A 58,200-nucleotide genomic window follows, 5' to 3' on the forward strand; every position below is an offset into this window, starting at 1 on the left:
GGCTCTGGTGAGGACTGGGCTTTGGTTGAGCTAAGAAGCTAGAGAGGGTTTGAAGTGGAGGAGCGATGTGGTTGACTTGCACTGTCAAAGGATCACTCTGGCTGCAGTGTTGAGTAGTCAGAGGGCCAAAGTAGAAGCAAGGGAGCAGCTGGGGAATACTGGCAAGGGATGAATGAGGCAGGTGGATATATATGCTTTGGGGTAAGAGGTATTGATGGTGGGCTGGGTGGGTCATGGCACCAACTGTCAAAATGGGGGATCCCTCTGTGAAAATGTAACTCAGCGCTGAAGAGTCATGTCTTCAGTTATTTGGGTGTCTCAAGCCACACACACGCACATATACACACACAGATATATACACACACATAAACATATAGACACACACACACACACAGCAGTAACAGCAGAGTCTCTCGCTATAAAGCCTAAATATACATTGATAATAGAAAATCTCCACTCAGGACATTTACTCAAATTGAAGCAAAAACAGAGACTAATATTTAGATGGCCACGATTTGCTCTTGAGGCAAATGATTCAATCAACTCAATCTTCAGAGCAATAGCTGAAACTATAATCAGTCCTGATAGCTAGCATGGCATGTTCAGTTTGGTTTCAACGCCTCTAGCACCTGCCATAACCTGTCCTCCAATCTCTAGTATTCTTATCCCTCCCTACCCTCTTGTCAATCAAAAAAGACCTTCAGAGAAGGAAGAGGCAAAAATTCTGTCTACAGTGTAAATGACTGACAAGACAAAGTATTGCTCATACTGGGAACATTTGCACTTTGGATGTAATAAATGTCTTAAGCCACAGGAACAAAGTCTGGTGTTCTTCTGCCCTTGTGATTATATTCTATCAACAGCCACCTGTCTCACAAAAGTTGTCCTAATCTTTCATTCACCATAGTTGGAAGATACTTGACATGACTATTTAAGCACAAGAGCATTTGGTCAAAGGGATATTTTTTTCCAAAAGTATACTTTTTATATATTACTTTAAAACCCATTAAGCTTCTGTTTTAAAATTCTGAAGTTAAAAACTTAATGCATCTTCATTGCATCCTTGAACCTCATCCCATCCTCATCCCCCATTCTTTCCTTCAGTCCATTTATGATCCATTGTATCAGACTTGCCAGGTCAAAATGGCCCTTGAGTCAAACATTCTGTTTTACTTCAAGTTGGTTGACTGCTTGCAAGTGTGAGGCTCTTCTGGCTCACTCCACAGTGATGACTGATGAGAACTTGGGACTGCCAATGGGACGCTCCCTGCCCTTGACCACCCTGCCTACCAGTAGCCGTGTCTTGAGGCTTGGGTGCTTGCTGTGTCAACTGATGAGTTGTTTTTACCTTGGAGAGGGTCTACAAATAGGTTTCAAGAGTCTGTGAACCCCTGAAATCATATAATCTAGATTTGGTGAGTACATAAATACAAAGGGAAGCAAAGCAATCCAATGGCCACCAAATGTGAGAAATTAGGAGACAGATGGGCCCATGGGCTGAACAGCTGGTGTTTGTCAAGTGGAGTAAAACTGAAGCTTTGTTCTCATCCAGATGCTCCAAGGACAAAGCTAGTGGCAGGAACTCAGCTCTGCTGAAGTCAAGAGATAAGGTGCCCACTCCTGAGGTCAAGGGAAACTTCCCTGTCTGCACATGTGCAGGAAGGCTCCTTGGGGATCCAAAAGGGAGGGTTGCCAAGGCATAATAAGTGTAGACATACCCTCACAGGCCTCAATGGTGGGATCCATCTTAGCAAAAAGTTGAACATGCATCTTGAGGAGGGCCCCTAGGAACAGTTGGGAGTGAAAAAAGAAATAAGAAAACTGGCTGAAGGTAAATGAAGCCCCAGAAGAGCTGTCCTACATAAGTGATTTAAGTCACCTTTTTATTACCCACCTCCTTATTAGAGAGGACACCCAGACCCTTTCTCTCAGGGTATGTATTTCTGCTTTGCTTCTGTCTTAAACAAACAGACTGCTTCTCTGTGTGCGGCCCCACATGTTATGCTGGCTCTCTAATAGTAAACTTTGTACCTGTTTTTACAGTGTTCGCCTCCTTGAAACATTCTTGCTTTCAGTGGAGGTAAGGGTCCTGGGAACTTTGCTTCTAGACTCTAGCACCTGCTGGTCTAGTAGCTAGGATTCCTGATTTTCACCCAAGCTACCCAGATTCATACTGTTCATGGGGTTCTCAAAGCAAGAATACTGAAGTGGTTTGCCATTCCCTTCATCCAGGATGAGATGGTTGGATGACATCACTGACTCGATGGACATGAGTTTGAGCAAGCTCCGGGAGCTCGTGAAGGGCAGGGAAGCCTGGTGTGCCACAGTCCATGGGGTCACAAAGAGTCGGGCACGACTGAGTGACTGAACTAACTGACTGACCCAGCTTCAATTCCTGGGCAGGGAACTAAGATCTTTCTTCAGGACCATTCAGCGCTGTCTCTCTCAGATCAGAATCACCAGTTTAGATGGGTATTCAGATATTTCAGGTAAAAAACAAAAACAGTTAACTTTTGAATATGCCACCTAATATCTGCCCCCACTAGATACACCGTGTTCGGGCCTCACTCTTCTGTAACGTTTTTTTCGTCGCTATGGGCAACCGGATCATGTAGCCCAAATATTAAGTGAATTTCTTAACACAAATGATGCACTTTGGAGGTAACCTTTGAGGACTAAACAGAGAAGGACTAAGCTGGATTAATTCTGGGCAGAGTGAAGCACATGTTTCGTGAAGCCATTCCTGCCTTCTAGAAGGTGACCCTTTTATTCTCGCTCCATTTTACACCAAGATTCCAAGAACCAGGTCTAAAAGGAGAATGTGGATTCTGGCTTCCATGTCTCAGGTGACTTTGGGTTTGGGAGAAGACCCAGAGTGAACCATGGGAAGTGCAGGAAGTGGGAACTACTCCTGCTTACCTGCCCAACTAAGATGTCCTACTACGGTTAAGACTGAAAGCGCTCAGCAGCCACACGTTTCAGACTGAGGTAACTCCCCCGCCACCTTAAAGGTCAGGACAGCCACTGTGCTGACAGAGGCCTCCTCCCCCTGGCAGTCTACCCCGCAGCTCTTGAGTCATCACGTCTGGATGACTAGGCTGACAAAAACGAGGTTTCAGGGGCCGAGTCGAATTGGTGGGAAGCAGGGAGGTAGGGCAGAGTGGTGGAGCAGGAAAAGCACTGCCCTTGGAGTCCAAGGATCTAGGTTCCAGCCCCTGCCCTGTGAACTTGGGTGGGCCTGCCACCTCGTTGATGTGTCTGGCTGTCGGATTCAATTAGATAATGCAAGACACAGTGCATGAACTTCCCAAGAAGTGGAAGGTGCTCAGGGAGATGGATTGTGCAGGACTCTCACCGAGGCAGAAGTCTTGGCCCTAGGCCAGGCTATGATCCTCCTGGTTCCTCACAGGAAAGTGTCTTCATAGCTTGTCTTGTGGAAACCAGGTTGGTCCCCTGATCTATAGAGATTTGCATCCCTAACCATTCGTATTCTACAGATGTTTCCACAGAGCTATGCTGAAGCCCAATGAGGCACCAGCTTGCATCTAGAGGTCACTTCTGAATATCCCGGGAACACAGAAATGGTTGACTGCCAGAGGTAGAATGCAAACTGTCTGGGTCTCTCCTAAGCTGGGAAGTGGGGATGGATCCAGGAAAGGGAAGGAAGGGGTTTGTCGCCACAGTTCTCCATCTTGTCACTAGGTGGCAGCACCAACACAGGACTGCTGTCCCCATCCCGTAGCCTGGGACTTGAGAAATTCCATCATGGGCACTCAAGCTAGTAAACAGCTCCAGCTTTGGAGGCAACAAGGGCAAGTTGTAGTCCCATATCTGCCCTTAGCTATGTGACCTTGAGCAAACCATTTAACCTCTTTTGAGTTTGTTTCTTTACCTGTAAAACGGGGATAATAATAGTCCCTGCTGCTGCTGCTAAGTCACTTCAATCTTGTCCGACTGTGTGTGACGCCATAGACGTAAGCCCACCAGGCTCCCCGTCCCTGGGATTCTCCAGGCAAGAACACTGGAGTGGGTTGCCATTTCCTTCTCCAATGTGTGAAAGTGAAAACTGAAAGTGAAGTCACTCAATCGTGTCCGACTCTTAGCGACCCCATGGATTGCAGCCTACCAGGCTCCTCCATCCATGGGATTTTCTAGGCAATAGTACTGGAGTGGCTTGCCATTGCCTTCTCCAATAATAGTCCCTACAATAAGGTTTGATAAGTGGCAGACACTGGTGTCCCTGCCCTCGGTGAGAAGATTAAACAGCATAGTTCCCTTATTCTTTTATCACTCTTATTTTGTGCCTTTCCCCCCTCTTTCAAGAGCACCCCTGATGCTTATTTCAAATGAGCATGTAGATAAACATTGGACTGGGGGGAGGCAGGGGAAGGTCCGGTGTGACTTTCCTAGAACAGACTCAGCTTTTCCCCTTCCTTCCCTCTACCCCTTCTCTTCATTATCTTTCTTCTACCCTGGGATTTTTATATTTTACTTACAAATGTATGGTAACCACTTGCTTTGGGCGACTGTAAAGCCCTGGGCTAGGTGGGACAGGTAGGGGTGGGGTGTGCAAAGGAAGCAGAGAGGACTTTTTTTTTTTTTACTACTTCTCAAAGCATGCAGGATCTTAGTTCCCTGACTGGGGATCAAACCCATGTCCCCCTGCCATGGGAGCATGGAGTCCTAACCACTGGATCGCCAGGGAAGTCCTGGATAGGAGCAGAATCATATACACTGAAGACAGAGTCCTGCTTCAGAAGTGTTCCCAGTCCTGTAGGCGCTGAACCAATCACTAGGTGGTGGACACCCAGCGCAGCTGAACTAATTATTAAAATATTTACATCGTTGCAAGTCAGTAATCCCTGCCCTAGTGCCGTTCCCTGCTGCAGTGCAGAGAAGGCTCCACTCTGCTCCAGCACCAACGTCCATGCTGATTGGCCAGTGCCTGGCCTGAATTTTGAATATTGCCCCTGAGCAGGTTGGTTGGACTCCACCCAGAATGAACTAGGGAGGATGGAGAATGCAGCCTGGAGGCTGAGCTGCCAAGTCCCATCCCAGTGATAGTTTTAAAATCAGAGCCTGGGGTTCTCGCCAGAGGCAGTGATGGGTCTGAATTCAGGTCAGGCACACCAGAGGCTGGGGCAATGCTGGCTGAATGCCCATTTCTCATGGAGCACGGGGCAACCCAGAACCCTCTCAGCAAACAGTCTATTCCTATTGGTGCCTGAGAATTAGGATCCAGCACTCACTGCCTTCCTGTATGAGTCATTGTTCCTGAGTTTACAGTTCCTTAATAGAAGCTGCTGTTAGCTGATTTAGGGACTGGGATGATAAAGAATTCACCTGCAATTCAGGAGCTGCTGCTGCTGCTAAGTCACTTCAGTCGTGTCCAACTCTGTGTGACCCCATAGACGGAAGCCCACCAGGCTCCCCCGTCCCTGGGATTCTCCGGGCAAGAACACTGGAGTGGGTTGCCATTTCCTTCTCCAATGTGTGAAAGTGGGAAGTGAAAAGTGAAAGTGAAGTCGCTCAGTCGTGTCCGACCCTTAGCGACCCCACGGACTGCAGCCTACCAGGCTCCTCCATCCATGCGATTTTCTAGGCAATAGTACTGGAGTGGCTTGCCATTGCCTTCTCCGCAATTCAGGAGACCCGGGTTTAATTCCTGGCTGGGAAAGACTCCCTAGAGGAGGGTATGGCTACCCACTCCTGTATTCTTGCCTGGAGAATCCCATAGACAGGGGAGCCTGGTGGGCTACGGTCCATAGGGTCACAAATGAGTCGGGCACAACTGAAGCACCTTAGCATGCATGCACTAACTGATTTTTAGGTGAAAGTAAATTTGTTGAAAGGAGATTGTGTGGCTTATAAAATCCAAAGGAAGGCTGAAGAAAAGACTCAGAATAAGGCACAATTCAGGTCAGTTCTCCAGCACAGAATTCTCTAGTCAGGGTTCACAGTGGGAGTGGAGGGCTAACCACTGACTATCTTTTGAGTCTTCCTTTGCTCTACTCAAAAATCATTCCCAGGACACAGTCTGATTGGCCTAGCCTAGGTCACACCATTGCACCTTGGCCAAATAAGCCAAGGCGCCTGATTGATAGCTCTACACATGGGAAAGAAGCAATGCTTTAAAAGGAAATTAGGGTAATTTACCAACGGAAGGTCCCATCGCTTCATGGGAAATAGATGGAAAAACAGTGGAAACAGTGTCAGACTTTATTTTTTGGGGCTCCAAAATCACTGCGGATGCTGATTGCAGCCATGAAATTAAAAGACGCTTGCTCCTTGGAAGGAAAGTTATGACCAACCTTGATAGTATATTAAAAAGCAGAGACATTACTTTGCCAACCAAGGTCCGCCTAATCAAGGCAATGGTTTTTCCCATGGTCGTGTATGGATGTGAGAGTTGGACTGTGAAGAAAGCTGATCGCCGAAGAATCGATGCTTTTGAACTGTGGTGTTGGAGAAGACTCTTGAGAGTCCCTTATACTGCAAGGAGATCCAACCAGTCCATTCTAAAGGAGATCAATCCTGGATGTTCATTGGAGGGACTGATGCTGAAGCTGAAACTGCGATACTTTGGCCACCTCATGCAGCGAGTTGACTCACTGGAAAAGACTCTGATGCTGGGAAAGGTTGGGGGCGTGAGGAGAAGGGGACGACAGAGAATGAGATGGCTGGATGGCATCACCGACTCTGTGGACATGAGTTTGAGTGTACTCCGGGAGTTGGTGATGGACAGGGAGGCCTGGCGTGCTGTGATTCATGGGGTCGCGGAGAGTCGGACACGACTGAGCAACTGAACTGAACTGAACCAACGGAAGGAGGCATGGATTCTGGGTGGTGAAAAATGACCCTGCTAATCACCTGCATCTCAATTCTGTGTCACAGTTCAAGTGACACCCTATCTTCAGCTCCCAGGGGTTAGATCCAGGCAGAACTAGATTCCCATACTAATGGTATTTTAAACTTCCTAGAGGCCACCAGATCAAGCCAGTGAGCCTGGGTTCCTCAGGATTTCAGGTTCCTACAGCCTTGTTCTTCCTGCCCCCCTGGGGATAAACTATAGGTCAGCATCTGAGGGGACCATAAGGAACTTTTGCCTGAAGTAGACAAACCTTAAGACTGCCAGAACTGTATCCTTCCTTCCCTCCTGCATTTTTCCCTTCCTTCATTTATCAAACAAATAATAAGGGTCTCCTGTGCTGGGTATGAGGGATACAGAAGAAACTGAGACAGAGACAGTCTCTGCTTTTGCTTACGGGCTCTGAGTGGCTTATGTAGACAGCCATTTGACGGTTCACCATTAGTCACCACTGGTGGCTTTGTCCATGATACAGTCTTGTCTTTATCATTGTCTCTTGGGAGACACCGACATGGCTATCATGTTTGAGGCTCCAATGGAAGATGCTGCCTAGGGATGTGTCCTCTCTCTTTCTGGCAGAGGACTGGTTTATAGAGAGGGTGTGTGTGTGTGTCTGTCTGTGTGTGTCTGTGTAGGGGTGAGGGCATGGAGAGCCAGCCTAGCAGGGAGGCAGGCCGACTTCCACGGTATATGATCGTGGACTTTGAGGAGCAAAACGGAAACTGGGGAGGGTGGACAGGGGCCAAGGTCCTTTCAGAGAGTCCTGCTCAGGATGCCAGCTTGCTTTTGCTTTGATCTTGGTCCTTGGCTCTGTCTGACAGATGACATCTAAATACGAGACTAGAGGCTAGACGCCGGTGTGACTCAAGAGACACAGCTAACCTATGTCTCCTGTGGCCCCGTCTGGGGCTCCTGTCCCCAGTTTCTACTGACTCTATCGGAGTGAGTCCCTTCTCTTCATTCCTTTTCTTTAAAGATCTGACTTGTGCTCACTCTCCAAATGTTGGTTGAATGGAATTTTGTTGCTTGTATTCTATTGTCAGAATAAGAATTGTCTTGGATTCAGTTCGGTCACTCAGTCGTGTCCAACTCTTCGCGACCACATGGACTGCAGCACACCAGGACTTCCTGTCCATCACCAACTCCCGGAGCTTGCTCAAACTCATGTCCATCTAGTCGGTGACGCCATCCAACAATCTCATCCTCTGTCGTCCCCTTCTCCTCCTGCCCTCAATGTCTTGGATTATATACTCCTAAAAGGCAAAGACATTACTTTGCCAAAGGTCTGTCTAGTCAAGGCCATGGTTTTTCCCATGGTCATGTATGGATGTGAGAATTGGACTGTGAAGAAAGCTGATCACCGAAGAATTGATGCTTTTGAACTGTGGTGCTGGAGAAGACTCTTGAGAGTCCCTTGGACTGCAAGGAGATCCAACCAGTCCATTCTAAAGGAGATCAACCCTGGGTGTTCATTGGAAGGACTGATGCTACAGCTGAAACTACAATACTTTGGCCACCTCATGCAACGAGTTGACTCACTGGTAAAGACTCTGATGCTGGGAGGGATTGGGGGTGGGAGGAGACGGGGACGACTGAGAATGAGATGGCTGGATGGCATCACCGACTCGATGGACATGAGTTTGAGTGAACTCTGGGAGTTGGTGATGGACAGGGAGGCCTGACGTGCTGTGATTCATGGGGTCGCAAAGAGTCAGACACGACTGAGCGACTGAACTGAACTGAAAAGGCAGGCACTGTGTGAGCAGAGGGGTCGAGGATGTAAGGTGTCCAGGGTCCCAACAAAGATTTGAGTCTTCACCTTAATAGTCATCTGGAATAACTTTTACCCTCTAATCATGCCCTGTGCCAGCGGGCAGTTGATAAGCAATTGATGTGAATAATGCCGGCTTCCCTCAGAGAAGATGCAACAACGGGGATGGGCAGGACCTGCTGATGATGAGACAACCTAATTTCACTGTTCCCACAGCACAGCTATGAACAGCCGATCTCCAAAGCTGATCTCTGACTGCACATAGCAAGATGGTTCAGAAAGTTTAGCATCACTATCTTAAAATGCCTCGAGATGGGGAAATGAGATATGTTGCTTTTCACTTTTTCAGACTTGGATGCGTCTCTAGAGAAAGCAGAAAGGGAAAATTTCAGAGATGCTACTGGGCTTCTATACTTTAGTATTTATACTATATATATATATATATATATACACATACATATATATATATATTCAGTTTTGGCTGCATAGAAGTTTTATTCATCTCTCTCTTACCCCTTTATTCTTGTGTTCAATGCATATTAAAAAGCAACAACATAGAAATCAGAGCAAATATTTATTAATACATAACATGTACATAACTTTCCTGGTGGCTCAGACGGTAAAGCGTCTGACTGCAATGCAGGAGACCCGGGTTCGATCCCTGGGTTGGGAAGATCCCTTGGAGAAGGAAACGGCAACCCACTCCAGTACTCTTGCCTGGAAAATCCCATGGACAGAAGAACCTGGTGGGCTACAGTCCATTTGGTCGCAAAGAGTTGGACACAACTGAGCGACTTCACAACATGTACATTAATGAGTCGTGTTTCTTAATCGACTGTAGTTTTTAGCGTATTTCTTTAGATCATTTCACTTTTTATGAAACTATATTAATTAGTAAAGGAATATGCATATCATCATAAAAAATGGAAAACCACTAAACTTATTGAAATAAATGTACACTGACTAAATACATTTTACTTGAGTATCATCTAAAATCATCCTGCTTTCTAGGCAGGCACTGTGGCGATTGCGTGGAACTTTGCAAAACGGATAGAATTTTAAAAAGCTAATGTGCCATAATAAAGTGAGGCATCTATGCCATTCCGATCAGACCCACCTCATGCTACGTAAATCAGAAATGGCAGGGAATCTTATCAAAAATGAGGATTCCTGGGTCCCACTTCCAGACTTACTGAAGAGACAATAGCTAGATGAGCAGAGGCTTGATGAAAGGAAAGTTTGACATGTGGTCAAGGACATGAACAAGGACATGGCCAGTCCAGTGGCCTGGCCAGTTCACAGGGTTTCCTTCCAAGAGACGAGAGGTAGACAAGAGTGCCAGGGCAGGTTAGTAGGCCGTCCTAGAAAAAACGAGGGTTCTGCAGTTAGGTAAAAGGGGAGAATGACCTTCAGAGGTCAATCATCAGTCTCTGCCGCTGTTCCTAACCTTGGTGTTTCATCAGGAATCCTCCAGAAGAAGCCAGACAAACCTCCTAAGCATCAGTGAAATTTGTCTCTATAAATTTCTCCTTTCAAGAGGGGGCTCTTTAGCTCTGCCTGTTGGTAGATCCTTTAAACCAGAATCAACTTCTTATTCCATTTTCCTGGAAGTAGATTAACTCAAATCACATATCAAGCAGTTGAGAAACATTTTCAGGAGGAAGGGACTTCTCTGGCAGTCCATTGGCTAAGACTTAGCTTTCTAAAGCAGAGGGTGAGGGTTCAATCCCTGATCAGGGGGCTAAGATCCCAGAAGCCTCGCAGCCAAAAAAACAAAACACAAAACAGAAGCAATATAGTAACAAATTCAATAAAGTGTTTTTAAAAATAGTCCACATCAAAAAATATTAAAAAAAAAAAAGATTTTCAAGAGGAATATGTCTCTATTCCTTTCCAGCCCCCAGCCCTCTGGTACACACAATAGTAGCCAGTCATCCACACGGTGAGGATTCCATTACATACACACTGGCCACCAAGTCTAAAATGCACCACTGGGCATCGTTCCCTCAGGCCAGGAAACTTGGGTACCTCTTAAAATGCCAGTCCCCTGTGACAGAGGTAAAGATTTCGTCTGTCCCACCTTAGTGTTGGTCTTAGTTTATGTAGCCGTCGTTTTCCGCCTCGGAATTCCTGGGCCGCTTGGGAGCACCGACTCCCGTGAGGGAGAAGGAGGCCAGGGCAGCGCAGAGAGCCGGCCTGTCTGTCCCAGAGAGCAACGGTGTGCCCAGCCGGCTGGCGAAGCTGCAGCTGCAGCCGGGACGTTGGAGGTGTGAACAAACACTGCTGGGAAGTTTGGGTCCAGCAGGTGGCAACCCCGTGACCTCTGAGCTGACTTGATCTCCCTCTCTCTCCCCACCCACGCTTCTCAGCCCGAAGACCAAAATTCTGGCTTTCCTGTAATTTGTTTTGACACTGTCTCAGGGAAGAACGCCTCAAGTAAGAGACCAACCCTGAGGACAACAGCAGCCCTCCGTCAAGCTGACAGAGAACGACGTGCCCGTTTCTCGCTGCACAGGGCATTCACCTCACCGGGGCATTCCACGGAGACATGGCTAACCCAGGTCAGAATGACGCACTGGCAGGCCTCTGCAGGGCCACCCTCAGACCCGGGCAAAAGAGGTCCCTGCTCTGGGCTCCCCACATTATGGGAACTCCCCTCCTCCTGCTATACCCCTTCTCATGGGGCCCTGAGTCCTGAGGACCAAAGGCATGTGCCTACCCAGAGTCCTCTGTCCCTTGAGACCACGCTCCATATTCCCAGCACGTGGGAAGCCCCTGTCAGTGTCCCTAGCTGTCTTCCAGCAGCTGTAACCTTCTTCCCCGGATAACTCTTCACCAGAGTAGATCAGACCCTGGTAGGTGACCCCCCGGCCCTGAGGGAGTGGCCCAGGGATGGCTTCTGTGGAGGAGGGGTGTGGGTGGGCTGATCTTGTAGGCCGGTTACATCCACCGACATCCGCATGAGGCCTCTGTGGAGCAGCCGGAGGAGAGACGAGAACAGGTTGCAGTCTCAGGGCTGTTTCTCCCTGTGCTGCCTTGTGCTAATACAAAGTCCTGAAGCATCGAAGGACTTTATACTCAAACCCCACCTTCCAGGTTGTGAGGAAGATCTATTTGTCAAGGCAAGAGAAAAGAGCATATTTTGTCTAACACAGTTAACATATTTTATAAGTTTGATACGAGTAAATATTTAGCCATGGGGTACCTGGCCTCTGTTTGTACTCTTGGTACAAGCCCTGCAAATCTGAGAGGCAAACCTCCTCCACATATACATTTTGTTTGGTCTGCAGGGGGTTTTAAAAACTGGAGGAATGCATGTAGAAATTCTGATTTGGGGCTTTTCTTGGAAAATTGGAAGCTCTGGCCACACTGGTCCTGAATTCAGGGCAGCGTGGAATGGAACCGAGGGGCAGCTGTTTGCTTTCAGCAGGTAAGCGCTCATTGTTCAGTTTGCCACGTTCCCAGCCACTCCCAATTGTCCTGCGTCCAGTGAGTTTCATGTATGTACAGTGCCTCCCTGGGCCCTGGCGGGATTTTTGTGTGACTGGTCCACCCACCTGAGGGACTGTCTCTGTCATGGGTAGTAGGCTGAGACAGAGCCCGGATGGTGGGACATCCGAAGTCAGGGCACTGGAAGTTGAGACCTCTCTGTAGCTGCCCCTCCAATTTCCCTGTGTGGCAATGAAGTCAGTTTTGGCACTCACCCTAGCCTTCTGCGGTCTCTGTCAGACTGATCAGAAAGGAGAAGTGGAACCTCCCAGGCTCATTAGAAAGTAGCGAATGAAAGGGGAAGAGAAGTCCTTGCCAAGAGACAGGAGCGGCACACGTGAGCCCTGCATTTCTGGTTATGGCTCTGAGTGTCATTCGGAAGGTGCCCAGCACTGGTCATGTGCCTTCTGCGGGGGGTTTCTGGGGGGAAATCACAGAGCTAGAGCAGGGGTGGGGACAAGATCTCTGATTGGAGGGAGGCCCAAGAGAGGTCTGGTCCAGGAAGGGCTAGCTGGAAAGTTCTGCTTCCTGAGACTGAGAGAGAAAATCAAATTCTTGTCAACACAGGCCATATCTCAAGAGGCCACTGGTGGCTTTGCTTTGCCTGTTAACACAGGTGTAGGAAGGAGCTTCCCAGAGCATCAGCACCAGAAACCAGGCCCTGAAGGAAATGGAGGAGAGCTCCCTCTTGCCATAATCCCTCATCCAGGCTACACCAAGTTCGTGCACTGGGTGCACATTTACCAAGTTCTGTTGGGACACCAAAGGTTAAAACGCAGGATTCTGCAAGCAATGCTGATCCTTGGGAGGGGTCTTCCAGCCTGCCTCCAACAAGCTCTGAGACCCATTCCCACACGCTGGGCCCCCATGGGGAATTGACTTCAGGGATGAGAGCTCGATGGTGGCAATGCGCCTTCAGAGGCCCTTGGCCTGCACACCTCCCATAGTTAGGCCATAGGGAGGTCAGGTGGCCATGTGCTAGGACGCAGCCTTTCCAGGCCTCTGCAGAGTTTAGTAGTCACACTAGTCCAGCACTGGCATAATCCCAGGGGGTAGGAGAGTCTTGGGCAGGGGAGGTCCCTGAAACCTTGCCTCAAGTCAACCAGAGCCGTCAGTGGGCAGGCTTAGGAGATGCTGGCACAGGGGAGCAAGTTTGTTCCTCCTCTTCCCCCATGCTTGCCACATGCCAAGATGGCCACCAGTAGGGGGGCCGCAGGTAGTGGCTCTGAAGTGCCATGGGGTGAGCTTCAGAGGCTGCCAAGGGGCTGCATCCAACACCTTCCATGCCAGTCCCTAGCACTTTGGGCCCCAGCTGGCTAATCAGGGGCCATGTTTGTGTGGAGGGGACAGGTCCTGCCATGGCTCTTGGGCAGTGGTGTGGGTAAGGCCAGAGAGTGCTTGGCCTGGGGATTTCTGAGGAGCAGGTGGACGTCTAAGCAGGGAAACCAGAGCACACTGGTTTCAACTCTGCCCAGAATTGTGAGTTGGAAGCCCTGAAGATAATCCTGTTATCTGAGCCACATAACAGGACTGATGCTGAAGCTCCAATACTTTGGCTAACTGATGCAAAGAACCGACTCATTGGAAAAGACCCTGATGATAGGAAAGATTGAAGGTGAGAGGAGAAGGGGATGACAGAGGATGAGATGGTTGGATGGCACCACGGACTTGATGGACATGAGTCTGAGTGAGCTCTGGGAATTGGTGATGGACAGGGAAACCTGGCGTGCTGCAGTCCATGGGGCTGCAAAGAGTTGGACACGACTGAGTGACTGAACTGATCTGAGCCACTGCTGCCCTCAAACTGTGGAGCCTTGTGGAGATGGCAAAGCTGTGTGTGCTCTATCCCAGCTTCCCGGGGAGTTGGAGTCCTCAGCAGGACACTAGTGCCTGTGTCTCTGAACCACGGGTTCCCCACCAGAGAGGAAAGCCTCACCTTCATGTGAGGGGCTCCCTGAGCTACCAGTGCTCCTGGCGTGGGGCCAGGCATGCAGCAGCCTCCAGGCATGGCCATCCGGATGGGGCTGAGTCAGCGCAATCCTGTGAGAGGTGAGTACCAGCCTGAATGATCATCCCGCTCCACCACACCAGCCCTTCTCTCCTGCAGAGAATGACCCTAGAACCGTCCAGAGCTGACAATCTAGAAAGCATCACGCAAGGAGGCATGGAAAGTGGGAGGTCACATCCAGGCGATCTGGGAGGGAAATGATGGAGATGCCTAGAGGGAGAATTGAAGATGCTTTGAGAAAACCCAGCTTCCCAAGTAGACGAACAAGCCGTGGGAAAGAGCCATATGAGCAGTCTCTAGACCTTTAAGGGTTCCTGAGTCCAAGGACCAAAAAAATGACCCCAACCCCACAGAACTTTAGGTTTCAAGCCCTTGCCAGATTGGTTTCTTTTAAGACATTTATTTAGAAAAATAACCCTGCCCTACCCTCCTCCCTCTGGGTCACCGAACTTGGGCGTCATGCTTGACCTAGCTCTGGGTCGGGCCTCCCACCCATTTTAAGGTCCAGGCCATCCAGCCCCCGGCGGCGGGAGGCCACGCTGCGGGCGGCTGCACACACTTCCAGCTGCCGCGCGTTCCCGTCCCCGGGCTCTCGATCCTGGGGTCCGGTCTCGGCCTCTGGGTGGCGAGAGGGCGCTGGCGGAGGAGGGCTGCCTGGCTACAGTCTGTGCGCCCCGCCCCTCCCGAGGCCCCGGGAGTAGCTGGAGACGGAGGCTCTGCGCTCTGCTCGCCCTCCCTGGGGGAGCTCAGGGCTGGAAGCGCGGGGAGCTGACGTGAGGCTGGTGGAAGGCGTGGGCGCTGTACACCACCTCGGGGGGCGAGGGCGCGCCGGGGGCCAACACGGAGCACAGGGGCTCATGGCTGCTCAGCACCGACGTGAAGTACTTCATCTCTTCCGTGAGCTGCTTGATCTCCTTCCGCAGCGCCGCGTTCTGCTTCTCCAAGTCTTCACTCTCCTGTGAGCGGAAAGGATGGACACTGCAGGTTACTATCAGGGCGCAGGGGAAGATTGGGGGGGACGTGGAAGAGGCAGTGGGAGTTCCGCATTAGATTTACACTAGCACGGCCAGGCAGGGCATCGGTGACTTTTTCTGCACATGTGAGTGTGTGCACACGTGTCTGTGGATTTGTACGTGTCATGTGTGTGGATGCGTGCGGTGCTGTGCTTTAGTCCTGCGCTGTGCTCAGTCGCCCCCGACTCTTGGCGACCCATGGACTGCAGCCCGCCAGGTTCCTCTGTCCATGGAGATTCTCCAGGCGAGAATACTGGAGTGGGTTACCATGTCCTGCTCCAGGGGCTCTTCCCAACCCAGGGATCGAACCCAGGTCTCCCGCGTTGCAGGCAGATTCTTGACCATCTGAGCCGCCAGGTAAGCCCGTGCATCTGCATAAACACATGTATATTTGCACATGTATATGCACAGCTGTTTAGATCAAACCATGTGAAATTGCTGATATTTATTTTGACCTCGGAAAATGGCAGTTGCCTCCGGTCCCAACTAAGAGAGATATGTGTGTGTGTGAAGGCATGTGCGAACTGCAGGTACACGCATAGGTCTCCGTAAGTGTGAGAGTTGAGAGTGGCAAGTGCATGTCCAGGCCAGTGCATGACCAGCCAGAGCTGGAAAAATGGAAGAGCCTGTGAGACTGACTTATACTAATTTCACTCTTTTCTGCTGTTACACTGGTGTGTTTGCCCAACCTTCCCAGCATTTGCATTTAGTCTTATGAACGGAGTCCTTGGTTAACTGTCTACTTCACCCAGATTCTAGAACATTTGGGGTCTTCTAAATGATAAATGGTCAAACTCCAGCAGAGTTCTCTCTCCCAGCAGCTTGTACTGTAGAACTCTGGGTGTGGCCCAGCACCTGTACTTTCTTTTTTTCCAGAAACACCTTTACCCCTTGCTTCAGGGAACCATTGGATCCATGCTAATCAGAAACCTCAGGACATCCCTGGTGGTCCAGTGGTTAAGAATCTACCTTCCAATACAGGGGATGTGAGTTCAATCCCTGGTTGGAAAACTAAGATGCTGCAGAATCCCTAAGTCTGCATGCCACAACTAGAGAAGCCTCTGCACTGCAACTAGAGAGCAGCCCACATGTGCCAAAACAAAGACTCAGCGCAGCCAGAGAGATTTTAAAAAGAAAGACAGACTCTGGGTAAAGAGCACTGATTACCAATCACTTCATTAATTCATCAACAATTACACCCTGGTAATTAGCATTTACTGGAAAACAATCCCACCTTCAGAAAACCAGGGGAATTGCATTTCCAATGTGATTTTAATGTTCACACTCCTTGACTCAGACAGACCGTCTTTGCTAATCATTGGTACCCACAGAGGAAGAAAAAATGGCACTAAAGATGCAAATAAATTACATTTCTGTTCAAAAAGTGACCTAATATTTGGATTCCAGGTCCTATTTTTCTTGTTCTGTTTCACTTAGGTTAGTGTTTTCCAAGCTTGCCGTGACATTAGAACTAATCTGAGGGCCTGATAAAAATATAGTTCCAGGCACTTCCTGAAATCTAGAGGTTTGAACTCAGTGAGTTTGGGATCTGGGATTTGAATTCTGGGAATCTGAATTTTTAACAAATGCCCCAGATTATTCTAATCACCAGACAAGTTTAAAAACAATAGCTAGTAATGTTAAATGTGATAATAAATGTGTTCTAACTATCCAAGCACTTATTAAGTGCCTGGCACGGAGTATGAACTCAAGGGCTTGTTGACTGGCCGCCTGATGACATCAACCGATGGATCAGAAGTTGACTCAGAATTACAGTAGGCAGTGAGCAGATGTGTGATAACTTGACATTTAAAATTTGCTTTAAAAAACCAGCTTCAGGTTAATGAGAGAGTTAGTTACACTGCTGACTGCCCTAACCCCAGCAAATGGGAGTTCTTTTGAAGTGGTAAGGAGAACGTGGCCTTATCCATCAAGGCAGCTTCCGGCGGTTTGTACAGGACAGACGCTAGCATGCTCAACCTCAGCCCAGCATTTCCTGTGTGTGGCCCGGGGCTAGAAAATGTGTCCAGGTCGATACAAAGGAAAACCCCATCTCTAAAACAGGGTGGGGAGTTGGGATACCAAGAGCCATGATGGTGGAGACAGGGGCACTGGCTGCTGCTTCTGCAAGGTGTGACCAGCTCATTCATCTCACCAGTTGGTTATTTCCGGGCACAATCCAGAGAGAGGGCATCCCCTCTCTTTACCAAAAGGTAAGATAAAGCAACACACGAGACTGGGGGGGTGTTGGCAAGACGGGAACTGGGGGCCGGGAGTCCTGGCCCCTTCCTCTAGCCCTTTTCCTCGCCCCCTCTGAGAGTTTCCACTGGTGACAACATTTACTGTAAGTTCTGTGCTCCGAAGAGCCTGGGCAAACCCCGAGGCAGAAGGGAGGGGCGGGGTAGGCGGGCCACAGGGACCAACCGCTCTGACCTTCTCTCCGCCCAGAGGCCGGCCGGCTTTCGGGAAGTGACAGCGGGCTCTTCCTCCCTAAGCCAGCCCTGCTGAGCTCCAGCTTTGTCCTCTCCCTCTCCCTGCCCCCTGGGAGATCCCGGAGCTCTAGGGGAGTGTTCACAACCACCATGGCCTCTAACTAGAAAACAACCAGCTGCGACAAGAAACTTGTCTTTACCTTGGGAAGCAAGACTGCTTCCTGCCAGGGCCCCAGAGAAACCTGCACTGCCAGCCCAGGGGCCCTGCAGCCAGCCAGAAGCTTCGCAGAGGAAGAGCCTGACTTCCCTCGCAGAAGCAAGCGGCCGATCTAGGGCTCTCATCCCCACCTGCCCGTGCCCGGTCCACGGCACTCTGACCCTCCCTGGGGCCCGGCATGCCCTGCAAAGGGTTCACACAGGGACACCTGGCTTCAGGACACCTGGGAGCAGCTCTCCACCCATAAGTACCATGATCACAGCCCCCCTAATTTCCCCCTGAATTCCCAATAGGGCCTGGAAACCGAGGAACTCAGCAAGGGAAAAAGAAAGTAACATTTAGAAAGTAAATTTTAGCTTCTAACGTGTGTCTTCTCCTAAGGTGTGTGCGGGTGGCGCTGCCCTTGGGCTTCCACATAACCTGCTTTTTACTTTTTGGAATTCATTTGGATCCTTTAGGCTCCTTGCAGTAACCCTCTGAGGTGGCTATGTGAGGCCAGCCCTTATCATTGTCTCCATTTTACAGATGAGGTCAACTTAGACCCTGGGAGAAACCTGTTGCACAAATCCCCACTCCCATCCCTAAAGGACTACAGGCTGGTGGCAGCAGCTGCTGAAACAAAGAGCTATAGATTCACCTAGAGACACTTATTTTCTAACCAGCCCTTCCCCCACCCCACCCCCGACTCCCCACACCCATAAATTTGTTCTCTAAGCCTGTGAATCTGTTTCTGTTTTGTAAATAATTTCATTCGTATCATCGATGTGTGCACACTGCTATATTTAAAACAGATAACCAACAAGGCCCTACCATGTAGCACAAGGGACTCTGCTCAGTGTTATGAGGCAGCCTGGACGGGAGGGGAGTTTGGGGAAGAATGCATACATGTATACGGATAACTGAGTCCCTTTGCTGTCCACCTGAAACTATCAACTAAACATTATTTATCAGCTCTGCTGCTGCTGCTGCTGCTGCTAAGTCACTTCAGTCGTGTCCGACTCTGTGTGACCCCATAGACGGCAGCCGACCAGGCTTCGCCGTCCCTGGGATTCTCCAGGCAAGAACACTGGAGTGGGTTGCCATTTCCTTCTCCAATGTGTGAAAGTGAAAAGTGAAAGTGAAGTCACCCAGTCGTGTCCGACCCTTAGCGACCCCACGGACTGCAGCCTACCAGGCTCCTCCATCCATGGGATTTTCTAGGCAATAGTACTGGAGTGGCTTGCCATTGCCTTCTCTGATTTATCAGCTCTAGTCCAATACAAAATAAAAAGTAAAAAAAATAAAAATAAAAAGACACATTTTCTCGGAGGTCCAGAAAGTTTGAGTGGGTGACTGATCCAAAGCCCCAGAACCAGGTAGATACAGAGCAGGGCTGGGCTCTCGGCTTCTCCATCTTCAGTCCTGTGCTCCTTTCAGCCTGCCCAGTGCCTCTCTTGAGAGACTTGACGACTCAGGGTCTCCGGCGTCACTAAGATCATTAGCCTTCTAAGAGAAAGCTGGGTCTTGGTTTGGTGATCCTTCAAGACAACACAGTCTTACTGTGTCTTACCCTGAGTCAGTCATACTCTTCCAAACACAGAGCTAATCATCACCTCCTGCTCTGAGCTGGGATGGAGTCTAATGTGCAGCTACTCTGTGAGAGGGTTGACTTGGGCCAGACCATCCCCAGACCACAGCATGGTCTGGAATACATGGCAACGGGGGTGGGGCGGTGGGCTCCATCAGGTAACAGTGGACAGGGGTCTTGGTCCTGGCTCTGGCTGGGTGACCCTCGGTGACATCCTTTTCCTCTCTGAGCTGCAGTTGCCTCACTTTAAACCAGGAAGACTCGACCAACACAGTGATTCTCAACCTTGGTCACACACTAGAATCAGTGGGATCCCTGGAAAGTTTTACTGATGCCTGATTCTGATTTAATCAGGCTGGGGTACACCTGGGCATTGAGTTGTTAAGGGCTCCCCAGGGGAGTCTAACGTGCAGTGAATGTTGAAAACCACAGGATTAGAAGTCCAAGCCCTCTCTAACTCTCAAATATTTCAGGTTTTAAATTGACTACCTGTGTGTATTAGCCAACTAGAACCTCTAACTGTTGGGAAAGCATAGTTGTGTGTTGGAAGCAGAGGTATGTAGACTCAATGTATATGAGATAGATAGTAGAAACCAAAAATTTAGAAGAGTAATCCAGTTTGAATTAATAATGACTAACATTTCTTGGGCGATACCATGTGCCAGGTACATTACAGTTACCATTACATTTAATCTTTGCAACAGCCCTATGTGGTCGATAATATTACTAGCCACATTGTACAGAAGAGGAAAATCTAAGGTAGAGAGAAGTTAAGTAGCTCGTTCAAGATCACACAGCTTGTCAGTTGTAGCACCGGCACTTGAACCGAGACTGTCTGCCTTCAGAGCCTGTGCCCACCATCCTCTCTTGCCTTTGAAGTCTGTTTAAATCTTATGATATCTGGTACTTATCTCCTGTGAGGCCTCAGCCTGGTTGACTTTCCTATTTCATCTTCCCTCTCTTCCCGCCTCATGCAAATTGAGATGCTAATGTTCACAATTCACCCTCACCTGTGAGGTTACTTGATGCCGCCCTTACCATGAACCACAAGCAGTTTGGGGGTGGCTAAGGAGGAGGCTTCTCGGGGGTGTGGGAACATTCTGGGAAATTCCCTAGTGGAGGGGCCAAGCAGGGGGTCACTGTAGAGCGCTTGAATGATGGGGAATCCCCAGGCAGGTCCCTTCCCCACAAGGAAGCCAGTTGGGACCAAGGCTGAGGACAAACTCTAACCCAAGGCTCTAGCGGGGACTCTCCAGGGCTCCTTTGCAGGGCTTGGAGGGTCTTCCTGCCAGTTCTGGTTTAGTGCCTTGACCTTCTCCTTGAGTTTTCTAATCACACTTTCCAGAAGGGTGAAAATAGTCCCTGTTTTTCTCCTCAGCAAAACCTGCAGTTATTGGTAGGGTGACCTTTCAGCTCCCACCCACACTTTTAATACGAGAGTGGTGTGTGAAGCTCACACCCAGCTCTTGGTTCAATCCCCAGCAGTCTGCAACCCCCGCCCCCCGCCCTCCCCAGGCAGGATAGGGTGGAGCCCACCATTCCCCGAGAAGTCTGTGAACCGAGAGGTAGGACACGTCCCAAGCCATAGTGGGATCTATGCTATGTCTCCCACCAATCCTGGGAAAATAGCCCCACTCCTGTTCCTCACCTGAGGAGGAGAGAAGAATCACTAAACCACAGGACTTTACACTGAATTCTGGAGAAATCTATAGTTTTGAGCCTTAAAGCTGAAGCTCCAGGACTGTCAGCACCTGGTCATCCACTGATATTTAACCACATCTGCCATGCCCCTCAGGGCCCTGCCTGGGGTCCTCTCTTCTGTTCCTTGGCTTTCAGGACCATGACTTCATTGACCTCATATATGAGAAACACTATAAGATGGCTCACTCAACGTCTATCCCAAAATCCTAACTTCTGCTTTCCTCTAGAGAGGCTAAGAAAAGAATTCCTCAATTACCCAGCTTCCCCTGCAGCTAGAGAGGACCATGTGACAGATTCTGACCAATGAGACATAAGCAGAAATACAGGGAGGGAGAGGATGAAGCTGTGCTTCCCTGGGGATAAAAGGGAAAGCCTCACCGGACAAAGGCTACCCTCTCTGGACACAGATTGATGCCTGGAGATTCAGCAGCCATCTTGCAGCCTTGAGGATGAAAACCCCATCCTGAGAATGGCTGCCCAAGAGAGAGAAGGAGCTTGGTTCTTTGATGACATTCTTGTACTATCCCTGGTCTGTCTACTTCTGAGCTTCTTATTTGAGAAAAACCTAAAATACAAATGGTGACTTGTTGATGCCTCTGTTGGATAGTTTTTCTGTAACTCCTGACTGATACCTCAAGTTAGAAAGGATATCGTCCAGTTTTGGTTAAACAAACTAATAATTTCCATCAACATCAAGGTCTGCACTGTTTTCTTTGGTTTTGTTTTAAGCTCCAGGTCTCTGGGACAGAATGTCTGGGTATATAACCGCAAAACTACTCCAGATTCACTCCACACATTCTACTGCATGCATCGGACAGGCTTCTGAATGTTACCACTCCCCGATTCTCAGCCTGAGCTGCACACTGCAGTTTCCTGGAAAGCTTTATTTTTTTTTTAAATCTTGATTCCTGGATTTTACCACTGAGAGGTTCCAATTTAATTGTTCCAGACTGGGTTCAGGTATCAAGATTAAAAAAGTACTTGCCAGGTGAGCTTAATGAACAACCAGCTTGAGAAGTATGTTCATAGCAGATTCCTCTTGAAAATAATAAAACAATATAAATATATACAGTTTGATTTTGTTATATTTATGATATCATATTTATATATTTATATTTTGTTTTATTAAATGCATTTATGTATAACAGTATAAATAATATAAAGAACTTTAAAGAAGGAAGAGGACATTTCTAAGTAAAAATTTTTTCTAAAAGTAAATGGCTATTTAAGGCCAAGAGTCATAGTTGGTGAAAATTTCAAGTGGCCAAGAACAGTTCACTTTTATAGAAAGGCAAGAGGTAGAGGACTTATCGGAATCTCATTAATGATAACTTTATCAAATTATTTGTCCTGTGGATTATTAAGCTCTGTGAGGACAGGAGCCATCCTTGTCTTCACTGTTTCATCCTCAATGAAGGACAAAACACTGTCTGGAGAGAAAGACAGTGTTTTGTCCTGGGACTGTGCCTGGCACACGATAAAGTGATCAGTAAAATTAAGTTTCTTGACTGCCAACTTGGAGTCTGTAATAATTTACCAAAATCTGAGACCTGCATTTGAAGAGTCTGCTAAATTTGTGAAATCCATGAAATTTCCCAGGGAGTGTTTAACCAAGCATTTAAGTACTTTTATTGCTTCTACTTTTAACTCTAGAAGAGTTACAAATGAGTGTTTGGTGGTGATTTAGTCGCTAAGTTATTTCTGACTCTTGTGACCCCATGGACTGTAGCCCACCAGGCTCCTCTGTCCATGGGGTACTCCAGGCAAGAATGCTGGAGTGGGTTGCCGTTTCCTTCTTCAGGGAATCTTCCCGACCAAGGGATCAAACTCGGGTATCCTGCATTGCAGACAGATTCTTTACCAACTGAGCCATCAGGGAAGCCCACAAATGAGTATAAGAGATTCATTTTTTTTTTTTTAAGGCCTGCTTAGCAACACTTTTGTTCCCCAGACTGAAGCTGTGGAGTGGAGGCAGCTGAATTACAGCACTGTCAGAACCCTGCATGCAATTTCCCTGGCTTTAACTTGACCTGTCCCAACCAAACGAAGCACCTGACCAACTGTCGTGAAAAACCCAGCCAGGGAAACAGTGTTCTTAAAGTTTGTATAAACAACTGGAAAGAAGGGCATACATTTTCATATAAGATAATGTTTCTGATATCTTCATGTGATTGATTTATAGGAAAATGCTGGCCTCTCTGCATTAAACAAAATCTTCTCTCCAATGCAAAACTGACAAATGCCCTATTGCTTTCTTTTGACATTTGCTCTCGCATTATTTCACAAACAGCCCAGTGAGGTGTAATTGTTTTACATTTTGTAGATCAGAATTTAGGTTCAGATATATCTGCCCTCTCCCTGTCCCCACTGAATTTGAATTTATTTTGCTGAGGCCCCCACCCCCACCCCATCTGGTTCCTGCTCCCTGGGGCACAATGGCCTTTTTTCCTGAGTTCCTCTTCTTGAGCTCACAGTCCTGGGCCCCACAAGGCATCTTTCTGACCCTTGACAGGCCCCACAGAGTTTGGCCCGAAGGCTCTGCAGATAGCACCCTCTCCCGGGATCTTCCCAGGCTCCTTCCCATGACTCATATTTGATTTCAGATGTCAGAGCCTCAAAAGAACCTTCCTTGATCACCATTCCTAGTCCTGTCCTCAAGTCACTGTTAACATTGCACCGTTTCGTTTCCTTTGAAGCCCTCTTAACTTCGTGTGATTAGTGAAATAGTAAATAACAATTGGTCAGTTGATTTTCCATTGTGACTTCTGATTGAATGTAAGGTCCCTGAAATCAGGGACTTAGTCTGTCTTGTCCCTGCTGAACTCTCAGCACCTAGGGAAAAAAATGCCCATAGGAGGCATTTCATATATAGTTGTACAGCAGAAAGAATCATTTCTGTCGACATGAGCTCCAGTACAAGGAATATGGCCTTTGATTTGTCATTTTCTAGACTACCGCACCCTCTTAGCAATAGGCATATTTTTGTGCCAGCTGAGTAACTAGAAAATATTTTAGTAACAGGCTCATCTCGTGCAGGAAACTGCCTTCTAGCACCAGGAATCTAGCTCTGAACTTAATCCTTACTCGTGAATTTCCTAAGAGCCTTAGGTCATTCTCCTTGGTTCCCCTCAATCTAGTGTGACCAGATGTTTACTGGGACAGTCCCAGTTCATAGTATCGTCCTCGTGTAATTTTTCACTAGTGCCTGTTTTCACTCTCAAAAATGTCCCTGTTTGGAGGATAAATTATAAGATCTCCTACCAAAGCCTTTCTCCTAAATTCTAACTCAGGGATACCCTCACTGTTCTCATCCTCAGTTTCCACCAGAATTTACTCAGGGTCTATTTGATCATTTTCTTATGTTTTTGAATAAAAAACATACACTATAAATACATTAAAGATATTTTTTTAAAAGTATACCCACCCATGATTCTAGTCTTCTAAACACAACCCTTTTCATCTGTACATGTTGCCATCTTGTGCTTTTTAACAAATAATAGCAACCAAAGTGTCCAGCATTAGAAAGTCATGTAAGGCAAACAGCTGATCATCTGTTTGTCAAAACAACCATTAAAATAATAATTATGGTGATTTTTGTAAGTGTGACAAAATTATGACAGAAAAGAAAATATAAATTTGAATATATACTTAGAGTACACTTACAAAATCACCTTAATTATTATTTTAATGGCGACCTCAACAAACAGATGATCCACAGTTTACCTTACGTGGCTTTCTTTTTTTTCTTCTTCAACTGTTACCTTAGAAACTTTATTTGGGACAAAGAAAATAAAAGACAAACAAACTTTCCATTAAATCTGTCCAGTGTTAATGTAAGTCATATTCATTTAATACCATCAACATAGCATTTAAATAGTCTTTTATTCCAAAACCCCTACTCTTTTTATTTGAATTTTTATACTTCATGGGGAAAAGTGGGCATGGTTGTGCCCACCTTATAGATGGAGAAATGTAGGCAAAATTTTGGTGATTTATTTCAAAGCTAGCAGTCACTGACAAAATTAAGAAAATGAAAGCTGTTGTAATGCTTTTATGAAGTTCTATAAGTTATACCAAAAATACTCTATTGAGATATTTACCCCAAGATACGTATTAAGAACCAGTGGTTTAAGGCCAGGTAAGCAATTCCATGACATTTAAAATAGCCATAAAAGTAAGTCAAATAGAATAAATGCTCAAATTTGAAAACTAGGTTCCTATGGTTTTAATGACAGCTACAAATTATATTTAGTTTGATCTTTACTTTTACCTTTGTTTACAAACTTTGTTTCATTATATTTATTTGTTGTTGTTCGGTCACTCGGTCATCTCTGACTCTGCAGTTCCATGGACTGTAGCCTGCCAGGCTCCTCTGTCCATGGACTTCTCCAGGCAAGAATACGGGAGCGGGTTGCCATTTCCTACTCCACTTATGTGGCTTTCTAACGCTGAACATTTTGCTTGCTGTTATAAATAATGGTGTAGTGAACATCTTCCAGCCCTTGGTTAGTATTTTTATAAAAGGTTGTGTAAGATACACAGTGTCATTGGCTGTGAATGTATATGTTAATTATTACAACAACCTTGTTGGGATTTAGGTGTTGTAATTTTAGCTGTTTTTTGTTTTTTTTTGGCCTTGCTGCGTGGCACTGGGAATCTTAGTTCCCCAATCAGGGATCAAACCCATGCCCCCTGCAGTGAAAGTTCAGAGTCTTAACCACTAGACTACCAAGAAAGTCCCAAGTGTTGTAATTTTAAACAATTTATTTTGCTAACAAGCTTTTGGAAAGTTTCTTAATTTCATTTTAATGTTACAAGTTATTGATTACTAAGAAGAAATAAATTTCTTTATATGTATTCCCTAGTAGAGCATTCTCAACCAAGGATAATTTTGACCCCCCAGGGAACATTTGGGAAGATTTAGAAATATTTCTGGTTTTCATAACCAGAGGGGTGAGGTGGTGCTACTGGCATGTAGTAGGTAGATTTTAGATTTTACAAAGCTGGAGACCAACCCCCTCCCACACACACAACAAAGAACTGTCCAACTCAAAATGTCAATATTGCCGAGGCTGGGAAACCCATGGTGTGTATTGTTTTCACAATCAGAATAGAAAATTGGGTTATGTTCATTTCAGTAGGAAAAAATGTTACGTAAGCTTTTTGTTCATAGCCTTTGCCCACTTACCTATTGGCATCTTGAGGTTTTTCTTAAAAAGGCTGTTCTTTCTATACCGTAAGTATTAAATCTGAATTTATTTAATTTGACAGAAATATTCCCCTAATATGTCGTTGTCCTTTTGATTTCGGATTAGACCTTTAAGATCTTTTTTAAAATAAAGGAACTTTGACTTCCCTTGCGGTTGAGTGGCTAAGACTCTGAGCTCCCAATGCAGGAGACCCGTGCCCAGTCCCTGGTCAAGGAACTAGATCCCTAAGATCCAGCACAGCCAAATAAATAAAATAAATTTTAAATTTAGCCCCTTTCAACCTGGGACTCTCTGCCTTTCTGGTCTCTTACTATGTGCTTGGGTTCTGTTGCTGAACAGTGTCTGGACTTCACGTGTCCTGGTTAATGGCCTACTTCTTAACTCACCCTTTGCAAAAGGACGTGTGAAGGCAACACCATCTGCAGAGTAGAGTCCTGCTCAGCAAAGTGGCACAAAGATGAAAGCAAGTGGTGGGAAGGCAAGAGGTTCGTTTCTTGGGTGTCCTTGAGGAAGACAGCAGTGTCCTCACCAGTAATACATACAGCAGGGTGACCTGGAGCATCTCTGAGTTTCCTTTTAATTCTGCGATCCCATCAAGAAGGGGGCATGACCATAGTTATGGTTATTCCCTCTGCGAACTCCCGTATGGACCCATGGCAGGGTCCCCTACAGGTAGTCTGCAGTCTGAAGGGGACTTTGTCCTGTGGAACCAATCTATGGAATCCCCCTAGGACTCGGGGGGCCTGACTGACTCCTACAGAGGAAACTGAGAAAACCCCAGAGCAGCTTGGGGTTTGGTGAGACTCCCTCATCCTTTCCAAGAGAAAGTAGTCTGATAGCCGATGAAAACAGCTTCATGAAGACTTTAGCTGAGTAGGTGCCGCCAATTTCTGACCTCGACATGTAATTGCATTCAAACAGAAATTCCTTATAGTGCCGCATATACCTGCTGACCATAACCACACTGACCCCTCATTAGCAGGACAAGCAGTTAGGGGTGGTGAATTCCTTGGTGTGTTTTTCCTTCTCAAATGAGAATCGTCAAATTTTTATTCTGATTTTTTAAATGGTACACGTTTATTATAATAAAAAGAATTACAGAAAAGTGCCAGGAGTAAGGTGACTTATTCAAATCTCAACCACATAGAAGTAGCCACGATTAGCATTTTGAAGACTATTCTTCCAGACACCTCTTTATGCATGCAAACATGCCCCCAAACCACAAATTTTACATCAAGAGGATTATACTCTGCATATTCTTTGTCACCTGCTTTGTCACTCAATGCCATGTCATTAACATCTTTCTATGTTGATAAATACGAATCCACTTAGTCATTTTTAGTGCTAGAATTCTAGTGTATGAATGTGTCATAATATACTTATCTCCAAAGCTGGGCATATGTCCCATTTTAGAGTATTGATAACGTGTATACTGTTCACAAATAATGATGAATTGGTCATCTTTGTGCATCATTGTTTCTTCAAACTCCTGTAGGTGGAATCGCTGCACCAAAGAGCAGGATGTTAATATTTATTGCTTCACAGCTTTCTTTAAAAATGGTTTCAATGGCTTTAATCTAGTGCTTACTTTCTCAGCTAGGCCTAATGATGGAGGAGGAAAAGTGTCAACTTTGGAGGATGCTGCTTAAAGAACAAAAGAAAAAAATTCAGGAAGGGGTTCAAGGAGGATCGGTCTTCACAACAGTCCAAAGGAAGAGGCTGTGTTGCCTAGTGGTTAGGAAGATGGGTTCTGAAGTCAGACAGAACTAGTTACAAAATGTGTGACCTTGGACAAGTTACTTAACCTAATACAGAAATGACAAAATAAGGTTTTTGTGCAGATTAAACGAGATAATGGCAGGTAGAACACATAACGCACAGCGCCTGGTATATAGTTGTGTGTTCAATTAATATGTTTTTAATAAACAGAAGTTCAGAGCAGTAGAGGCACAAGAGAAATGTCTTTTCCATGGATAGTTCACTGATTTTACACTGAACTTCTTTAGGCTGGAACTAGCAAGAACATTCTTTTGGTGGTTTTCATTTTGCTTTATTTTTTTTACCTATGACTTCTCTATACCAATAAAACTTACGGTATAATCTCCTAGAGGGAGGAAAAAAAACTGATAGAATGAAAAAGAACCATAAACAGCCTTCTTGCCCAGACCTTACCAGAAGACCAAGAACAACACTCTCCTAAGGAGGCCTGGGAAGTGAGCATCTTCGCTGAGCTTTGCTTCTTCCATTACTTAATTTTCCTCCAGTTATACAAACTTTATTCCTCACAGCATCAGCTTAATTTCAGACATAATTTATCCTCCTGATGTTTGCTATATATATTAAAGATCTACCCTGAACCTATAAATCTTTCTCTCTCTTTTGTAAACTAGTATGAGATCTTTCACACTAGAGGCAGCCCCAGGCAAACACCCATCCCTCCTCCAATCTAAGTATCTGAAGTTCCAGCTTCCAGATCTGACCCTGTAAATCTGCTTCTCTTCCAGTTCCATCCTCAAGGCCAGATCTGACTTGTCAACATCATAGCTCTGGACTAATATTACTGCCTTTCCATCACCTCCTCTACTTTTAGCCTTTTCATGAACACAGCTTCTCAATTGATCTCAATTCTCTTTCCCACTGACCTGGGACACAGACTCAAAATCCTTCCTTCTACAAGGCACCAGAGTATCCTACAATTACCAAGATAACCACACAAATGAAACTGATTCGCTGTCCCATACAGTGGCTTGTTTAGTGCTGGAGACCTTAAGATTACTCGTTAGAAATTCCAATTGACTGTTGTCCCAAAGGACTGAGATATTTATGCACGATGTTCAAGGGATAAAACATCACAGTGGAAGACAATTCAATGTTTGAGATCATATTAAAAAATAAATCATTCTAATGCACATGTAATAACGATCTATATTGGGAATTTAATATCTATATTATACAAATAAAAGCACGTAATAAAAACATCCAAACTATATAAAAAGGTACAAAAATGCAAAGTATCTCTCTTCTGCTTTAGACCTTTTATCCTACTTTCAGAAATATGATTCATTAGTAATTTTGGGGGAAAACTTACTTGAAGATTTTTAAGCTTATACACATATGCACATACATCTTTTTATTTTTGTTAAAAATATGCATGGAAGAAAACTATACTCCAGACTCATACTTATTCACTGAAGAGTATAGAAGCTTGATAATCTTTTCAGAGTAGCACATTCAGATTTAACTTGTTATTTTAATACCTTCGTGGTATTCCACTGAATAAGCCAACTCTAGTTTATTGAATGAGTCTCTTACTGATGACCATTTAGCTTGTTTCCAGTCTTTGCTATGACAAGCAATGCAGCGAGGACTATATCTACATGTACATAATGGTGTAATCTGTGAATATGTTTGTAAACAGATTCCTAGATGTAAAATCGCCAAGTTACCGCGTGTGCGCACTAGTAACTTTGGACATGGTCAAATTGCTCCCTAATGGAGTTGCACCAACTTACACTTCCAGTAGCATATGGTGGTATCTGCTTCACCATCATCTTGGCAACATCGTCTTTTAGCAACATTTTCTGTCTTTGTCAGTCTGGCAGAGAATGTAACTGTTGCTTTAACTGTCCTTTTCCTAACTGAGGTCTAGCAGCTTTTCTGTATTTATTTGCCATTTATTTTTCTCTTTCTATAGATTGCCTATTCTTATTATCATTCATTTTTTCTTTTGTTTGTAGATCATTCGCTTATTCATAAGGGCTCTCGTATATTAAGCAAATATGCCCTTTTTTGGTCATATGTGTTGCAGGTATTTTTCCCAGTCTTCACTTGCTTTTGATTTTGCATATTAGGTACTTTGAACTGTATAGACATTTTCACTTATGTATAAAATATACTTTTTATTGATAAATGTGTATCAATCTTTCCCTTTATGGCTTCAGGGTTTTTCATTTTATCTAGAAGACTTCATCCCAAGATAAATATTTTTAATGCTAATTTTTCAAATTTCTTTAATTATTTCTATATTTAATCTATATGCATTGTAAAAGAAGTGAAGACTCCAGCTTTTTTTTTTTTTCAGATGACCAACCAGTTTTCCCAACACGATTTACTGAGTACTTCATCTTTCTCTTGTTTCAAATGCCATCTTAGACATTTCGCATTTTTACTTGTGTCTTAGGAACTAACACAAATTTGAGTCTATTTGTCTTTGAGTCTATTTGTATTTGGGTCTCAAATCTGAGTTTGTTTGGAGGTCTACTTCTATGTTCTATTCTGTCCAATATTCTATCTTTTCCACATTGTTTTGATTTCTATATTTATAATTCACTTTAATATCTTATTCAGCTAATGGTCTCTAATTACCCTCCTGTTTTAGAATTTTCCTAGAAATTCTCACATTGTTATTTTTCACAAGGTATTTAGAATATCTAATTTAATTTCCTCCAATACCCAGAAAATCCTATTTTATTCAGATCACATTAAATTAGATAAATTTTTAAATTAACTTTAGGAAAATTGCTATCTTTACATAAGACATATTTTTTCAATTATTTGAAATTTTTAAAATCACCTAGAAAAATTTTGAAGCTTAAAACAGTTAAACCCTGTATTTTTTTGTTAAATTTATTCCTTCTTTCCGTTTGCTGTTCTTGGTATTGTAAACAGAATCTTTCTTCCATTTAATCTAGTTTGCATAAGAAAGGTTATTACTTTTTGTGTTAACTTTGAAAGCTGACTGGGTTCTAATATTTTTAATAGTTTTTAGCTGATTATCTTGGATTCACTTATTGGTGACTAATACCTTTTGAAAGTGAATGGCTCAAGATATGACTTTCTCCTTTTTAATCAATACCTTTACTATGCCTAACGGACTCGATCCTTGACCGCGGGAGAAAATGAACTGAGTGTGCTGAGTGCTGTGGGAGGCACCAACCAAATGAGAATTAAAGCAGAGTGTGGGGGAATTCCTTGGAGGTCCCGGGGTTAGCACTCTGCGCTTCCACTGCAGGGGGCGCAGGGCCAATCCCTGGACAGGGAACTAGAATCCCACATGCCACGAGGTGCAGCAAAACAAACAAGCAAAAAGACAGAATGTGGACACTGCTGATATTACGATTATGAAAAAGAGCTCCTCCTGATTTGGTTTACGTGAGTGGTAGTCAAGGCCAGAGATGTATCACATTGGCATGAGGTTAAACCTCTTATTGAAAGCACCAGCTTCCCTACTCTGCTATTTTAAAAGCAATCTACACACAGAGTGTTGATGCAAACCACTTATAGGATAGATAGAATAATGTTTTTGCTATTGTAAGAGAAATAATAGTGACAAAGTTGAAACCGAGAAATCAATCGTTACCCCGGCATATAAGAGGCTAGTGTACTAATAAGAACATGGTCCTTACTTAGGATCATAGCACTTTCTAAACCCTGGTCTTTTGCATCTTGTTAGGTGAGTCCTATGGCTGTGTCTTCAGGCCAGAGAATGGTTCCAGAGCCTCAACGTGTGGAGACCAGCATGGAAAGGAATCAAGGGCAAACCAAGCACCCAACCCTAAGAATGCTGGTGGTGAATAGAAGGCTTTCTACTTGAATCACAAACATGATTAAGAGGATAATGGATGCAGAAGATGGGTGATTATTGTCTGAGAGGAAATGAACATTTCAGATCACAGTCAATCTCTCTGTTTGATGGTGGCAGATTTGTATGTTGCTGCCAAATTTCAGATAACAGCCAAACCCTCTGCTTGATGGTGGCAGATTTATATGTTGCTACCAAAAGCTTCTACCCAAAGTCAAGAAACATAAGTCATATTGGTGGCAACACTCAGACTTGCTGTATAAACTCTGTGTTCTACTCACTGGCCAAAAAGTGAAGGTGAATGCCACGGTGCTCAGAAGGAGTGGGGAGGAGTCTGTGTCCAGGTATGGCAAAGATGAGAACATTCTAGAGACTGAGGCCAGGGGTTTGAGTGTGGACACGGTGACTACATGACTTGGGTTCCATGGACCCCCCTAACCCCAGAGCGTATCTTGGTATAGTCTTGACTAGTATAATCAGATGGGCTACATCTTCTGGCTCAAACTCTTTTCTTGCAAAGAGAGGCAGCAGAGTCAGTGTTGAAAACCTTGCCATAGCAAGGAAGCATGCATGTCACCCTCACTGATATGTCCCCAGCGAGTTGAAGAAAGACCAGGGGGTTGAGTTCCCAGGGAGAGAGTGACACAGCTTGAGTTAGGGAAGACTCCTCTGCTCCTTTTGGGAGGCAGGGGGCTCTCCACCACTGGGTGTGATAAGCATACTTTGGGGACCATGTCAAGAGGGTGTCGTAGAGAGTCTTGAGCATCAAAAGTGTGTCTGAACTTTCCAGCCTTTAAGAAATCTTTCAGCCCTGAGATCCTGTGATTTATATATAAATATAAATTCAGATGCATAAAACCTTAGCTCTAGTCATCTTATTTCTTATAATGGTAACTATCATTAATATTACTCTTATTATACTTAAAATTTTTGAATAGTTATGATATGCCTAGGAGGACTGAGCTTGAGCTGTTTATAGGCACTCTATCTATGAGGTAGTCATTGTCCCATTTCCCTGATAAGGGGACCGCAACCAAGGGAGGTAAAGAACATCTCTAGTCTAAGGTGGGTCATACAGACAGTGAATGGCAGAACCGGGGCTCGCGCCGTGTCCTTATGACGGCGGCATTGCTGAGCCATACATAGTTTCCTTTCTTTTTAAATATTGCAAACTTATAAAGCCTATAGCAGGTTCCCAGTTTCAGAACATTGTCTACTTATACCAAAAGGTAGACTTTATCCTTACTAATTTTATTTATTTGTCCATTTGCTTGTTCTAAAGAATACTGAATAAGAATCAGACACTGATGGAGGCAAAGTGAGCGATCATACATTTTTCAAGCCTAAAATAGTACATTGGAGTGTCGTGAGCCCCTAAGCCATGGTGACATAATGGAGAACACATCAGCAGCAGGGCCACCACCAGCTTAGCATTTAGACTACTGATCACAATTACCAAAGAGAACAGACTTAGTGTGCATTCATTCTTTCTTTCAAGTCAACAAATATTCATGAGTATAAAACTACGTTAGCATGCATTAGAAGACATGTTGAATACATTTCAAATAAAACACAAGCAACCAATCAGAGATCTTCACACTACCTGCTCTCTGGTTCTTTACAAAGTTAAAAATGGTATCTTTCAACCTAAAACTGCATCTTACTTTTCCTTGATGGGATTAACCCACTCCAGTACTCTTGCCTGGAAAATCCCATGGACGGAGGAGCCTGGTAGGCTGCAGTCCACGGGGTCACTAAGAGTCGGACACGACTGAACGACTTCACTTTCACTTTCCTGCATGGGAGAAGGAAATGGCAACCCACTCCAGTGTTCTTGCCTGGAGAATCCCAGGGATGGGGGAGCCTGATGGGCTGCCGTCTGTGGGGTTGCACAGAGTCGGACACGACTGAAGCGACTTAGCAGCAGCAGCAGCATCTTACTTTTCCTTGATGGGATTTACCAGGCTAATCTTTCAAATAAACATAAGCATATTCATTTTTGATGCCAATTCCCCTTTTTATCATTGGAATGAATTCCTGGGATGCTAGGGGTCTGGGAATGGTTTGGGGTGGGGGAGAGCACGGGGAAGGATGAGAAAGGACAGTATTGCTAGAGGAAGGGCTGAAGGGAATGAAGAGAAAGGAGAGTGGAATAAGGGTTGATTGAAAAGGAGCAAATTAAAGGGCAGGGTGAAGAGAGCCGAGGTGGTGAGGTGAGGGAGGTGAGGAGAAGACTTTTCTGTAAGAAGCATACAGCCACGATTTGTTAACACTGACCAGGATCTTGCGCTGCTGGAGGAAATGCAGTTCTGATCACCCAAGGCCCCTGCTCAAGCCAGGGGTCGGGGCTTCCCTAGAAAGTGCAAGACTGGTGGCAACTCAATCCGGATGATGACTGTGCCAGATACATGCCCTTGCAACTGTATCATTCACGGACCATCTTGGGATATCATCAAAATAGAAATTTTAAAATCAAACCTTAATAATGTTCAGAAAAGAAGTTGTGGGGTGCAGCACCCTGTGGACCTCCTTGTCCCAAATGCAGGGCCTGGAGTGGCTGCCCCACTGGCCTCCCAGGGGATGGGAATATATATATGTGTTCCTAGCACTGTGAGATGACAGACTCCCTCAAAGCACATAACACCGTCTGAACTGCTCCTAAAGGCAGTCGTGACTTCTGCTGTCTGGGTCCACGTGGGATGGAGCTCTCTGAGGTTATCCCATCCCTGAGCAGGTGGATCTGCCTTCCACCAGCCTCTGAGCTGCCCATACTCAGCTCCTTTCCTCCACATGCCATCCTGGGGCTCATTTCTCTTTCAGCCTCCTGGCCCATTTCCTGCGACAGAATCTTCTCCACGCACCCACCCCACCTGTATCCCTCAACCCTCCACTGACACCCCCACACACACATCTCCACACAGGCAGACTCAAGGCTCCATCCCGGTGTCCACAGGTTTGTGGGGAGCAAAGCCTACAGTCCGAGAGGCCGAAGAGAGGTCTGAACACTTACCAGGTGGAGGGTGTCAGCTTTCTGTGTCTGCCTCTGCCGGCTCTTCTGGGCGGCGATGCGATTTTTCTCCCTTCTCTGAACCTTTCTCACATCATCAGATGAGTCCTGGGGAGCAGAGGTGATGAGAATTAGGGAAGTCTACTCCTCTCTTCTGAGCTGGAGCCGCCTCTCATGGTGATTGGAATCCTGCCGTCCACCCTTCCATTTCTTCTTCGTTATTTGCCTGTCCACACCCTAGTGACCAAAAGGCTGAACCCAAAAGGGAACTCTTCCCCACACTCTGTTAAACTCTCTTGTGTCTCTGTAGCTTTGGCCAGAAGATACAGGAAGAGGGCAAAAGAGCTTGAGGCCTCAGGAGGGCTGTATTTGGAAAAAGATGGTTAAGGCGACGAAGTATGTTTCATCACCTCTCCTGTTCAGGGCTGCTCCACCCTTACCCTGTCACATCTGGCTTAGAACCTTTTTTTTTTTTCTAAAATGTTGTTGAGCACTTACTATGTGCTTGCTTCTGTGCAATTGTTTTTCCCTGAGGTGCTCTTGTTGAACCCCCCGATTTGATGAAGTTGATATAGGTATTTGCATCTTACATGGGGGAACGAAGGCTCAAAGAGCTTGCCCAGGCGCTCACAGTACTGTAGCAAGTTGCATCCTGCAGTGCTGAGTCTGATGCCTCTCCACGCCACTCCCTCACCCACTGCCAACTACTTCTTCCCTGGTGTGACCTCTTGGGGCTTCTATTGCCCATCCCCCCCACCCCCCGCCCCAGTCTGAGGTCCCCATCCCAGATCTGCCTCTTTGTCCCCTGCATTCCCTTCCTTATGCTCAGTGACCCTGACATCCCCCAGGGCACCCTGAGCACAAGGCCTAGTACAAACTGGAGACCAGGAACAGTTTTAATGATGGAGATGACCTGGCCCTGGCAGGTAGGAGACGGGTGCTTCGGAGGACCCGGGGACCTTTCGTATCATCTGAGTGCCTCCCACAGATGGGCGTGTGCTCTACTTGGGCAGAGAGGTTAGTTCTGGCTTTGCACAGATGCTACAGGGTAAATGTAGAAGTTTGACTGAAACCCTTCTGCACCCCCAGCTCTGTCCTGTCTCACATCCCTGCAGGCTAGAGGGACACAGTTCCCAGGACAAGAGTCTGCCCGCCCAAGCATATGTCTCACCAATGTGCCCAGTACTTCCAGGCCATTGCAGTCAGAGGGCAGTGGGTTAGATAGGAAGGAAGTGCTCTTCCTCTCAGGGCTTGGGGAGCTGGGTTACCATGAAAGCCATGAGTAATTTCCTTCCTAAGAAGAGCACAGACTTCCAGGCGGTCTGAACAGCTCTGATACGGTCTCGAGCCAGGGACTGGATTGTTTGTCCTCTAGAGGTCTCTACTAGGACTCCTTCCTACCTGCCTCTCTTCTGTCAGGTATTGATGACAGAAGCTGTAGTATATGTTTGTATACTTTTATTCAGGCTGCAGCGTTTTCAAGGCCCTCTCGGACACCCGTGTGAAGGAAAGAAGGCAGTTTTTAAACCCCAGAGCTGGAGAAGACACTGTCCTCCACCGTTGTACTGGATGAGCAGGGAGAGGACTTCCTGCGGAGAGGGCTGTCAAGGAATGTGATGAGGAGAAAGCCCCAGGGAGCGGGAAGCAGCCAGTATGCTCATGGGGTGTGTGTGTGTGTGTGTGTGTGTGTGTGTGTGTGTGTGTGTGTGTGTGTGTGTGTGTGTGTGTGTGTGCATGGTGTGTGTGTGTGTGTGTGTGTTTTCTTTTCTTTTAGCAACCCTCAAGCTGAAAACTTTAGAGTTGGAAATCACAGTCTTAGACACCCAGAATCTCCACCCTCACCTCTCTAGTCTCCCCAGAGCTGAGCTACAAGGGAATAATTGCAAGAGCCCAGAACCACCTCCTGATTCATTTCCTTCCTCCTCCAGCCCCCCTCGCCCCGTCCTGTGCCAGCAACAGGTTCTGGGCTGGGAGGTAAGATAGAGCCTTCTGAGCTGGGGTCCCCCTCCTTCTAAGTTGCCCTCGCCGACTCCATCCCTTCCTCGCCTCTCCTGCCGGCTGTCTCCGGAGCAGCCATCGAGCTTTCAGGGTGTGCGTGCCCTCAGCCCCGCATCAGCGCTCCTCCCCACCCGCTCTGCTACCACCTTGGAGAGAGGTAGACTCTCTCTTTTGTGCGACCAGAGTTCTTTGGTGCCCCTTCCCCTCTCGGCTTCCTAGAAAGCTTCGTGGGATGGGACCCCAGATGAGGTGAAGGCGATGGGTACCATCAGGGGACGCAGAGAGCATCCTCTGGCAGGAGGGGCAGAAGGATGAGGGTCTTCGCCCGAGATGCAGCCCTTGAGTTTAAACAGGATGCTCCAGCCACCAGCCATCTCCTGGGCCCTCAGCGTCCCTGGGCAGAGGCCCAGGAAGCCTGGCCCTCTTCCTGCTGCCCCAGAGCCTCAGGAGGGAGGAGGAAGGAAAGGCAGGACCCTACCTGTTTGCCGGGGGGTGGAGAGCGGCTGAAGCTGGAGTCGCTGCTGTCGGAGCTGTGAGGCATGGCCACGGTCTTCCGGGCTCTCCACGCAGCCCCAGGCGCCTCGGGGCTCTCCTGTCAGCAGCCGGCCTCCCTTCCTGACTGCTCCCCGTGGGCCAGCAGCCCACCGCGCTCCGCAGGGCCCTCCTCGGCGCGCCCTGCCGCCGCCCCCGACCCCTGCGTCCTCCCAGCTCTGGGGCTCAGAGGCTCTGCTCCCCGCAGGGACATGTCGCCTGCCTGGGCTCGCGCCCTCTCTCTCTCTTGTGGTTTCTGGTAACTCGCGCTGGAAGTCACATGGGCGGAAACTTAAGTTAGAAGTTAAATTGAGAGAAAATACATATCTGGGAAAAGACCCACCGAATTATGTGAAAGAATGAAAAGAAAAAAAAAAAAAAGATACACAAAACCCCAGATACCTTCCGACTGTTTGAAAGGCAGAACAGCTCACTTCAATTGATGAAGATAAAAAGAGAAAAACAGCCCAGGGAGGGAAAAACCCCAGCCAGAATTAGCAAGTCCGTCTTCTGTCAGCATGGTCAGAAAGGAGAGGACAGCAAGGAAAGAGTTTCCATTGTCACCTGACTTGAATTTTAAACCGAAATGAAAGCCACAGGCTGGGATTTCTTTCTGGTTTTTCACCAAAGCGGCTGCCTGTCCTGGCTTGCGGGGGGAGCCTTCTCTCTTGGGGTGGGCTGGGGGTGAAGGGACCCAAGGGCTCAGACCTTTCCAGACAGACAGAAGGGGTGGTGGTAGGTCGGAAAGCCACAGGGGCTAGCCTGGAATCGATGTTCTAAGCATTTATTCATCGCCTCTGCCTCTTGGCAGGTGCTTTCTCTAGAGGAAAGATGCCTCCTGTGTTGAAGGTCTTTCAGGGGATCGGGTCAGACTGGAATCTTAATGATTCATGAAGGTCCCAAGGTCGGAGCCCAGTGTGGAGGAACACTTGAACACACACACACACACACACACACATACACACACACACACACACACACACACACACACACGGACACAGAAGTGAGCACTGTACTTAGAGTCGAAATAATCAGGATTTGAAATCTACCTCTATCCCTTAGTATGTCTGTGGCCTTGGATAGCTCACTCATTCATCTGTAAATGAAGGATGATAAAATCTTCTCTGCTTACCTCTCAGGGCTGTTTCAAGAAGCAAATAAAAGTGGATTACAAAGCGCAGCAGACTGTAAACTATGCCGTGAAGACAAGTGTTAGTTGCAGTGTCACTTGTCCTGTTACATGCATGTTTGATAAGTTCTCAATAAGCAATCCCCCACACACCTAGGCTTTCGGGCTTTCAGAAAATGTCTTGTCTTATTCCCCACATGGCTACAAGCTAAATATTTGCTTTACTTAGTCCTCACCGAAAGGAAGTATGGCCCCTGAGGGATGTTGTGTCCACTGGCTGAATTTCTGCCCTAAGACAACACTGTTCTGGAGGTAAATTGAGCAAAACAAAATCCCTTCCCCTATGGAAGTTGTATTTGAGTGGGGGAAGCAGACAGTAAACAAAGGAGTTAATATTTAACACAGCAGAAGGTGACAAGTGGCATAGAATAAAATAAAGCAGGTAAGGGGCAGGGAATTCTGGGGGTCAGTAGGTTGCTGTTTCTGCAGGGTAGTTGCGAAAGGCCTTCCTGAAAAAGGGAGACAAATGAGCAGAGCCCTGAAGGGAAGGAGGGAGTGAATGGTGTGGGTGTCTAGGGGAAGAACATTCCAGCAAGGACCTGAGGTGGGAGAGGAACAGCAGGGAGGCCAGTGGAGCTGGAGTGGAAAGCTGTGGTAGGAGGCGATAGGAGTGGTAGGAGGTGAAGTCAGCGAGGTACCAGGCATTTATGTTGGCCTCGGAGGCCACTGTAAGGGTTTTGGCTTTTGTTCTGAAAGAGATGGGGACCTGCCCTCCCACTTGAACAGTGTTATTCTCTACCTCAGCCACTGTCTGTTCCCAGCATTCATCTAACTGAGTAATTATTTACTTTGTTTTCTCCGGGTGTTCCCTCTTTGGAAAGTCCTCTTTGGAAGGTGAGTGCCGTTTGTGAGTTTCATTCAACAAGTGTTTATTGAGCAAGTTAAAGCATCTGCCTCCAATGCAGGAGACCCGGGTTCGATCCCTGGGTCGGGAAGATCCCCTGGAGAAGGAAACGGTAACCCACTCCAGTATTCTTGCCTGGAGAATCCCATGGACGGAGAAGCCTGGTAGGCTACAGTCCACGGGGTCGCAAAGAGTCAGACACGACTGAGCGACGGAATGGAACGGATGTTGCTCCCAGTTCTAAGTACCAAGGATATAGTTAGTATTTTGACTGTTTCTCTGAATGAGATGATGAATCCGTTTGTTTTGCTACATGACAAACCACAAAAAAAAAAAAAAAGGAAAGAAATCTCAGTGGCTTTAAAACAACAGCCATTTAGTCAGCTTTCGAGTGAGAGGATCATCTGGAATATTCCTCCCGGGAGCTGGGGGGTCTCAGCAGGACCTCGTCATGTGCCCTCATATACCCAGTAGGTTGGCTGATCATCAGCTGGTCTAGGACAAACTTGTCCAGGACAGTTCTGCTCCACCTGGCTTCTCATCTCTCAACAGGCTCTCCCAGGCTTGTTAACACAGCCGTTCAGATTCCAAGAGGAAGGCTGGAAGCATTCAAACCTCCCGGGGCCCAAATTTCCCACCACGGTCCTTCTGCCACATTCCATTGGACAAAAACAGTTACAAGGCCAGGTCAGATGCTCTGGGCTGAGAAAGAGACTTCATCTTTTCATGGGAGGAGTTTAAAGCATTGTGGCCATGTAAGTAAGTGGTCTCCCACAGGTGAGGTTTTAGAGCAGGAGTGATGGGCTCTAATTTAGGGTTTAGGGTTTTTCTTAATTCATTTACTTAGTTTTGGCTGCATTGGGTCTTTGTTGGGGTGCACAGGCTTCCTCTAGTTGTAGCCCATGGGCTGCAGAGTGCAGGCTCAGTAGTTGTGGCACACAGGATTAGTTGTGGGATCTTCCCAGACCAGGGGTTGAACCCATGACCCCTGCATTAGCAGATGGATTCTTAACCACCGAACCACCAGGGAAGTCCCTAATTTGGGTTTTAACAGGATTTCTCTGGAAGCAGTTGAGATTTAGTGTAGAGGAACAAACGGAAGTAGGGAGGCCAGGTAGGATTCCAGCGTTGGATTATTGCAAGAATCCAAATATTGGTGACAGTGACCAGCGAAGAAGTGATGCAGGTGGTGAGAGGTGGGCCATGTAATAACCGAGGACTATGTCTCTCTTATTTACAGTTATATACCCAGGGTGTCGCTGGGTCGCTCAGTCTTGCCCAACTCTTTCGTGACCCCGTGGACTGTAGCCCACCAGGCTCCTCTGTCCGTGGGATTTCCCAGCAAGAATACAGGAGTGGGTTGCCATTTCCTTCTCCAGGGGATCTTCCCGACTCAGGGATTGTACCCGCGTCTCCTGCATTGGCAGATGGATTCTTTACCACTGCGCCAACTGGGAAGCCCATACCCGGGGTGTAGTAGGTGCCTAAGAAATAGCTGTCAATGAAATTAATGTCTGAATAAGTTCCCAGAGAACTTTGCCTGTAACTTACGGCTCTTATCACGCCCACCTTGTCCTGTATCTTTCCTCACCTTGGTGCACTGAAAGCTCTGTAAGGATAGAAGCGGCCATGTTTGTGTCCCATTCAGTTTAATTTAACACTGATTAATGCCTATCATGGGCTTCCCTGGTGGCTCAGATGGTAAAGCGTCCATCTACAATGCGGGAGACCCGGGTTCGAGCCCTGGGTTGGGAAGATCCCCTGGAGAAGGAGATGGCAATCGACTCCAGTACTATTGCCTGGAAAATCCCATGGACAGAGGAGCTTGATAGGCTACAGTCTATGGGGTCGCAAAGAGTCGGACACAACTGAGAGACTCCACTCTGACTCACTCACTCAATGCCTATTATGGTACTTCCCTGGTGACTCAGATGGTGAAGAATCCACCTGCAATGCAGTAGACCAGGGTTCTATCCCTGCGTTTAGAAGATCCCCTGGAGGAACCCACTCCAGTATTCTTGCATGCAGAACCCCCATTGATAGAGCAGCCTGGTGGACTACAGTCCATGGGGTTGCAGAGTCACACATGACTAAGTGACTAAGCACACGCACCATGCCTATTATATAACAGAAATTGTAAGTCTGAGTAAGGCAGAGACCCTCACCCACATAGTAAGAAGGGAAAGAAGTCCAGTAACCAAAAAGGCTATCAGAAGTGTAATAGTGATGTAATAAGTGAAGTTCTTAACTCTTTGAACTTTCCATTCAACAGTAAATACTTGCCATATGAATGACTGCTTTATTCTGCGGTTCCAAATCAATACAGTGCTTTAATATTCAACAGAGACTAATGAGGACAGAAATGAAAAATTAGCTCTCAAGTAGAAAGATGGTCTCCTTCAATAGTAATGATTACAAATTATTTTTAAATATTTAAGATGAAAGAATAATAAACACTTGATATCCACCATTAAGCTTAATAATAAATAAGATGAATAGAACTGAAGGCCCCTATAAATCCTTCCCTGATCCTGTTCCCTCTCCACCCAGGCTAACGGTCATCCAGAATGTTGTTCTTATCATTCTTACATGTTTCTCTTTATTTGAACCATATCTGTTCAGTTCATCTGTATGTATACCTAAGTAATACAGAGTGCTGCCATGCTTACATTGTCAACATTTTTACATTTAATTTCTGGTTTTTATTACACAGTATCTGAATGGTCATGGCAAGACTTGAAATACTGTCATTCCTACTGAGGTTTTTCTGGTGAACACTACAAAGCCACAAGTGACTGATGTAAAACAGCTCAGTCAACATCAGCCCATGAGCCTAAGGATAATGCTAAAAGGTAGCTTCCCTGCTAGCTCAGTGGTAAAGAATCTGCTTGCAACTCAGGAGACGCGAGTTCAATCCCTGGGTCGGGATGATCTGCTGAAGAAGGAAATGGCAACCCACTCCAGTATTTTGCCTGAGAAATCCTATGGACAGAGAGGCCTGGCAGTCTACAGTCCATGGGGTCACAAAAGAGTTGGACATGACTTAGTGACTGAACAACAAAGCATTTGCAAGACACTTAAATCCCTTATGCTGACAACTAACATCTGTCAGAACATTTGTTTGTTCTTTCATGGTCCTGGTACAAATTAGAAAACAGTGCCACCTCTTGGTAGGCAATCCCAGGCCAAAAGGCATGGACTGGTGAACCCCTATTTGACTTTTACGGTCAGGGCTCTTGAGCAGTAAACAGTCCAGTACCCTTGCTGTGTCTCAATTCCTATGTGTCAGGCACATAAAATGACTCATTTAATCCTCACAACAGACACAGAAGCTAAGTAGAGTTGACTTTTGAACAACTCAAGGGTTAGGGGTGCTGACCCCTGCATAGTCAAAAATCCACATGTAACTTCTGACTCTCCCGAATCTTTGACTTAATAGCCTACTGTTGACTGGAAAACTTACTGATAACCTAAACAGGTGATTAATAGATATTTTGTGTGTAATATGTGTTATATACTGTATTCTTATAATAAAGTAAGCTAGAAGAAAGAAAATGTTATTAAGAAAATCATAAGGAAGAGAAAATTCATTTACAGGACTATATTTTCTTTATCAATACTGTAAGCTTACATCATCTGTTTATAAGATGAATCATCTGTCAGTACCTACCTCAATATTGCTTTATGTGATACAAAGATGTTATACATGTAACTAACACTAGATATCAAAAATGGAAAGACCATGTGAAAAAGAAATTTGTATTTATTACAAGTATAATGATTCATGCACAGATAACGAACAAACAAGCAATATGACTGTTTTATGATAACCTAGCTTATGGCAACCCACTCCAGTGTTCTTGCCTGGAGAATCCCAGGGACGGGGGAGCCTGGTGGGCTGCCGTCTATGGGGTCGCACAGAGTCGGACGACTGAAGCAACTTAGCAGCATCAGCAGCAGCAGCTTATACTCTAGGAGAAGGCAATGTCAAGCCACTCCAGTACTCTTGCCTAGAAAATCCCATGGATGGAGGAGCCTGGTAGGCTGCAGTCCCTGGGGTCGCTAAGGGTCGGACATGACTGAGCGACTTCTCTTTCACTTTTCACTTTCACACATTGGAGAAGGAAATGGCAGCCCACTCCGGTGTTCTTGCCTGGAGAATCCCAGGGACAGGGGAGCCTGGTGGGCTTCCGTCTATGGGGTCACACAGAGTCGGACACGACTGAAGTGACTTAGCAGCAGCAGCAGCTTATACTCTAATGAGTGAGTGAATTCTTACAAAATTTTTAAGGTATACTGTATTACAGTTATATTTACAATGCAGTATAAGAAACATTGTTACTTTTTAAAACCTATGTTGATAAGCTGATTGGCCATTTCTCCAGTTACTTCAGAGAGGGAGGCATACTATAAGTAGTGTAATTTTTGAAAGCAAATAACTTCTGAGTAGTGGGATCACAGAAGTGGGGGAGGGGTGGTGCTGAGGGAGGGGACGGGAGAAGTGGGGAGAGAGGCAACTCTCAGAATTTAGGGCAGCAGCCATTTGCCAATATGCATTTATTTCAGTGTTTAAATAATTAGAAACATAACGCATGTACCTATCGGATCAGCCTTGTTTAAAATTAGCAGGACATGTTGTAAGCAAATGGGCTTCTTACGGTAATTGAAAATAGATATTTTTTAAGTGCCATAAGCTTACTATTTCTGTTTTCTTGACTATGCCAAAGCCTTTGACTGTGTGGATCACAATAAACTGTAGAAAATTCTGAAAGAGATGGGAATACCAGACCACCTGACCTGCCTCTTGAGAAACCTGTATGCAGGTCAGGAAGCAACAGTTAGAACTGGACATGGAAAAACAGACTGGTTCCAAATAGGAAAAGGAGTACGTCAAGGCTGTATATTGTCACCCTGCTTATTTAACTTCTATGCAGAGTACATCATGAGGAACACTAGGCTAGAATAAGCACAAGCTGGAATCAAGATTGCCGGGAGAAATATCAATAACCTCAGATACGCAGGTGACACCACCCTTATGGCAGAAAGCGAAGAGGAACTAAAAAGCCTCTTGATGAAAGTGAAAGACGAGTGAAAAAGTTGGCTTAAAGCTCAACATTCAGAAAACAAAGATCATGTCATCTGGTCCCATCACTTCATGGGAAACAGATGGAGAAACAGTGGAAACAGTGTCAGACTTTATTTTTGGGGGGCTCTAAACTCACTGCAGATGCTGATTGCAGCCATGAAATTAAAAGATGCTTACTCCTTGGAAGGAAAGTTATGACCAACCTAGATAGTATATTAAAAAGCAGAGACATTTGCCAACAAAGGGCCGTCAAGGCTATGGTTTTTCCCGTGGTCATGTATGGATGTGAGAGTTGGACTGTTAAGAAAGCTGAGCACTGAAGAATTGATGCTTTTGAACTGTGGTGTTGGAGAAGACTCTTGAGAGTCCCTTGGACTGCAAGGAGATCCAACCAGTCCATTCTAAAGGAGATCAGTCCTGGGTGTTCCTTGGAAGGATTGATGCTGAAGCTGAAACTCCAATACTTTGACCACCTCATGGGAAGAGTTGACTCACTGGAAAAGACTCTGATGCTGGGAGGGATTGGGGGCGGGAGGAGAAGGGGATGACAGAGAATGAGATGTCTGGATGGCATCACTGACTCTATGGGCATGAGTTTGAGTGAACTCCGGGAGTTGGTGATGGACAGGGAGGCCTGGCGTGCTGTGATTCATGGGGTCGCAAAGAGTCGGATACGACCGAGCGACTGAACTGAACTGAACTGAAGCTTGCTATATTCACGCCAGTCTAGTTCTCCTATTCCTTTGCTGTTTCCAGTGCCAGCACAAATATAGACTTCAGTCCAACTCCTACTGAATCAGTTCATTTCCAAGACCCTTGTTTTACGAAAGCTGAGATGCTCTGACCAAATTGTTGAGAAAATGGGTTGAAACTGTGGAACCTAGCAGAGCAGAAACTTCCTGAGTGTTGGTGGTGTGCCCCCAGGGGTTGGGGGTGGGAGTCGGGGGCTGACAAAAGAACTAGGTACTTTTCCTTCAGGATAGTCATTTCAGAAATCAAGCTTCCCTACCTGGGAGGAGGTTCAAAATCTCCCAAAGTCGAAAAAAAGGAAGGAAATACTTGCTTGGGACCCCCCTCGGTTATTCTGATATAACTGGTCTGAGCTCGGGTATTTTTTAAAAAGCTCCCCAGGTGGTTCTAACACAAAGCCCATTGGATGGAGGGGAAATTGTGGAGCCCATTTCTCCAGGAGGGGTTCCATCATGGCCTCAGAGTCCAGTTAAGCTTCTCTGCCCAGTTCTTTCATCTCTATTCATCCTCTCTCCCCTGTCCTGGACACAAAGGCCTCCACGCCCTGGGGTTAACCGGCTCCAAATCCACTTTCCTCACCTGATTTGAGCTGACACAGGGCCTGTGTGTGTGAGCCCCAGGGTCCAGTCCACCGAAGCAGGTTAGGCAGAAGGTTTGGGGAGTGGGCATCGTTGGCCCTGGAGGGAGTTAGAGTCAGGGATGGTTAGGAGAGCTCCCCTCTCCTCACGAAAGCTCAAGGGCCATCAGTGAGTACCTGGGACCACTGGCTGCACTTTCAGTCCCCTGTGCCTTTTCCTCTGAGAGGAGTTTCACGTTCCTAGAGCTCTCTGCCTCACATTCCCTGATAGCCCCCTGTCTAGTTAGTAAAGACGAAACCCAGGAAGAGGAGAGAAGAATCTTCTGCGAGTGCAGGCAAATGTGCCCCAGGTCCCCAAGGGCTCCTCACTGGTGGCGCTTAGGCAGGAGGCCTTCTTGTCAGCTGCTGCCCACCCTTGCAGGCCACCCCCACCCAGGTCAGAATTCCTGGGTTATCACCCCTCCCATCTAGACCATGAACACACTGACACCAAAAACCTACTCTTTTTTCCGAGCTCTCTCTGAGCACCTTGCTGGATGTACCACCTTTGAAATCTTAAGAGCTAACTGTTGCTTGTTAGCTATTTGAGTAAAAATAATAAAAATCCCCTAGCTGCCTTATTAAAAAAAATTTTTTTTTTTGGTGGTAAAGCACAAAGCACAGTATGGTACATCTTCAGTGCTTACAAGATGGCTAAAGGGGATTTTTCTCAAAGTTTCCCAAACAAGCAGGGAAAATATTTACCTGAAGGCAGAGCACTCCAGCAGAGGGGCCAGAGTGGGTGGCCAGGTGATGGTAGGGAAATTCCCCTTAAAGGCATGGGCAAGGTCTGTAGTCCAACCCTCTTCTTATCTGGGCTTTAAGCTTTAAGCCAAGATAGGCTTTGTAGGAAGCTTCTTAGGAGGCAGTGGCCGCCCTGAATGTGTCAGCCCTAAAGGGTTAAATCAGATTTCTTAACTCTCACATTCTGACATTTGGACAGATTAATCCTTTCTGTGGGGGGCTATTGTAGGCTGTTTAGCTATATCTCTGATCCCTATGTATTAGATGCCAGTAAAATTCCCCAGTTATGAAAACTGAAAATGTTTCCAGATCTTGCTTCAGTTCAGTTCAGTTCAGTTCAGTCGCTCAGTCGTGTCCGACTCTTTGCGACCCCATGAACCACAGCATGCCAGGCCTCCCTGTCCATCACCAACTCCCTAACCCATGTCCATTGTGTCGGTGATGCCATCCAACCATCTCATCCTCTGTCGCCCCCTTCTCCTCCTGCCCTCAATCTTTCCCAGCGTCAGGGTCTTTTCAAATGAGTCAGCTCTCCACATCAGGTGGCCAAAGTATTGGAGTTTCAGCTTCAACATCAGTCCTTCCAATGAACACCCAGGACTGATCTCCTTTAGAATGGACTGGTTGGATCTCCTTGCAGTCCAAGGGACTCTCAAGAGTCTTCTCCAGCACCACAGTTCAAAAGCATCAATTCTTCAGCGATCAGCTTTCTTCACAGTCCAACTCTCACATCCATACATGACTACTGGAAACACCATAGTCTTGACTAGACAGACCTTTGTTGGCAAAGTAATGTCTCTGCTTTTTAATATGCTGTCTCAGTTGGTCATAACTTTCCTTCCAAGGAGCAAGCGTCTTTTAATTTCATGGCTGCAATCACCATCTGCAGTGATTTTGGAGCCCAGAAAAATAAAGTCAGCCACTGTTTCTCCATCTGTTTCCCATGAAGTGATGGGACCAGATGCCATGATCTTAGTTTCCTGAATGTTGAGCTTCACTCCAACTTTTTCACTCTCCTCTTTCACTTTCATCAAGAGGCTCTTTAGTTCTTCACTTTCTGCCATAAGGGTGGTGTCACCTGCATATCCGAGGTTATTGATATTTCTCCCGGCAATCTTGATTCCAGCTTGTGCTTCTTCCAGCCCAGTGTTTCTCATGATGAGTTGGTGATGGACAGGGAGGCCTGGCGTGCTGTGATTCATGGGGTCGCAGAGTCGGACATGACTGAGCGACTGAACTGAACTGAACTCTGCATGTAAGTTAAATAAGCAGAGTGACAATATACAGCCTTGACGTACTCCTTTTCCTATTTGGAACCAGTCTGTTGTCCCATGTCCAGTTCTATCTGTTGCTTCCTGACCAGCATACAGGTCCTGCCTCTCAAGAGGCAGGTCAGGTGGTTCAGTATTCTCATATCTTTCAGAATTTTCCACAGTTTATTGTGATCCACACAGTCAAAGGTTTTGGCATAGTCAATGAAGCAGAAATAGAAGTTTTTTTGGAACTCTCTTGCTTTTTCGACAGTCCAGCAGATGTTAGCAATTTGACCTCTGGTTTGTCTGCCTTTTCTAAAACCAGCTTGAACATCTGGAAGTTCACGGTTCACATATTGCTGAAGCCTGGCTTGGAGAATTTTGAGCATGACTTTACTAGTGTGTGAGGTGAGTCCAGTTGTGTGGTAGTTTGAGCATTCTTTGGCATAGCCTTTCTTTGGGTCTGGATTGAAAACTGACCTTTTCCAGTCCTGTGGCTACTGCTGAGTTTTCCAAATTTGCTGGCAGATCTTACTAAGCAGATGTAAACTATTATATGTTCAGTCACCCGGTCATGTCTGACTCTGCAACCCCACGGACTGCAGCATGCTAGGCCTCCCTGTCCCTCACCATCTCCTGAAGTTTGCCCAGGTTCATGTCCATTGCATCAGTGATTCCACCCAGCCATCTCATCCTTGACACCTTCTTCTGCTTCTGCCCTCTATCCTTCCCAGCATCAGGGACTTTTCCAATGAGTCAGCTGTTTGCATCAAGTGACCAAAATACTGGAACTTCAGCATCAGTCATTCCAATGAGTATTCAGGGTTGATTTCCCTTAAGACTGACTTGTTTGATCTCCTTGCTATCCAAGGGACTCTCCAGTACAGTTTGAAGGCATCAATTTTTTGGCACTCTGCCTTCTTTATGGTCCAGCTCTCACAACTGTATGTGACCACTGGGAAGACCATAGCCTTGACTATATGGACCTTTGTTGGTAGAGTAATGTCTTTGCTTTTCAACACACTGTCTAGGTTTGTTACAACTTGCCTGCCGAGAAGCAGTCATCTTCTGATTTCACTGCAGTCATCATCTGCAGTGATCTGAGAGCCCAAGAAGAAGAAATCTGTCACTACTTCCACCTTTTCGCCTTTTATTTGTCATGAAGTAATGGGACTGGATGCCATGATCTTAGTTTTTTTAATATTTAGTTTTAAGCTGGCTCTTTCACCCTTCTCCTTCACCCTCATCAAGAGACTCTTTAGTTCCTCTTCACTTTCTGCCATTAGAGTGGTATCATTTGCATATCTGGGGCTTCCCTTGTGGCTCAGCTAGTAAAGAATCCACCTACAATTCAGGGGACCTGGGTTCAATCCCTGGGTTGGGAAGATCCCCTGGAGAAGGGAAAGGCTACCCACTCCAGTAATTCTGGCCTAGAGAATTCCATGGACTATATACAGTTCATGGGATCAAAAAGAGTCAGGCACGACTGAGCAACTTTCACTTCACTTCACATCCGCATATCTGAGATTGTTGATGTTTCGCCTGCCTATCTTGATTCCAACTTGTAATTCATCCAGTCCTGCATTTCTCATGATGTGCTCAGTGTATAGGTTAGATAAACAGGGTGACACCAGACAGCCCTGTCATACTCCTTTCTCAGTCCTGAAGCAATCAGTTGTTACATACTGTTCTAACTGTTCTTATTCTAACTGTGGCTTGTTGACCAGCCTACAGGTTTCTCAGGGGACAGGTAAGATAGTCTGGTATTCCCATCTCTTAAAGAGTTTTCCACAGTTTGTCATGATCTACACGGTCAAAGGCTTTAGCATAGTCGATGAAACAGAGATAGATGTTTTTCTGGAATTCCCTTGCCTTCTCTATGATCCAGCGAATGTTGGCAATTTGATCTCTGGTTCCTCTGCCCTTTCTAAACCCAGCTTGGATGTCTGGAAGTTCTTGGTTTGCATAATACTGAAACCTATCATACAAGATTTTAAGCATGACCTTACTAGCATGGGAGATGAATGCAATTGCCCAATGGTTAGAATATTCTTTAGTACTACCCTTCTAGGGAATTGGGATGAGGATTGACCTTTTCTAGTCCTGTGGCCACTGCTGGGGTCTTCCATACTTGCTGACCTATTGAGTGCAATACTTTGATAGCATCATCCGTTAGGGTTTTGAATAGCTCTAGTGGAATTCCATTGCATCCTCTAGCTTTATTAACAGCATATACAAAATGGATATATAACAAGATCCTACTGAATAGTACAGGGAACTATATTCAATTTTCTGTGAAAACCACAACAGAAAAGAATATGAAAAAGTATGTACATAAATGCATAACTGAATCACTTTGCTATACAGCAGAAATTAACACATTGTAAGTCAACTATACTTCAATAAAATAAAATTTTAAAACAATGTTTTTTGGCCTTGCTAATTAACTTATGGGATTTTAGTTCCCCAACAGGGATTAAACCTGAGCGTGAGAGTTCAAAATCCTAATCTTTGGACTGCCAGGTAATTCCCTCAATAAAATAAAATGTTTAAAAAGGTTTCCAGACCTTGCCAGATGTCCCCTGGGAGGAGGAGCAAAATCACCCCAGGTAAGAACCACTGGATTAAAGACCATGCACCTTAAGGTAGCAATGATTCCCCCCATCAGTCTGGACCTGAAGACCTCTTTACAAGCCCTTCAAAGTTCAGGAAAACTCTAGACAGATCTGCTCTGTTCCATGCAGCTTCTCAGTCCCCAGGTTTTGGACCTCCTTCAGCCAGTGGGTATAGCTATACTGATTTCAGAGCCTCGGGCAGCTGAGTATCAGAGCTTCTCCAGGCAGGCTCCCCTCTTTCCTGCCCCTTGCAGACCAGCGAAAAAGGAGCATGGCCTCTCAAAGGTCAAGAGAGAGGCCACTCCATTTTTTAGTTGGTGGCTAGCTTTAAAAATGCAGCTATATCAGGATAAGGTAACAAAAGTGGTGCTTTTTTTTTTTTTTTTAATATTTGTTTGGCTGCAAAATCTTTCATTGTGACCCACGGACTCTCCAGTTGCAGCATGTAGACTCTGGAGTGCACAAGCTTAGTTGCTCTGTGGCATGTGGGATCTTAGTTCCCTGAAAGAAAGAAAGAAAATGAAGTCACTCAGTTGTGTCCGACTCTTTGTGACCCCATGAACTGTAGCCTGCCAGGCTCCTCCGTCCACGGGATTTTCCAGGCAAAAGTACTGGAGTGGGTTGCCATTTCCTTCTCCAGGGGGTCTTCCCAACCCAGGGATTGAACCCAGGTCTCCCTCATTGCAGGCAGACCCTTTACTGTCTGAGCCACCAGGAAAGCCCATAGTTCCCTGAGCAGGGATCAAACCTGCACCCAATGCACTGCAAGGCAGACTCTTAACCACCAGGGAAGTCCCAATAATGCTGTATTTTTAAAGCAACATGTTTGCACTAAAATCAGATAATTATGGAGTTTATACACTATTAGTTCATGGCTCCCTGGAGTTGGTACCGATAGACAGTGGAAAGTAATTTCAGCAATGGGTGGATCCCTTGTTCTCTCTGGCCTGGCTGAGTCTTTCTGTCTGGATATATGACTTCACTTGGACACAAGGTGCTTTGAGAACGTAAGACCTATCAAATCACTTTTCAGCACCCCTCCCGCATCCACCCAATCCTGAAAGGATGTGGAGAGAGCTCCTTGGAAGAAGGTAAGAAAAGGGAGACCCTACTTAGCTTTGGATTTGAATATACAATCAAAAGTTCTGACACTGTTGCTTAGTAACCGTGTGGTCTTGGGCAGAACACTTAAAACCCTGTGCCTCAGTTTCTTCATCTACATAATGGGAATTACAGTACCTGCCTCTTAATGGGCTTCGCTGGTGGCTCAGATAGTAAAGAAATTGCCTGCAGGAGACCTGGGCTCGATTCCCAGATTGGGAAGATCCCCTGGTGAAGGGAATACCCCCCTGGAGAAGGAAAGAGCTACCTACTCCAGTATTCTGGCCTGGAGAATTCCATGGACTATATAGTCCATGGGGTTTCAAAGAGTTGGACATGACTGAATGACTTTCGCATAATAGTGAACATATTTAAATAACTTAGCACAGGGATTGTGCCTATTAAGCATTTTGTGCTGTTACTGTTGTTATAGGGCTTCCCTGGTGGCTCAGAGGTTAAAGCATCTGCCTCCAATGCGGGAGACCTGGGTTCGATCCCTGGGTCGGGAAGATCCCCTGGAGAAGGAAACGGTAACCCACTCCAGTATTCTTGCCTGGAGAATCCCATGGATGGAGAAGCCTGGTAGGCTACAGTCCACGGGGTCGCAAAGAGTCGGACATGACTGAGCAACGGAACGGAACTGTTGTTATACTCCTTTTATATAGCCCCCAATAGATCTGGTCTTATTTTGGAACAGTCTCAGCCAAAAGAAGCATTAAGAAGAGGGAAGCAAGTCACATATCAGCTTTCTGAAGTCTTGAACAGTTTCTCCCCAAAGTTACCCTCCTCAAAGCTACTGTGCCAGGCTCACCTTTCTTTTCTGAGGTTTCTACTCAAGTGTCACATGCTTTCTGTGACCTTCACTCTTCTCTTGCTAAGCAACTCTCCTCTCTACCTCCCAACCAAGTGTTCTTTGATCCTAGACTAGACCTCTCCAGGCCAGGTCAGTATCACTTACCTTTTTGCCCCATTGTCTTTCTTTCCACTCTCTCCTGGACCCATAGGGCAAAGGTTCAGTAGCCACTGACCCCTGAACAAAGATATCTCCTCCATGGGCAGTTTGTTATGTATTCACCTGCTGTTGGACATTTGAGCTGTCTTCAGGTTTTGACTATTATGAGTAAAATGTCTCTGCACATTAATATACATATGAATGGTGGGTGTATACTTTCATTTTTCTTGGGTGACTTCATCAATGAGGATACTTGAAACCTTGCTATAGTCATTTATTCATTCAAGTAGATTTTATGTAGATTTCTTAGGTTTTTCTTAGATGATTATCATTTTTGTGAATACAGTTTTACATTTTCCTTTCCAACCCATTTCCTTTTTTTTTTGTTTTGCCTTATTGCATGTGTCTTTATGTAAAATAAAAGTATTGAGAGTTGACATCCTTGCCTTGTTTCTAATCTGAAGAGATAAACATTCAATCTCTTACCATCAAGTAGAAAGTAAGCTATAGGGTTTTATATTTTACAGATTTTCTCTAATCAGGTTGAGAAAATTCTCTTCTTTTTCTAGTCTGTTGAGAGCCTTCATCTTGAATTTCTGTTTCTTGAATTTTGCTTTTTCTTAATCTATTGATATAATTCCATGATTTGTCCCCATTATTTTATTTTATAATGTTTACATTGATTGGTTTTTTGAATGTTAAGCCAACCTTGCATTCCTGGGATATACTTTATTTGCTCATACTTCTTAGCATATTTGTTTATTTATTTTAACTTTTTGGCCACACCCTGTGCACATGGGATCTTAGTTCCCTGACCAGGGATTGAACTTGCACGTCCTGCATTGGAGGTTAAAGTCTTAACCACTGGACTGCCAGGGAATTTCCTTAGCATATTTTAAAATTGAGATATAATTCACACAGCATGAAATTTACCCTTTTAAAGTGCAAACTTCATTGTATTCATAGAGCTGTGCAACTATTCAGTTCAGTTCAGTTCAGTTCAGTCGCTCAGTCGTGTCCGACTCTCTGCGACCCCATGAATCACAGCACGCCAGGCCTCCCTGTCCATCACCAACTCCTGGAGTTCACTCAAACTCATGTCCACAGAGTCGGTGATGCCACCCAGCCATCTCATTCTCTGTTGTCCCCTTCTCCTCCCGCCCCCAATCTTTCCTAGCATCCGAGTCTTTTCCAGTGAGTTACCACTATTTAATTTCAGAACACTTTCCTCACCTCAAAAAGAAACTCTGTACCTATTAGCAGTCACTCTCCATTCCCTCCTCCCCCCTTTTCTGGCAAGTACTAATATACTTTCTATCTCTGTGAATTAGGCGTTCTGGACATTTTATATAAATAGAGTTTACAATATGCAGCCTTTATGACTGACTTTTTCATCTGGCATAATCTCTTCAAGGTTCATCCAGGTTGCAACATGTATTGGTATTTCATTCCTTTCTACGACCCAATAAAATCCCATTGTGTAGACAAGCTACATGTTGTTTGTCCATTCATCAGTTGATGGGCCTATGGGTTGTTTCTAAATTTTGGCTTTTATAAACAATGTGGCTAGAAAACATCTGTGTACCAGTTTTTGTGTGGACATATATATTCAAGTCTCTTGGAATGGGATTGCCAAGCCATATGCTACTCTACTTCTAACTTTTGAGAAATTACTATACTGTTTTCCACAACAGCTCCCCATTTTACATTCTCCAGCCACATATGAAGGTTTCAATTTCTCTACATTTTTATCAACACTTGTTTAATCATCTTCTTTATTATAGTTATCCTAGTGGGTGTGAAGTGGTGTCTCAATGTGGTTTTGATTTGTATTTGCCTGTGACTAATGATGTCAACCTTCTTTTCCTATACTTACTGAATATTTACATATTTTCTTCAGAGAAGTGCCCATTCTAATCTTTACTCATTTAAGAGATGGATTAAAAAATATTTACAAGTGAAAGTTCTTTATATATTCCAGGATTAGATCTTTCTTAGGTATGTGATTTGGAATTATTTTTGTGAGTTGTCTCTCATTTTCTTCTCTTAATTTATGTTATATGTTATATTCTTACAAATTTGGGTATAGAAGACCTGCCCAGTTAATGTTCTATACTCAAGACTGGATTTTTAGTGAGGCTTGGGTAGTCCTTGAATAGGACATAATCTTTTTATGTTAACTGGGACAAGATTATGGAATAATTTGGAATGAATAGTTTTGTTCACATATATGTAGAAAGATAAATTGAACTTGTCTTCCAAATTTAATTATAACTACTACTGTCTTTTTGTTGAAATTAAAGCTGAACCTGGATGATGACTTACTTTTCTATTAAATTAATGTCTTTTACTTTCTTAATAGAGTCTTTTTAAGCACAAAAATTTTAATGAAGCCCAAGTTCTGCCTTTTTTTTCCTTTTAGTCCTTATGCTTTTGGTGTCATATCTAAGAAACTATTGCCTAAACCAAGGTCAGAAAGATTTACACGTACCTTTTCTTGTAAGAGTTTTATAGTTGTAGATCTTATATTCAAGTCTTTGATCCATTTTGAGTTAATTTTTACATGTCTCTGATGCAACTAAAGGTAGAATTTTCTTAATTTTATTTTTGTATCATTCATTGCTGGTGTGTAGCAGTATAACTGATTTTTATAAATTGATTTTGTATCCTGCAGCCTTGCTGAACTCACTTATTAGCTCTAACAGTTTTGTATCTATGAATTCCTTAGAATTTTCTATATACATGATCATGTCTTTTGTAGACATAGTTTTTTTTTCCCCCCAATCTGGATGTCCTTTATTTCTCTTTTGAGCCTAATTCTACTGCTAGAAATTCCAATGTTGAATAGTAATGGTGAGAGTAAATGTCTTTTTCCTGTTCCTGATCTTAGTGGGAAAGCCTTCCATCAGTCTTTCACTGTTAAGCATAATATTAGCTATGGGTTTTTAACAGATATCTTTTATCATGTTGGGAAAGTTCTACTCTTTTTGTTGAGTTTATCATAAAATGCTGTTGGATTTTATCAAATGCTTTCTCTGCATCTACTGAGATGATCTTGTGGGTTTTGTTCTTTATTCTAATAAACATGCTGATGCTCATTCGCTAAGTCGCATCCAACTTAGCGACCCTATAGACTGTACCCCACCAAGTTCGTTTGTCTGTGAGATTTCCCAGGCAAGAATACTGGAGTGGGGTGTCATTTCCTTCTCCAGGGATCTTACCGATCTGGGGATTGAACCCCCGTCTCCTGTACTGGTAGGCATTCTTTACCATTGAGTCATCAGGGAAGCCCACATTCTAATACAATGTGTTATATTGATTAACTTTTATAAGCTAAACAAGTCTTGCATTCCTGAACTAAATTCCACTTGGTCATGGTATATAATCCTTTTCATATGTTGTTCTAATTTTTGGAAGGTTTTGAAAAGGATTGATATTAATTCCTTTTAAACATTTGATGGTATTGTATTCACCAGTGAAACCTAAGTCCTAGGCTTTTCTGGGTGGCAAGTTCTTGACTACTAATTCAATCTCTTTATTTGCTTCCATTCTATTCAGATTTTTAAATTTATTCTTGATTAAATTTCAGTAGTTTGTATCTTTCTAGGAATTTTCTATTTTATCTAGATTGTCCAATTTGTTTTTATAAAAATTATTTTAGTATTCTCTTTAAACCTTTTCATTTTTGTAAGATCAATAGTTGGATAATTGGATGGCATCACCAACTCGATGAACATGAGTTTGAGCAAGCTCTGGGAGTTGGTGATGAACAGGGAAGCCTGGCATGCTATAGTCCACGGGGTTGCAAAGAGTGGGACCTGATTGAGCAGCTGAACTGAACAGAACTGAACTGAAGATCAATAGTAATGCCCCTTTCATTTCTGATTTTAGTAATTTGTGTCTTCTCTCTCTTTTTTCTTGGTCAGACCAGTTAAAAGTTATACAGCTATGCTGATCTTTTCAAAGGACCAACTTTTGCTTTCTTGAATTTTTCTATTATTTTCTATTCTCTGTATAGTTTCAGTTCAGTTCAGTTCAGCTCAGTCGCTCAGTCGTGACCGACTCCTTGCGACCCCATGAATCACAGCACGCCAGGCCTCCCTGTCCATCACCAGCTCCCGGAGTTCACTCAAACTCATGTCCATCGAGTCAGTGATGCCATCCAGCCATCTCATTCTCTGTCGTCCCCTTCTCTTCCTGCCTTCAGTCTTTCCCAGCATCAGGGTTTTTTCCAATGAGTTGGCTTTTCGCATCAGGTGGACAAAGTATTGGAACTTCAGCTTCAGCATCAGTCCTTCCAATGAATATTCAGGACTGATTTCCTTTACGATGTACTGTTTTGATATCCTTGCTGTCCAAGGGCCTCTCAAGATTCTGCTCCAATACCACAGTTTGAAGGCATCAATTCTTCAGCACTCAGCCATTTTTAGTGTCCAGCTCTCACATCCATACATGACTACTGGAAATTCCATAGCTTTGACGAGACAGATCTTTGTCAGCAAAGCAATGTCTCTGCTTTTTAATATGCTGTCTAGGTTGGTCATAACTTTTCTTCCAAGGAGTAAGTGTCTTTTAATTTCATGGCTGCAATCAGCATCCACAGTGACTTTGGAGCCCCCCAAAAATAAAATCTCTCACTGTTTCCATTGTTTCCCCATCTATTTGCCATGAAATGATGGAACTGGATGCCATGATCTTAGTTTTCTGAATATTGAGTTTTAAGCCAACTTTTTCACTCCCCTCTTTCACTTTCACCAAGAGGTTCTTTAGTTTTCAACTTTCTGTCTTGAGGATGCTGTCATGTTTCTGACACCTGAGGTTACTGATATTTCTCCCAGCAATTTTGATTCCAGCTTGTGCTTCATCTAGCCCGGCACTTCACATGATTCACTCTGCATATAAGTTAAATAAGTAGGGTGACAATATACAATCTTGACCTACTCCTTTCCCAATTTGGAACCAGTCTGTTGTTCCACTTCCAGTTCTTACAAGCTACTGTTAGTTGCCCACAGTTGTAGATACAATGGTCATCTGAATTAAATTCGCCCATTCTTGTCCATTTTTAGTTCACTGATTCCTAAAATGTCAATGTTCCTTCTTGCCGTCTCCTGTTTGACCACTCCCAATTTACCTTGATTCATGGACTTAGTATTCCAGGTTTCTATGCAATATTGTTCTTTACAGCGTTGGACTTTACTTTCACCACCAGTCACATCCACAACTGGGCATTGTTTCCACTTTGGCTCAGTCTCTTCATTCCTTCTGGAGCTATTTCTCTGCTCTTCTCCAGCAGCATTTTGGACACATTCTACTCTGTACTGTGTGTGCTTAATTGCTCAGTTTTGTCTGACTCTTTGTGACCCATGAACTGTAGCCTACCAGGCTTCTCTGTCCATGGGGATTCTTCAGACAAGAATACTGAAGTAGGTTGCTATGCCCTCCTCCAGGGGATCTTCCGAACACAGGGAGTGAACGAAGGTCTCCCACATTGCAGGCAGATTATTTACCATCTGAGCCACCAGGGAAGCCCGAGAATACTGGAATGGACAGATTCTTGACCAGCTGCACTACCAGGGAAGCCCAATATACACATATACAGCTAGAAAATTCCCTCTAAGTAATGATTTAGCTGCATCCAGTAAGTTTTGGTATGTTGT

The 58,200-nt window shown here is 45.3% G+C and overlaps 1 protein-coding gene across 1 annotated transcript; it reads right to left on the bottom strand.

Moving 5' to 3' along the window:
* Positions 1–14,520: 14,520 nt before the first annotated feature.
* Positions 14,521–37,652, bottom strand: BATF (basic leucine zipper ATF-like transcription factor). The gene is made up of 3 exons (XM_055436898.2): positions 37,341–37,652; positions 34,868–34,972; positions 14,521–15,092 (listed from the first exon to the last, which is right to left on the bottom strand). The coding sequence occupies exons 1-3, from the start codon at positions 37,401–37,403 to the stop codon at positions 14,883–14,885; spliced, it is 378 nt and encodes a 125-aa protein (XP_055292873.1). The 5' UTR covers positions 37,404–37,652; the 3' UTR covers positions 14,521–14,882.
* Positions 37,653–58,200: the final 20,548 nt, after the last annotated feature.

The sequence above is a fragment of the Moschus berezovskii genome, chromosome 9, assembly GCF_049115385.1.
Source record: "Moschus berezovskii isolate FMDL1 chromosome 9, NW_MosBer_1.0, whole genome shotgun sequence".
NCBI lineage: Eukaryota > Metazoa > Chordata > Mammalia > Artiodactyla > Moschidae > Moschus > Moschus berezovskii.

Bases quoted from the DNA above. Each gene is read 5' to 3' on its own strand.
- BATF (XM_055436898.2), bottom strand. From the start codon at position 37,403: ATGCCTCACAGCTCCGACAGCAGCGACTCCAGCTTCAGCCGCTCTCCA. The intron at 34,973-37,340 runs GTAGGGTCCTGC...TCTGCTCCCCAG, and splicing joins CTCCACCCCCCGGCAAACAG to GACTCATCTGATGATGTGAG. The intron at 15,093-34,867 runs GTAAGTGTTCAG...TTCCGCTCACAG, and splicing joins AAGCTGACACCCTCCACCTG to GAGAGTGAAGACTTGGAGAA.